Source organism: Electrophorus electricus, chromosome 6, assembly GCF_041902795.1.
Source record: "Electrophorus electricus isolate QZ-2024a chromosome 6, ASM4190279v1, whole genome shotgun sequence".
In the NCBI taxonomy this organism is placed as follows: Eukaryota; Metazoa; Chordata; class Actinopteri; order Gymnotiformes; family Gymnotidae; genus Electrophorus; species Electrophorus electricus.
The window spans coordinates 35,256,816-35,317,763 of NC_137502.1; the positions used below are offsets into that span (position 1 = coordinate 35,256,816).

Consider the following 60,948-nt stretch of genomic DNA (forward strand, 5'->3'; position numbering starts at 1 on the left):
TAGTTTTAGAGGGTATTGGTGCTGGCGTGGTCTGTAATCAGATTTTGGGGTGATGTGGACAGGCTCACATCCTTTTATTAAGCCCACATCATTTTTTCCCTGTGCCCATAACCCTGCAGGAACTGTTTTCAATTCCTCCTCCTCTTCCTCTGAGAGGGTAACAGAGGCTGCCATAATTACTATATTAGGACTTACAAGCTCAACCCCCCTTTTACAATTTAGCCTATACGGGGTTGGCATTTTCCACACATCTATGCTTGGGCTGTACATGACTTTACACTGGGGTCCTTTTATCCAATCAGTTGTGCTCAACATGCGTTTTGTCCAAAACCCTACTCTCTGCCAGTCTGGGTCAACATGTGCGCTAGCCAGCGACACATGAGGTGCTGCATGTGAGATTGAATATAAAGATTTCTGTTTATCTGAGAGCTGCACCACTCCCGCAGCCCACTCGCAGTCCCACGCTATAGCTGTGATAATCAGACTGTCACTGCCCCCTAAGTCAAATTTTTGTTCAAAATCAACATCAGATCCCTCATGGACCTTCATTGTACAGTGAATAGAATCACTTTGTTTAACTGTCAGCTCACCAGGTAGCGTGTTAGTAACTTCAGTCATAAAATGTGTTAGTACTTCCCCAGCAGTGCACTGCAATTCATACACGTACAAAGGGACTCCTGCCTCTAGCTGGACTCCCTGTGTAGGTGTTTCCCACATAACAAATAACCCCTCTGGGTTGCTGCTAATTGTGCACCCAAGTTTACACATTAAATCTCTAGCTAACAAATTAATTGGACAGGTTTCTGACACCAAAAAGCTGTGTTTGAATTGGCTGCTTCCTAAACTACATTGGAGAGGCTCGGACATCCTTTCATCAATGGGATGACCCCCTACTCCGATTACTGTTATCCCATATCCTGTTCTCATTTTACATTCTATTAAACCTTCTTTTAACACTGAGTGGGTGGCACCACTGTCAACCAAAAACCTAACATTTTTTCCCTCTACTTTCACAGTTACTTCGGGGAGGCCTCTTGGCCCTTTACTAATCTGCTGCAATAGTTGGTAATTTAAATTTGTTACTTCCCTTTTGCCGTCTTCACTCAGTGGTCCGCTGCTGTCCTGCCTCTCCACCGCCCGTCACTCGTGGATTGTGGGATTCTGATCTGTGCCCCCGTCATATGAGTTATCCTCCTCCGGACAGTTTCTGGCAAAATGTCCAAGCTTTCCACAGTTGTAGCATTCCTGTTCTTTCATCCAATCAATTTTCCCTCCTTTTCCTCTTCCTCTGCCTCTTCCGCATCATCAACAACCGTCTCAGTTCAGCCTGTGTTGGTCTGCAGGACTGCACGAATGCCATCAGTTCTTGTCCGAAGCGTCGTCCGCCGATGTCACCTGGCTTGCTCAGGCCGTCGGCCGCTTTCATGATGTCGTCTGTAGTCCAGTGACGGTGGACCATAATCACTCCCTCAGGTCCTGACACTTCCACCATCGAGAACTGTGGGGCATAGCCTCTGTCAGGCCCTGCGGATGGCTTTATAGTGGCGTGACTTCGAGTGTGATGAGCCACTGGTGAGGTTGTCTCCAGTTGCCGTCTTGGTTCGTCATATGGAGACGGCTTTGATGTTAGCGATGAAGTCCCTGGTTCGGGATAAGGAGGTGGGTTTCCTGATGCTTGTGGTTGTTGAATCAGCTGGGGGGCTCTCGGCGGGGCGGCATCGAGGTCAGGATCAGCTAAGGAAACACACTGAGACACTTCATTATTACATTTCTTTTGCCCTTCCTGTTTCTTCTGCCTTTTCTCAGCTTCTTCTAACCACATTTTTGCCTTTTCTAGCATATCCTCACTGTTTTTGTCAAAAATATTTCCGTGCTTTCTTATCAGCTTCTCTAGGTTTGACCTCGACTCTCTTAATTTTAACAGGTATGCAACACTCAGCGTCCCTGAGGTATTAAACCCATAATGTTTAATCCAAAACGGGACATGTTTGTTTACATGTTCCCCATAATCTTTACTCATTTGAAAGAATAGGCTACTGGAGAACTTGTCCTTACCGAACTCATACTCCTTACTATTGCCCGCACCCATTCTTTTTTTTTTTTTTTTTTTTTACTTTTGGATTCAGGCAACAAACGAACAAAGGAAACTTACCTACTCTCTACAATTTTCCTATTTTTTATCTTATCCACACCGTCTACCCCCGATATGGATTAGTTCCGCTCCAGCAAATCGTGCTAGTATACTGAGTCCACTCCTTTCCCTGCGGGGTGTTCTGTCGGCCCGGGCCTATTTCTTACACTAGTACGTCTACTCAGTGTGCCTATTCTCTTAGGCTGGCGGAGTCCCAGACTCCGGAGTCCTCTAGACCCTATTTTTAAGCCCTAGTATCTCATATACTATGCTACTTTACAGACCCACCCCAGGGTAGACTCAGGCGGATCACTACGTCACTTTCTTCTAGGATTGAATTACTGAACTTCACCACTTACTTTATGTTCGTTAGATCAGGCGGAGCACACCACCGGAGTCAAGCGGGACGTCACTCCCTGGTTAGGTACTTTCCCGTATTCTTGTGGGTTTCCCTCTTTCTCCAGCTCAGTTCTCTCTCTGAGGAGCGTCCTCGAAGTTTAGTCACCGCTGCCCCGCATGGTGCCTCTCGCTGATCCTGCCGACTACGCCAAATTCTGTGGTGGAAATTCAGCAAACAAGGAGTCAGATGTGGATAAGAAGATTTTATTGAGTTATTAGTTTCAAAAAATGAGCGTGCCTATTTGCTTCGCTCCCCTTTGGGTGATTTCCCTCCCCTTATATAATAGCCGTAGCGTTCGAGAGAACGAGGGAGGGTTTGCTTCTGCTGAGACCAGATATCTCCTTGGAAGGAGTGCATTTCTTCAAGGATGTTCTCTAGGGAACGTCCTGTTCTTCTAATCTTATGCTAAGCTTTCTCACGCTTTACAATGATGGAGAAAGAAACACAACAATATTTCCTTCACAGTACCATGTTGAAATGTGTAGTTTCTGTGCAGTTCTTTATTTATTAATAATGTTTATTCAAGCTGAGGGAATTTTGGCTTTTCTTTCATTCATTAGCTTGCTTTTACTTGGCAGATGCAGGCTCCTCACAAACCAAAAAAAGATGTGTCATTTGCCAGGCACTCAGTATGTGTATGTATATATATATGTATATATATATGTATATATATATATATATGTATATATATATATATATGTATATATATATATATATATATTTATATATTTATATATATATTTATATATTTATATATATATATATATATATATATATATATATTTATATATATATATTTATATATTTATATATTTATATATTTATATATATATATATATATTTATATATATATATATTTATATATTTATATATATATATATTTATATATATATATATATATTTATATATATATATATATATATTTATATATATATATATATATATATATATATATATACACACACTGAATGGTACCAGAAAATGCCATCTGAAAATCTCAGGACAGTCTCACAGAGTTCAAAATATGCTTAATGCAAACAGAGGTCACACTATATGCCTGCAGAAGCAATTGTGTTCTGAAAATTGTCTTTTTTATTTTGTATACATATTTCCTGTACTTTGTTTGAGACTTCTGTTGAGACTGAGAAATAATCATAAATGCTAAAACACATCTCGTGGTGGCCTGTACATTGTGTCGACTTGGTGCTAATGGAGCCCTGGTGTTCACGCCTTGCACTTGGTGCTGACGGAGCCCTGGTGTTCACTCCTTGCACTTGGTGCTGACGGAGCCCTGGTGTTCACTCCTTGCACTCTAACACGTAAAACGCTTCACAAATGGTGAAGTGTGATGGCACTGAGAGGCCTTCAGGAGTGTGTCCATGGTTACGAAACCCGCACTGCTGTGAGGGGGTGGCGTAAGGCCCAGTGTGACCCTGCTGAGGGGTAGAAGTGTGACTGGCCTGCAGGGCAGATGTGTGAGTGACACATGGAAAGTGTGAAACAACTGAATGTGAGGAGAGTGTGGTGGAGAACTTTTTATAAGTGAGCACTTTTCAGCTAGGTATACCTCTGACGTGGGATTTTATCTGGTTTGTTTGGTTGTGTTTTTCTCCTTGGGGTTTGCTGCTAGGGTTTTCACTTTAAGGGCTGTTTTTTGTCATGGACACAACTGCACTTGTTCGTTTGCTTGTGCACAGGCCGTAGGCACATCTTCTGAAACCCCGGGCCAGGCAGAACACCACCACATACTCTGACCTTCATCATTCAAATGTGGAACAGTCTTACGTGCCAGTCAAGTAAGGTGAAAGGTCAAGGTGGTCTCAGTTGTTTCCTCATCCAGGTGGGTTCTGTGTGCTGGAAACTCTGTGTGAGTTGACTTTAAAGGCTGTTGCTTCAGTGAGGCCCTTCAGTACTGAGTGAAATAACACCAGCAATTTGTTGCTATCTCTCACATTCCTCGCAATGTAACCATGGCAGTGTGCAGCTTTGAGCATGCTTTAAACATGTCTGTTTGTGTCTTGGGTCATAGTTATGGGCACCGTGGAGATCAGAAACATTGTTTTCTTGTATAAATTAGATCTACTTTATATAGAAACTCATGCAAACTATATGCAAACTCATACACTTTGCATTCTGTCTGATTCCTCAAACAGCTTTTTACACACACTGAAGCCCCTTCACACAACTCTTTTTGTGGCCTGGAGACTTTTGTGTCAATATGAAACCCACATTCTCGTTTCCATGACGGTGACCTTTACAAGAATGCATTCACACACACACACACAAGCAAAAAGAAGAGTGCCCTATGCTCACAGCAGTAGAAAGATGAATTTGTGTTTTGTGAGTAAGACTTGTGGGAGACTGTGAAATGTTCCTCACCTTTTAAGCAGTAAGTAGCTCTGCCCTTTAGTTACACATACCCTGCTGTACAGTCAGATATACCTCACAAACAATGCAGTTACTGCAGCAGTCCCTCTCTGGGGGTGCATGCATGTGTGTTTTTTATAAGCCTGGTTGAGAGTGAACATGTGTATGTCCTGCATCTCTGAAACGGGATGTGGTCCTCGTCTATTTTTTTTTTTTTTTTCACCCTAGACCAGATCTGTGTTCTGCTGCGAGCTTAGCATTGGTCCAGGCAGCCAATTGTACCATTCCAACGATTCAAGACTGCCGGAGAAGGCACTGAACCTCCATAACCCTGTAGCGAGCGGTTTAGGGGCGGGGTTTCACCTGCAAGGCTGCTCCCTGTTGACGCTTTGCTTCTACCTCTAAAAATATGAACAACTAAAGTAACGTTAACCACCATCTAGTGCATGGTGGTTTCATGACAATGAAACCCCACGATCAATTCAGGAGGAAAGAGGCTGTGTACTCTCTCTCTCTAGTATCAGAGAGACAACAGACTCAACACAGAGATAAAAGAATGGACAGAAGTGAAGGGAGAGGCTGGCAGCACAAGAGGAGAGGAAGAGACAGAGTGAGTTAAACAGCGAGAGAGATGAGGGGGTCGTAGTCATATAAGGGTCATTTGGAAGGAGATATATACCCAGCTGAATGTTGTCTGTGTGCATCACCCTTACACACACACACACGTGGGTGAGTTCAGTAGATAGACCTGCTGTAAGCCTGGTAGGACATCTGAGGGGGAAAGAATGAAGTCGTGCATTAATTGTGATGCTTTTCAGCACTAGTGATGTCAGTCAGTACAAGAGCCAGAAGGAATGATCGTACTTTCGAGAAGAATGTTTTCACCATGACTGCATGAGCTTAGGTGTGTGTGTGCGCACAGTAATCTCCTATGCTCAGGAATTTTCTCCACCGTTGTCAGGTTTACAGTTTCGTGCCGTTGAACTCCCGCTATACTGGTTTCACTACCGCTATACTGTTTAGCTCTGCTTTAAAATACCTGTGTAATTACTGCTGAAAACTCTTTTACACACACGGGTGTAAATACATACATGGGTGAACCGTATAACAAGGTTCAGGTGTGTGCTATCAAGGGGGTGTAGCAAAAGACAAGGGGCAGTCTTGACAAACAGTCAACAATGACGACTCCACATGCATGTGGCAGGCCGTACCACATGATAAGGGGGAAGGGGAGCATTCCGTTACATACACATGTGCAGTGCAGCCAAACGTGCACTTTGGAAAAGCTTTCAAAATCATTGAAGCCGTGAGCTGCTTCAGCTTGCATTGGGAGCTAGTAGACGTGGTGTTGGCAAATTCAGTTGGCTGTTTAATCAGAAAATGACACATTAAGTTTTCTTTTTGATAAAGGTTTATTAACTGTAAAATGCATGAAATTTTAAAAAACGTGCAGAAGGTATATAAATTATAGTAACACACCAAGATAAGAGGTTCCTGCCACTAGCTAACAACTCATAAAACAAGTTTATAAAGTAAGCAAGAATATTAGTTATAAGTGTGAAAGAAGGATGAAGCTATTCTGTATAAGGTGGCTTTTGTGTGTGTGTCTTAGAAAGAGCTGCTGTTTGTTCAAAATGGGCATCAAGTCACAAAGGATACAAAGTGATGGAGGGTAGATTGCTAGTTATTTAGAGTGATGGATATTTTATTTTGAAATCGTTATATATTTTTAAACTGTGTTAAAGAAAGTTCATAAAACATTTCAATAATTGCAGAATGAAAATGGCATTATTGATAAAAGCATATTATTCTTCATCAAGAAAACTGAACAGCACCCTAAAACCAAGAAATATGAACATTTGAACAAATAGCCAAGGAAAGGAAGAAATAAAGAAATAAAAGAAGGATTATAAGAATTTAATGCACCAGAAATGGGTATTCAGAACTGCTGTTTGAGGTACATAATGCTGACAGTCTTTGGTGAGTCTCTCTCATGGTATTGATGAGTTGTGGAACGCCTTCAGTACACAGGAGCTCATTCTCGGTGATTTGTCCTGCTGCCTCCATCACTTCCTCCATCACCTTCATCACTGGTTCCTGGAGGATAAATCTGCGAGTGTGACACTCAGCCACTCTGGTCTTCCCACTCAGAACACTCAGGAGGTGGACGGCTCTTCTCACTTTCCTCTGGAACTCAGCCACACCTTCTCTCTGTTCCTTCACCAGTTGCATCTCTTCATGGATCTGCTTCACGTTATCATGCGTCTGACTGATGTTGAGCTTCAGCTGTTGAATCTTGGAATCATAGTCAGAAACTTTACTTTTGTACTTTTCTACTTCAGACTCAGACTTGTTCAACTCTTCTTTAGCCACTCTGATACCATCTGAAGCTTGAGACATTTCTACTGCACCAACAGATGCCATGACAGCCCCTGCACAGACGGAGGGTGAATTAAATATTTGACCTTATGGTCACATGTAAAGTGTAAGCTTCTAAAAAAAATCTTAACTACATGCTATGTAGTTTACTTAATAATAACTGTAATTTCTCACCAGCAATCCATCCAACAACTGGAATTATTAACAGTCCTGCGCCCACTCCTGTTACTATCTCAGCATCACGTCTCCTCTTTTCCTGAATACGGAGAGTTTCTTCAGCTAAATCCAGATTGTGTCTAGACTGATCCAAAGCATTTTGAGAGTCATTCAGTAACTTTACATTAGTTTTCTGCTCTATTTCCAAGTTACCTAAGGTGCTTTCTGTATTTCTCATCTCCACTTCAAGTTTTCCCTCAAGTACTGTAACTCTCTCAAGGTGTTCATCCAGACTCTTCAGTCCTGTACTGGCTGCCTGTTCTGATTCCTCCAGACTTTGCTGGGTCTGCACTATCTGCTGTCTGATGGAGCTGTAGTTGGAGCACTGTCCACTAATGGGATCTACATCTGCATCTATGAGGAATTCGTAGACTCTGGTGAGAGAGCAGATGCCATCCTTCAGAGGAATGATAACAGCCTTGACTGACTGATCCTATGGAGAAGCAGTCATACCAAAATATATTAATAGATCACATTTCCTCTTTAAATATTACTTCCGTGTAAAGTTCAATGGGTTCTTAGGTATCCTGCTTACCCAGATGAGATGTGGCTCACATTATGCTGATATAAAAAGAAACATTACGTTTATTATTAAAGCAGAGGGAGCTTTGGCTTTTTCATTCGATTGCTTTCATTCGGCAGATGCAGGCTCCTCACAAAGCAAAAAAAAGATGCGTCATAATCTGCCAGGCACTCAGTCGTGAGTGCACACACACACACACACACACACACCGCATCCTACGCCGCAGTGCCTTTTTCTCGCTATGGAGAATAGTCACCCTAAACTCGCACGTGCGTCTCGCTCCCTCACTGCCCTCGTCACAGCGGAGGAGGTCGAATAAAATACGGAAAAGGTGCCCGGTTCAAAAATACCAATTTGTATTAGACAAGATTTTACACAGCACATGCTGGAGCTCACTGATACCCACGCGACGACTCGCACATAGCATGCAACAACAAATAATTTCAACATGAATTAATTTCGCAAAGTGAGTTAATTTAATCTCACCGCACTTGCTCGGGTGAACGGTCTTCGTTTAAGTCGCCAGACACGCATGTTTACATGAGCGAAGCACTTCTGACGTCCTTTTATCATTTTAAGTCCTTTTATTTAAGCGATTGTAGGGCGGGGTTGGGTGGGAGGGTGCGTGCGCTCGCGACAACACTTTCAGTTTTTGGTTTAAACGCAGTTAGAGATGCGCATCTAATGTGTCGCTGAACAGTCTCGACTGATGAGGCCAGACTGACGAAGCTTTTCTTTACTTGTTTTTAACGCACATCTGATTAGTTTCTCCAATACTTACACAATGTAAGGGGCAGTGGTTGCTCAGTGGTTATGGTACTTGACTTGTAATCAGGAGTTATGTGGAGTTACTCCTTACCGTCACCACAATCGGCAAGAAAAAAGAAAAAGCAAAGAAAACACACCAATATCAACATTTCTCCCTCAGAGGCGTCAGTTGTAAATTAATTGACTGAACACTGAAATTAGCAATTTGAAACAATAAATGGTCAACACAGTAAAAGCAAAACTGAACCAGAGCTTGGCTATGTCTAGCTTAGCATTTGGGTGTTCACAAGTGTTATCAGTTGTTGGACCCAAACATTGGTGCACATTGGAAGGATGCCGAATTATTTGTACAGGAAACACATAGCTGGTTGGTCCAGTGCTCACAAGTCCAAGACAGTATGGTTATTGTGTACTCATTGGTGTGTTGCGTTGCAGGCTGAAACATATAACAATGTGATGTTAGCGTTACTTGAGCAGTTCCAAAGAACTCTTCCTGAACAAATTACAACATATGTCAGTGAATGTAATGTGAGCATCTGAGGCAGCATAAAAAGCATAAGGCTAGGAATGTTTGCTAACAAACATGGCCAAATGGGAGATTTTTGCCCTCGCTTTGTTAAAGGACTCACCGGTTCACTGGCTGGGATGATTAATGAATGTCTGCTGGGAAATTCAGATCCAGATTGGCTCTAATTATTGTTTGGGAAGGGGCCATTGGAATGTCAACTGCTCCCATTTTGAAAGCAAAAGGGAATAATAAAAGAACAAAATGAAATCACTACAATAAAAATGCAACAATGAGTTATTAGTTAGAACTTCTCACTTTTATCTTTTTCACAGTGTTGTGAAGAACACAGTCGAGGCTGTTATCATTCCTCTGAAGGATGGAATCTGCTCTCTCACCAGAGTCTTTGAGTTCCTCATAGTTGGAGATGTAGATCCCATTAGTGGGCAGTGCTCCAACTACAGCTCCATCAGACAGCAGATGGTGCAGACACAGCATAGTCTGGAGGAGTCTGAACAGGCAGCCAGTACAGGGCTGAAGAGTCTGGATAAAAACCTTGAGAGACATACAGTAGGTGAGGGAAAACTTGAACTGGAGATGAGGCATACTGAACATACCTTAGAAGACATGAGAATGGAGCAGAGGTATAATGGAAAATTACTGACAAATTCTAAAGACAATTTGAAGCAGATCACATCAGCTTTAAAATCAATAAATGCAACACCTCAAAGACAAGAAAAGAAGTACTATAGAGCTAAAATTAAAAGACGCATTGGGCTGGGAGTGACACTAATACCAGTTGTTGGATGGATTGCTGTTGAGAATTACATTACTTAAATGGTTTAATATGTAGCATGGACAAACTATTATAAAAGCTAAAGACCTTATTGGTGAGGTGAGATCCCTACCTTTTGATTCTATCATAGCAATCAATGGAACAGTGGAAACGTCTCAGGTTTCAGATGCTATCAGGGAAAGTGAAGAGGAGGTGAGAAAGGCTGAGTGTAAAATAGAAAAGTATAAAAATAAAGTTTCTGACTGAGTCCAAGATTTTCCAGTTAGAAACATCAGACAGAAACATAATGAGGTGAGGCACATCCATAAAGAAATCCAGCAGGTGAGGGACAACAGAGAAGTTGTGGCTAAGTTCCAGATGAAAGCGAGAAGAGCCGTCCACCTCCTGAGTGATCTGAGTGGGAAGACCAGAGTAGCTGTGTGTCACACTTGCAGATTCATCCTCCAGGAACCAGTGATGAAGGTGATGGAGGAAGTGATGAAGGCAGTAGAATAAACCAGCTCCTCTCTACTAAAGGCATACCACAACTCATCCATAACATGACGGAGAAGAACCAAACACTGGAAGCCCTGTGCACCACTCAAAATTGTCTCTCAAAAGTTCTAATCAGGGGCTTCAGATGATTGAAATTCTTATGCTGTTATTTTTTCTTGTTTTTATATCCTTGCCCAGGATTTCTGCTAAAGTGTTGTTTGCCCTGTTTTTCATTTCTATGTTAAAGCAATTCAGTAAAGTTAAGTTTTCATTCTGCAATTAATAAAATCTTGTCACATTTTTATTAATTTAATATAAGCACAGATCAAGTAATATGACCTAATTAATAAGATCAATAAACTGGCAAAAAATAAATAAATAACCAACAGTCTCATAGTAAAAACATCCATCACTCTAAATAACCAGCTGTATATTCTCAGTAGCTGCTTGAGGGCCATTCTGCTTAAATAGCAGCTGCCTTTCAGTGATTCACACAAAAACTACTCGAGTGCTAATAGCTCCCCACTTGAATCATGAGTCTGCTAATATTGAGCTACAATGTGTGAGTGAGCTGTTTACACTCCTACAGTAAATGCTCACACATACTTATTCCAGAAGTTCATCAGAAGCAAAGCTTCAGGCCTTGGGTATTGCTGCATTAGAGGTCTCTGTCAGACCCCATTGCTGTAGAAGTGAGGCCGGGGCTACTTATTTTTCAATGAACACACTCAATATTGTCTCTATTTCACGAAACATTGTTTGGCTATCACAAGGACAGGTGCTATCATGAGGGTCTGGGAGCAGTTCAAACTGGGACGCAGAAATGGAAAGTGAAAGTGAAACCAGAAATGGACAAGCCCCCTTTTCAGTGCCTGGAGGGTTCACAGGGCTGGGCCAATCACAACTGTTTAAATGTTTGGGATGTAAGGGTGGGAAGAGTAGGGAGTTGGGACGAGAGCTGTAAGCCTCACGTGTCATTTCATTCTAGGATTTTATCTAAAGTGGACCAAAGTGGAGGCGAAATAAACATGAGACCATGAGGGACTGGCTGCATGGGAACTACAATGGCACAGTAGAGAACCATGACAGTAATTAGAGTTTGTAATCTGAATCAGCAATTTCTGTATCAGATAAATCCTGTAGAAATCTACATTGACATCCAGTGAGAACCAGACATTCTTTAAGAACATGTTTATTCATTTTATTGTTACACAAGCAATAAGTGTTTGTAATTATGTTTATTTACAATTATGGAATTTACGGCATTATTCAAGTTAACTAATGGTTTAATGAAATTACTTTCTTCGCAAATTTCATTCATTTTGATAACTTTTTTTTTTTTACTTGCCTATTTATACAATATTTGAGTAAATTATCAAATCTAATTCCAAGATGGGGCCCCTATCATGGAAAACTGACTTTTCCTTTTTGCATGAGGCACAATACTCTTAATATTTCCTGTTAATATTTTTCATGGACCAATGACTGATTTATTGTCATCTAGATAAAGACATTTGTAATAAAGACTGGCCCATCTCCACAGACCTACACCTTTTAGCATTTTTGGCAACAAATTGTAGAAGGCTTAAATAATAATAAAACCGTGCACATCGAACAAGTTTTCACACACTCCCTTTGTGATAGATAATGATCTAACATTCAGTTCTGAGCCTTTTTCTTCAGCAAAACCCACCAAAAGATCCCCATGGAACCTTTCTCTTTGCACTCTCCCCTTTATCTTCAACATCAGACTAATGAATCTGGTCAGATGTTGCTACCATAGTACTTGGTGCGTTACTTAAAGCAACACATTTCAATGCCCAAACACTTGTGATTCAGCCAAAATAAGAAAGAAGTATAACAAACATTACAGCTCATTACCATCTCGCTCTGGGAGTTTTGCTGCTGTCACACTCAGTGTAAATATCAAAATGGGCAGTTTGAGCCCCACTGTTTTCATTATCCCCACTTCTGATGTGTTTAGGATATTTTAATAAGTTAAATTTTTATACCGCCTTTCACAGACTCCAGGTCGCTTTAAAATAAAGATGGAGAGAGAGAAAAAAAAAAGAACTGACAAATTCAACACATTAATGAATAACTATGAAGAGAAAGATATTATGAGAAATTTTGAGAAAAGAGATACGTTTTAAGTTATGATTTAAAAGAGGGAAGTGGAGAGCAGAGAGAGAGAGATTGAGGTAAAATGTTCCATAATTTTGGGGCCATGACATTAAAGATCTGCCTCCTACAGGGGCAAATGTAAACTTGAGGATGGAAAGGAGACCTTCATTTATGGAGGACATTTAAGGAGGACCCACGTTTATGGGTATATGAGTGTTGGAGTTCAGCTAGGTAGGGAGGTGCAACACCATGCAGAGCTTTGAATGTAGGTGCTACCTGTTCAAGTAGATCGGAGATGGAATTATTATATATAGAGAGAATATCATCAGGAGAGGAGACTTTTGAAATAGACATCAGAGGAGCAGAGCAGAGATGAGCAGAGAAAGTGAGAGGATCAATAGCTTTAATATTACAGAAAGAGATGAGAGGTTTTGTACATGGCCGAGTAACTGAGTTGCTAGCAGTGGCTTCAATAAATTTATGATCAGAGATACCAACTAGCGATCCAGTAACAGAAGTAATATCTAAACCAGAGGAGCAGATTAGATCTATTGTGTGACCATGAGAGTGGGTAGCAAAATCAACATGTTGAGTCAGAGAAAAATAGTCCACATAGATATTAAAGTCCCCTAGCACACCCATGAACACATAGAACTGGCCAGAGTGAGAAGTTCACTGATTTCTGACAGAAAGTCTGATGGTGTTTTGGGTGGTCGGTAGATTAATAAAAACAGTGCTGGTAAGGAGACAATTAGTTTCAGCACCAGATATTCAAATGCAGATACCTCATGAAAGGTACAGACAGGCACATTGAGTGTTAATATAGACAGCAGCCAGACCACCAGTCTTCCCTGGGTTCTGGGCTTAGCCAAATCGTTATAGCCACTGGGTGTTAGTAGATTAAGATATAGGAAGTCCCCAGGTTTATGCCAAGTCTTAGTAAGAAAAGATAAGTCAAATTAGTTTTGAACAATGAGATTGTGGCATATGGAAGCTTTATTTGTGAGGGAGCGACAGTTGAGCAATGCAAAGTTTAGTGGATTAGTCCTAGAGTTTTCCCAAGGGGCTGGGAAACGGAGCGAGGAAGAGGGTGAAGAACTTCAAAGTTAATTCTCCGGGTGCCTTTGTCCAGATAACAAGAATAGCAGAGTCAAATGAGTGGTACGTAGAGAACTGGTAAGCAATGTCAAGTGACTGGCATGGTATGTAGATAGAAGACTCCAGATCATAACTGGAACAGAGGCTGTGGAGTTGTGATGGTGTGTACCAGAACACCATAGCCCAGTACTGACAGGCAGGAAGGCCAGCCACAAGCACTCAAAAGCAAAAAATGGTAAAAAGATGCTGCATACAACCAGAAAAGATCATGGCAGATCTTTATTGGCAGAGAACCAGTCCGCATCGGTAGAAAAAAGCTCTCGGACCTTCTTACCATGCTACATTAGCCATCCAGCTATACCAACCAACAACTAGCCTACGAACAGCAAGGACACACATATCAACCAAATACCTGGCAGCCAGCAACTTTATACAGCGGTTAAAAACTCAACCAGTAAACAAGCAGACAAAGTGAAGGTTAGTAAGGAGCTCGCAGCAGGAAGGCAGGTACGGTCAAGACACACACAGAACAGGCGACGAAGACACTTGTGAGGAGTCATGTATTGTATACAGGAGACCAAAAGAAAGGATGTAAGCCAAAAATGTAATCCAGAATTAAGATTCGGGAAAGAAAACACAGCAACAATAACTGTAAGATCCAGTGAGAAGCAGCAGCAACAATCGCACCAAGCATACTCTCACCCAGAAGTGACTGTCATTTTTGACCACTTGGTTTGAAGTAGTTAATGGAAGTAACAGCAAACATAAAATTGATCATGTATGCATTTTATTTCCTGTGTGTATTAATGGTCTTAAAGTGACAAATTCTGAATGCTGCTATTGCTTCTAATAATGCTGCAGTGTGCTTGTCAGTGTAATTTTACATTGATGATTTAATTACGCATTAGTGCCTCCTGGGAACTGAATCCATGACCGTGGTGTTGCTAACATCTTGTGTTACCTGCAACCTCATACTGACAGACTGCTCATATTGCTGTTTTCTAGTTGTACATCTTTTTGTCATTATGTTATTTCTCGAACAATTTTGGTAAATTACAACCTTTTTTGTAATATTACAACCTCATTCTTATGATTTTAATGACTTCATTCTGGAAGTATTGCAAATGTATTATTTATTATTATTGTTCTCTCAAAAATGTGAGAGGAACTAAAGTACTGTGAGTAATGTTAACTTTTTAAACTATTGTTGCATTGTTCCCCTTTTCTTAGAAGGAACATGGAATGGAATTTCAAAACAAATCTTCAGAAGTCATTCTGCCAAAGGCTTCTAGGTGTTTGTCCATTGCCTTTTATTCTTGTGAACCGTTTACTAAACTGTGTTCATTGTTTACGTTCTACCTCGCCCCAGTGTCACTCACCTCCAGCCATGTCATATATCACGGGAAAGATATTTGGAGATATTTCTTAATTTTCAAATATTGTTCAGTATGGGTCAAAATTGGATTTAAATAAACATACTGAGTTTTATGTTGCTTTATTCTGATTCTGATTTACTTGTCACAACAATGTACAATATTCATACAACAACCTTGAAGTTTTGCCATCAGTGCCAAAAATGGAATGTTCCACACCACCTGGGAAGGCTTAAGGTAACTGGCGGAGCAGTGTTGCTTGATTAAAGTAATTGGCTGAGCAATGCTGACCGTCCCTAACAGAAGAGATGGAAACACTGCTAAGAAATTATGGCAAAGAGTTATTTTGGATTTATACATTGGATACTTTTAATAGAGGATTAATTCAGGAGTTTGACATTAAACCTTTGTGAACAATGTGGAATTGATGTTAATTATTTTTTTAAATTATATTTTACAGTTATGAATGACCTGTCTTTTGCCATAGATGGCCAATAGTATCTTTTACCGTATTTAACACAGGCGTGGTTGGAGCGACTGTCATATCGCCTGATTCCTCATCTCACTACAACACCCAGCAGGCAGTTCGTCACCCAACCCAGCACTCCACCAATCCTGAACTTCACATCAGATCATCATCACCTGAATACTGACTTCTCAGTGTAAGGGTTGGCACCAGAGGTACATTTGAATCACCGGCATCTGATCCTCAGAAGCTCTTCAGTATTTTTCTTCTCTCCTTGACTGTCCTCCTCCCCCTCCTTCCTCATCTCTTACAGCTGAGGATTTCAGCACCTTCTTTGAGGAGGTTACAGCAATCCACCAGTCCTTTTCCTCTGTTCCCACTCTTCCATCCAGTGTTCACTCTCCTACATCCAACTCTCTTTTTTCTCCTCTCTTCTCAGGTAAAATCCTTCAACTCCTGGACCTCATTCTAGATCTGAGATCTGCTTCTCTTCATCTCTGGCATCATCAACATCTCCTTATCCTCTGGACATGTACCAATTGCCAAGGTGGTGCCAATCTTAAAGAAGGACACACCTGTCAGCTTCATCATAACAAATTACAGACTGATATCACTTTTCTCTTTCCTCTTAACAGTTCTTGAACAAGCAGTGTACAATCAATTATGTCTTTTCCTCACCCAGAAGCCAGCTCCACGATCCCAATCAGTCGGGCTGCAAACCAGCACATTTGACAGAAACAGCTCTCAGAGCAGTGAAGGAGCCAAAACTCCCGGTGACTCCCCCAGGGCTCAGTGTTAGGTCCTCTTCTCTTCTCTTGTATACTTTTTCTCTTAGTGATATTATATCTGCTCATGACTTCTCCAACCACTGCAATGCTGACGACACCCGAATAATTATTTCTTTCCTCTCCTCTGACACGCAGGTTTCAGATGTATCAAAGAATGCTTGACTGACATTTTGTCATGGATGACAGACACCACTCAACCCCAGTAAAACTAAGCTTCTGTACAACCCAGGAACTCCCAGCCCTTACCATGACCTCACAGTTTCCTTTGAAAAATACAAATCCACACCTCCTAGCCATGTCACTGCTAACTTGTATTAATGTGAAGTAGACAGCGAAGCATGTCATGATATAATTGTTTAATAATTATTTTTTGCCCACATTCGGTTCACAATGACATAGAAGTGGTTTAGAGATGGGGAGAAGTCACTGCACTGAGCCAAAGTGGAAAGTCAGTAATGTTGAATTCCTCAGTGTACACCTCACTGATGATCTCACCTGGTCCCTCTACACCAACACAGCGGTGAGATCAGCCCACCAGCACCTCTTCTTCCAGGCTCGGGGTGTTTGGTCTGCGCCCTGACATCCTCACCAACTCAGGCACAATAGAGCAGCTGCACTGCAAGCGGCCGCTAAGCCCATCAGAGAGTAGTGAGGACCGCAGAATCCGTCATAGGCAGCACATTTCCAATCTTACGGGACATCCATCGGTCCCGCTGCTTGAGGAAAATCGAAAAGATCCGGCTAGACAGGAACCATCCAGCACACGGCCTGTTCACCGGGCTGCCATCTGCCAGAAGGTTCTGCAGCATACAGGCCTGAACAAACCGGCTGAGAAAGTTTCTAATACATGTTGTAATATATGTTGTAATATATGTTGTACCTGCGGCTCAATGAACCATTTTGGTTTTCTTCCTTCTTTCTTTAGCCTTCCATTTTGATTTTCTCCCAGTTAAATAATATAAAAATTGTTTTTAAAAAGTGTTTTAATTGAAAAGAAACATGGTTTTGATATTCACAAAAACGATAAAGCCTTTGTGTTTTTAGATTAAAAAAATTAAATATTGTAGTTAAGTTGATTAGACACAGTTGTGAAGAAATGTGCATTTTACTTAATAGAAGGTAAAAACCACTTTAAAGACCACCAAATAGATGTATTACATTAGTCTGCCATCCTATTACTGCAGTAAAGATGACAAAGACATGCCATGCATACATGAGGATGTGTATTTTATGAATATAGTCGAGGGAATTGATCATTTAATTTAAGCTTTCCCTCCTAGATCATTTCACAAACAGACTACTGTAATACACGCACTCAGACCTTATATATCAGCATATATCAGCATATCAAAATGATGGACTGGTCATTTCTGGTGGACATTTCCCTTATAGTTTCTCAGCTGTGCAGTTCTGTATTATAGATCGTTATAAAGACACAACATGCCTAATACAGCAGTATAGATTGTATCTGTGGATCAGTGGAGTATCCAGATTTTTCTTCTTCAGTGCATGGCTTGTCAAATGTGTATGCACTGTATAGAGGGATCCTGTGGCTGGTCTAGTAGAGTGTAGCAAAGAGAAAAAAGTTTTAAAATTTCTGACAGATCTTCTTGTCATTTTGATCCACCCCTCAAGGTTCTATGTCTTTGTAAAAGAACCCATTGCAGTCACTAAAATCTGTGACTAGCTTTAGCATGGGGTGTTCCTAGCAGAACACAGGAGATCAGAAACAGTAAACAGAATGGTCTCCTAACAAAAGAAAACCAGGAGTGTGTCTGCCCTAAATACACAAATGCCACATAAACCTTGTGTGGGTGTATTAAATAATGCCATTCATGGGTGTGTGTGAAAGCAGACATGAACACAAAATGCTTCAGTCAAGTATGTAAGTATGACTGGTACTGGTTTTAGGAACAGCAACATATATTCTGTTCATGTGTAACTCCAGTAAAATGTTTAGTGAATATTTTGATGATTTCCTACATGATTTTAGACTGGAGGTGTTGCAAAGACAACCAGCCAAACCAGTGAAATATATATACAAAGAAAAATTGGACAACAAGCAAAGAAGCTGTTTTTTTATTGTGAAAGTGTGTGAACTGGTAAGTTCTTGAACATGAAATGATTCAAATAAATAAAAAACTGCCCACAGTAGGCATACTTCATATGACTTCATATGGTTAATTTAACAGAAATCATGGTTTGGGGAGAGGTGGTTGAGAGTGGTGAAGTTATAGGTGTCACAGAACACTTGCAGGGTCAGAGAACGTGGTTTCTTTAAACAGAGTAAACAGTAAAAAGTAAAAAAAACAGGTGACAGGCCACTCAGAGCAAATTCAAGTCCTAATATGGCATACATTAAAAGTGCTTAGACAACACTTATATTAAAAAAACAATCACGTGAAAAACAGCAAAATATATTTTATTATGTATTGGGCTATTACACAAACTAATTGTCACGGAACGCTCGCCTCTCGCGAGTCACATGGTTTGGCTCGCCGCATGCAGTGGGAGGGTCATGTTCGTAGCCACACCTGCACACACCTGTATTGTGTTAGTCTTTTGTGTATTCAAACTCTCGTCGTTGTGTGCAGTGTTGTCGGTTATTGTTGGCATAATGTGTGAATGTAACGTGTTAATTTAAGATGTATTCTTATTTATCGTGTCTGTTTAACATTAGCCGTTTCATGTTCCTTGTTTGTAATACGTGTGAGTACCGTTGTGTTTAGATGTTTCAATTAAATGTTTGTGTGTCTGTGCGTCCTGCTCCACGCCCTTGGGCACTCGGGCCACACGCGTTACAGAATAACCGACCACCACAGGACGCCGGCTCACGCAGCTAAAAATGGACTTCCTAGCGGAAGCTGCGTAGGCTGCTGCCTGGATCCCAGGACAGTGGGGAGAGGACCGCGACTGCTGTCCAGGTCTTCTCCGGAAATGGAGGGGAACACCCCCAGGAATTTCTTGGGGGGGGAGGGGGGGGCTGAGGCTGTTGAGCCAGGGCTGAGGAGGACCGAGGGGCACCACAACAACCAGAAAGAGGGCGGTTGGGTGGAGCCAGCAGGATCTTCTGAGTCCCTTCCCTTCAGTGGACTCGCCAGTGAGACTGGAAGGGTCTGCCCAAGCGAGACTGGAAGGGTCTGCCCAAGCGAGACTGGAAGGGTCTGTTGCTATGCAACAGGGCGTGGCTGAGGTAAGACGCATGCCAGGAGAGCAATGCGGTGAGTTACTCTCCAAACATTGTGTAGGATTGTGATCATTGTGTAGGATACCAGTTAAGGTAATCCACAAGGGAGGTGTGCTTTTGACCCTGGCACTGGTCGATTCTGGGGCCACCAGTGATGTTATGGATTGGGGGTTCACAAAAAAATTAGGAATAAGAGCCATAGCCTTACCTTCTCCCTTTTGCATTCAGGCACTTGACGGAGGACCGATAGGGTCAGGTTACATTACTCACATCACTCCTCGGGTGAGCCTCGAGACCAGTGAGGGGCATGTTGATCAAACGGCATTTACTTCATATCCTCCCCCGCTCACTCTATCTCATTCGGTTTACCATGGCTGCTTCACCATAACCCACACCTGTTGTGGAACAAGAACCATTTCCTCCAGTGAGCTCCATCTTGCAAAGGGCAATGCTTTCCACATCGGAGAGTGTGTCTCCAGGCGACTTCCATAGAGAGCCCAGAGACTGATAGGCAGGTCACCGTTCCCTGAGAGTACGAGGATATGGCGCAAGTGTTCAGTACCACCAAGGCCACATAGCTCCCCCCTCATCACGACTGGGATTGTGCCATTACTCTTAAGGAAGGGGCAGTACCTCCCAGAAGCTGAGTCTATTCTCTCTCCCTGGAGGAGGAGTGAGCGATGGGACAGTATGTAAAGGTGGCCCTGGAACAGGGATATATCCATCCCTCTACGTCTCTGGCCTCAGCCAGCGTTTTCTTTGTGAAAAAGAAAGACGGGGGTCTAAGACCCTGTGTGGACTATCAGGGCCTCAATAAGATGCTTATACAGTACCCATGTCCCCTTCCCTTAGTTCCTGTTCCTGCTGGAACAACTAAGGGGAGCTAGGTACTTCACTAGCTCGATAACTCGATTTACGCAGTGCATATAATCTCATAAGGATTAGAGAGGGAGACGAGTGGAAGACGGCGTTTAGTACATCTTCAGGGCATTATGATTACTTAGTCCTACCCTACAGTCTGGCCACAGCCCCCTCTGTGTTCCAAGCATACATTAACAAGGTCCTAAGGGAGTTCTTGGGTAGATCCATTGTCGCTTACATCAATGACATTCTGATCTATTCCACCTCCTGGGACAAACATGTATGTGATGTGTGTACCGTTCTACAGACTCTGTTTAGGAATTTCCTATATTGCAAAGTGGAGAAATGTGAATTCTACAAGAAAGAGATCAACTTCCTGGGCTACGTTATTCAAGAAGGTAGTGTGCGTATGCAATCAGGTAAGGTAAAGGCAGTTAAGGCCTGGCCAAGACCCCATACATGCAGAGATTTACAGCGTTTCCTGGGGTTCGCTCATTTTTACAGACGTTTTGTTAAGTCTTTCAGTACACTAGCTCAGCCCCTCATGGACCTACTCCGGGATCAGAACAAACGACTGAACTGGAATCCCGTGCTACAGAGATCCTTTGAGGAGATCAAAAACGCCTTCTCCTCTGCACAGGTGGTACGAAAACCCAATCCAAGAAAACCTTTCATGGTGGAGGTGGATGCTTCCAATGTGGGTGTGGGAACTGTGCTGTCGCAACAACAGGAGAAAGGAGGTAAATTACACCCCATAGCCTACTTTTTCCACAAGTTGAGTCCAGCCGAATGATATTATGGAGTTGGAGACCGTGAATTGCTAGCTCAAACTCACGTTTGAGCACTGGAGGCACTGGCTAGATGGAGCCCATCACCTCTTTATGGTGATCACCGATCACAAAAACCTCAAATACCTCCAGAACACCAAGAGGATGAATTCCAGGCAAGCCCGGTGGTCACTCTTCTTTTCACGTTTCAATTTCCAAGTTACCTATAGCCCAGGGGAGAGGAACGAGAGGGCAGACGCACTCTCACGCCTATACAACGCTGAGGCGCAAGTGACCTATTTAGAACCTGTCCTTCCCTCCTCTTGCTTTCTGGCATCACTAAGCTGGGAGATCGACAAGCAAATTGAAGCTGCTAACCCTCATCCACAATGTCCACCCAATCAGCTATACGTGCCACCCAAACTTCGTGACTCCCTCATCATGTGGGCACATACCTCAAAGGGAACTGGCCATCTGGGGTCCACCCATACCGCCCAGTTGCTAGGTGCATGCTACTGGTTGTCAGCCCTGAACAGGTACATGGTGACATTTGTGGCTTCATTCCGCACATAGCAAATATTCGCCTGGGCAAAATATGCGCAGGATTCTCTGCATCATACAGGAACTGGACTAACCCCATTTGAGTGTGTGTTAGGGTACCAAGCGCCACTCTACCCTTGGAACCCTCCTACGTTGGATCAGCCTGTGGTGGAACAGTGGTGCCAACGCAGCGAACGAGTGTGGGCAGAGACACATCAGCATCTACATGCGGAAAGCCGATAGAAGACGTGGAGAGACTGCCCAGTATGTGATAGGACAAAAGGTGTGGGTAGCCACAAAGGATGGCCGAGCAGGCTCTACTGGAAAGCTGGCCACGAAGTAAGAAGGTCCTTATGCCAGCACAGGGAAAGTTAAGGATGTCTTCCGGGAAGCAGTCGGGCGTCCCGGGCATTTCAAGCATTGGTCCTGAAGCCTGTGGTGGCAGGTCCCCTCGCGGAGGAGCGCAACCTCTCGGGGCCTCTGCCTCCACCTCTGGAGATTGAGGGTGGTCCTGCATACAGAGTGCGGTCCCTGCTCGACTCTCGAAGGAGGGGCAAGCAGTTGCAATATCTCGTGGACTGGGAGGGGTATGGTCCGGAGGAACGCTGTCACGGTTGGCCGGTCATCGGACAGAGAGGACACACCCACTTTAGATAGGGACCGTCCTATACCCCTACCTTGTTCCCGATCACCAGAGTTTTAATCAATTACACCAATCAATTTGCATAAGTGTCATTGCTATTTAATCCTACAGGTCTCTGGAGAAGGCGCTGCACATTAGTGGACTAAGCCAGATGGGAGAATCATCCCGTGCGTCGCTTCCACAAGATCCTCATATTAAGAAAACTTTTTTTTTGTGCATTTTGTGAGTGTTTTCATTTGACCATGGAGAATAAAGAGCTCTTTAGCTTGAACTTGCCTCATGCTTCCTCTGTGCCGTTGCTCCTATCACAAATATATTATCTTAAAATATTTTTGACTTGAGTCCCACAGCAGACAGGTTCCTCTTCTTCACGGACTCCAGCAGGAACAGACCACGGGACGGACTAACCCTTCAACATGATAAAAGCAAAGGTCAAAAGGTCAAAACAAAGCTCTCCTTTTGATTTCTGATGTTGGTTCACATTTATTAAATGCAGACATTCCTGGTTTTGACAAAAATTCTATGACACAGAGAAAGCTGTGTCAAAACACGAACAAGTATTTTCATCTTAGTAAGAAACAATGAAGCCTGTCTCCTGATGTTCACTGCTTAGCACCCAGCAACTAAGGTAGGCTATTAGATATAAAGTAGTCTGTTAGATATAAAGTATGCTATTAGATATAAAGTACATACATGCTATACAAATACTAATAAGGGCTACACAACCATGAACATTTAACATTATACTCAGATGCTAACAAACAATGACCAACAGTGAGGCACATACTGATGGGGGTACAAATAGACTAACAAACACTAACGATTAACCCTGTACAGGTGCAGCCTATCATGGGGGGTGTGGCTACAAACAGGAGTGAACTCCCCCCCCCCCACACACACACGGCAGGCCGTACCACGTGACCTGTAAGTGGGGAAGGCGTCTCGTGACAGTAGGCTATTAGATATAAAGTAAGCTAATAGATACATGGTAGGCTATTAGGTATAAAGTCACGTTCCTTCAGTCATGCCTATATTATGCTCATAGTACTATCATTGCCATTGCTTTTCCATTTGTTCCGCTTGTGTAGTATTTTACCCTTAGTGTTTCCCCCTTGCTTCTGTTTATTTTGCCCCACCGTATTTGGTTACCCTCGCTGAATAAACCACCTCCTGCATTTGCATTGTGCCTCTTGCCTCATTTCTGCTGGAGTCGTTACAGAATATCCGACCCACAACAAGAATGCAGAGGGAGGGCCTCTCCAAGTCACGTCGTGTTCCATCCACTTCAGTTAAGCCACCTTCACGCCACGCTACGAGGGACACTGGTTTACTACCAGAAGAGGAGTTTGAGTATATCTGGACTCTGCTCTCTACGCTTCGGGATGGGAAACCTTTGGTTTTGCCCTCCTGAGACGCCGCCCATCCTGATCCAATTCCAGTCCCTGGTGCGAGAGGCGGCGCCCGTGCTGATCCAGTTCCAGTCCCCAGTAGAATAGACACTGCCCGTCCTGAGCCTGTTCCTGGTGTGAGAGACACCGCCCGTCCTGAGCCTGTTCCCAGCATAGTGGATGCCGCCAGTTCTGTTTCCTGTGTCAAGTTTGTTCCTGTAGCTGCATCCCGGACCCGCCGCTGACAATCAAAGCCATGCATCTGGACCTCCCCGCCACTCCTCTGACCACCGCAGCCCTGCCTCCAGACCTCCCAGACCCGCCGCCGCTGAACACCGCATCACCGGATCCACCTGTTCCTGTAGTGGAACAGGCCACTCCACAATTCTTCTTGCCTCGTGCCAGGCCTGTCCCTGTGGTTGCTCCTCAAGACTCCCCTATGCCCCCAATAGCTGCTCCAGGTGTGCCTCCAAAGACGTTTAGGACTCCTTCGGCCACACCTCGCAGAGAGCCAGTGACCCTCTCCATCGGCCTCCCAGACCCCTACGGTTCCTGTGTCCACACCATATACTCTTCCTGTACCTTCTCTGCCCCTTGAGGCTGCTGCAACAGCCCCCCTTACTACCCCAGAGTCTGCTTCTAATGTTTGCTCAGTTCTTGTTTTGCCTACTCTTGTTCCGGGTTTTGTCTGTGTTCCTGTCCATACATCCATGCCTGTTTGTGTTACCCTGGTGAAACCTGTTACCCTGCCTTGTGGCATTAGTGTTCCTTTGGCCGTCCCAGTACCTGTATCCATGCCAACTGTGTATTTTGTTCCGGTTCCTGTTTCTGTTGTGCTGAATGTACTTACCTCTGTCTTTGCTTCTGTTCCCGTCCCTGTTCCCACTACCAGCGTGTCTCCTCTCCTTTCCTCTCCTGAATCTGTACCCGCCTCCTGGTCCAGCCGTGTTGCCGGTCCGACTCCCTTTCCCTGTCCTACTTCCATCCCTCAATTTGCCCTGATTCCTGCACCTGTCCAGGGTTTGGCTTCGTATCCCATACATGCCCCTTGTCCTGCCAAGGTCCCTGTCTGTAGTCCTGCCCCTAGCCTGGCTTCCACTTCTTTGTTCGCTCCGCGTGTCCCCCGTCTGTCTCATCTTCCCTGGCTCCTCCTTTTGGCCCTGTCTCTGACACATGTAGCCCTTTTGTTCCCACTCGATGTCTTTCCTTATCTCCTGCCTCTGTTTCTGTGTCTTGTCCCTGCTCCGCATCTTACCGGTTCCACTTGCCTGTGTCTCGTCCAGGTCCTGTTTTGTTTTGCATGCCCTGGTGTTGCATGCTTCGGTAGGGGGGTCTGTACCGATTGGCTGACCTCCTAGCGTTCCTGTTTTATGGTTTCCCTGTGGTTTTATGGTTTCTTTGTTTTCCTTTACTTCCTTGTTCGTTCCTTGGTTTCGTTTTCTCCGTCCCTCATTTGTTCCTCAGTTCCAGTCCATGTTTTGGTTGTCCCTGTTATGTTCACCTGCATCTGATTATCCTTGATTGTTCTGTTTTTTTTAGCCCTGGTTTTTGTCTTCTAGTTTGTCTGTTATTTTGGTAAGTCACGTTCCTACAGTCATGTTAATACTATGCTCATAGTACTGTCGTCACCATTGCGTTTCCGTTTGCTCCGTTCGTGTATTATTATACCCTCGGTGTTTCCCCCTTATCTCTTTATTTTGCCCCACCATGTTTGATTACCCTCGCTGAATACCCTCGCTGTTGGATATAAAGTAAGGTCATCACGATCAGTCTCTCCTAGCTTCCATGCTTTCCTTGTCTTGTGTTTTTAGTTACGTCCCATATTTTGGCTTTCTCCTCCCCTTGTTTGATTTTCAACACCTGTCTCTAGTTTAGTTCCTCGTTTAGTAAAGCCTGTCTTGAGCTGTTCACTGTATGTTTCTTGACTCCGTGCGTGCATGTAATTTGGAATCATTGTTTTTGTTAAGGTTGTACTCTGTGCCTGTTTCTTAACCCCAAGTTTTCTTAGCATCTTGTTATAGCCTAATATTCGTAATCATTTATACCCATACTCTCCTTATTGGTAATTTGTCCCTGGACCTTTATACCGACTCTGATTCTGAATTTGCCCATAATAAATCTCGTTCTTCTCTGCACATGCGTCCGCCTCCTTACCGCTCACCGTTACAAAGCTATTTGATATAAGGTAGGCCATTAGATGTATCTAATAGCCTGCCTTATAAGTTACTATCCTGACTTACTAGAGGTGATGGAGCAGATGGGCATATGTTCCACCGCGATGCTGCTGAGCGTCATCACTATTCCTAAAAGGCCTGTCTTTCCCCACTTTCACAAATGACCCAGCTGTTGCACCTTATGTGTCCTGTATCTGGGTGAGAGGAGAATCCAAGCTCTCGTGAACGCTGACAGCTCCGTCACACTGGCGAAGTCTTCCGCTACCCCTTGGCTGAGATTGACTGAGACTGCTCTCATGTCATATATACACAGAGATGTGCATTAGCTCCCCTCACCAAAGGTTTGATTGGTGATAGGTCTCAAGAGTGCTTACCATTTGGGTTTGTTCCTGAGCTCCTCATGCCTCCCTGATGCTTCCAGACCAGGCCAGGCAGACAAAAAAATGTGCATTTAGACATTTGGCCCATCATCAATCATTAGGAAGACATCTGGCCTATGAAAACACCCCTTCCTTCAATAAAGGCTTGTTGTCCTGCCCTCAATAAACGCAGCAGTGAAGAACTGTTATAATAAACGGATAAATGGATAACTGCGATTCCAGCAGTCGTGGGTCAAACACACCAAAAGCAAGAATAATCCAACAGCAAATAGAGTTGTTAAATGTATACAGAATAATAGGATAGGTATGGATATGTTGTTCTAACATTGTTATATATTTTACAGAAGAAAAAATACTACATAAACGCTCAAAAAACATTTTATATTTCATATGTGAAAAATGCCATAAATTTCTATTTCTTCAGTGCTTATATGGCATTCTTTCACTAAAAGGAGTAGGTTTACAGATCTAATTTTAATCTCACTAGGTTTGAATAAATGCATCTATACGCAATAAAAAAACAGTGTGTTGCTTGAATACAAAACATTTTAATAAAAACACGTTCACATTAAACTCAAGATATATTTTGATAATATCAAAATATATTAATATATTAAATATTATATATATATATATATATATATATATATATATATATATATATATATATATATATATATATATAATATCATTATATATAATATCAAAATATATTAATACATTAAACTCAAGATATATTTTGTCTTGACAGACAACTGTTAAAAAACATTAAAGAATCTTACCTGGCCTAGAAGGTCAATAGCTTTTCTAGCTTCTACAGTGTTTTGGAAATTTATTTTGCTTCGCTTTACCTTGATTTGTGTTTCTATAGTCACAGCATAACAGTCTGTAGATAGGCGCGAGAGCCAAGGACATCAGCGGCTCACATGCTGTTCTACCCATAGAGATAGAAGAAGACTGTCCTAACCGTAGAGATAGAACACGCCACCTGCGCTCAGGCTAACCAAAACATAAAGTTCAGATACCTTGTAGGAGCTGTTTTTTCTTTTTTCTTTCTTTTCTTCTCTGTGTATAAGGGGAGGGGGACTTGTACTGCGAGTCAGTTCTCCTTCTCTGTTATACAGGGGACAGAACTCAATAAACTTTTTACTACTCAATGCATAAGGCTGCCTGTGTTTGATGTGCTCTCATTTTTCCACCACATACAGTTTTATGTGTCACACAAGATTTAAGTTGTTACTTCTTCATGACAGTGGTGTGGAACCCTGGTTAATCTGTGCTTGCTTCGATGACTCACTCTTAGGAAATATATTACAGACACATGAACGTATGTAATGGACTATATTATATGTGAGTGTAGACAGAAAAATTGCACGTCCCAAAGCAAAGAAGATGAGACTGACACATTTGCATCATGTTACCCACCTAATAGACAAATAGAAAATGAAAGTAAAAAACATATATCAATTATATATAAATAGAACTTAATTTGCTATTTTCCCATAAGTAAAGAAAGAAAGCAGAGAATAAAGCTCATATTTACTTGTTTAGTTTGCATTTTCTAGGATTGCCGCATTGATGGAATCATCAAATGTGCCATGTTGACTCTTTTCAGTCTTTTTGGTAGATGGCTGAAGAGATGTGGCTGAAACTCACACAAGTGTTAAATATATTCAAGGACAAGTTACAAAGGCACATGGTAATTTCTTCACAACCTGTTACCACGACGATGTCTCCTGTACAGGAATCAGAAGGTCTCCACTGCCATGTCCAGAAAGTGTACATTCAAAAGGTGGTAGCACTTTTTGTGGGTTACTTGTAGTTGATGGGCATTTTACAGTGTGGGCGTACTGTCGTTATAAGGTAAATAGCTATGGGGTAGTAGGCTAACATGTATGTTTACAGTGATTCAACTGAATATTTTTCCTCTTACCACTAAAGATCTGTGACTTGACCTTATAAGTGTATGATCTTACTCGTAGCACATTAATGAATCCTGTTGTGTGTTACCAGATTGAATTCAGATCACACCACAAACTGAGTCACCAATTGTTTCATAGATGGATTATGGGTCCATGTAATTACATTACAGCACAGGTTGGGCTGTATGCACTGAACCGCCCCTCAGGATCAAGCCCTGGTTTATGACACTTTTAACTAGAGTTTCATCTGAACGTTTTTGTCACTTTGAGTGAGGCCTTCCTCCTAATCGTCCTCACCTGTTATTTCCCTCCTTTACAGACAGTATATAACTGACAGCCCCACCAGCATGACCGTAGTATTAACTGTTACTTCATTACACTGGATGAGACTGTTTATTCATGTGGGTCCAGCAGTCTTGTTCTGAAGGTTAATGAAGGAGCACTGGTTGGCACGTCTAGACAATTCGTTCTTGATGTAGAAATAAGCCATCAATCCATAAATGGCACTTGTACATAAAAGATCTGTAAATGCATAGTTCCTTAATAAGCCCAACAGTATGTCTCCTTTGTATCATTATCGATATGAGAAATACATAATGACTTAATTTCTCTTCATATTTACAGAATATAGCTGACACTTTTATCCAAAGGAAATTACAATTATGTATGAACACAACTAAACCAACTGAGAATTAAGGGCTTTGCTCAAGGACCCAACAGTGGGGGCTGAACAAGCAACCTTCTGATTAGAAAGCAAATACCTTAACCACTTAGCCACCATGCTTCATAAGTACGTTTTGTTACTGACTTCCATATTTATACTTTTTTCCCCTTAATCTTAAAAAAGCATGGCAATATAGATTTGTACTGAAATCTGGGCTTAGAGGCTGAGCATCGTGTGCAGTAGTTTGCAAAAGGCTGGCAGTTTGTTATGTGAGTCAAGTCCTATAAAATGTGTTTAGAGTTGTTTTTTTTTTCAAATAGACAGGCAAAAGAAACCTGAGCTTCGGTTATTAAGAATTTTTTTCTATAAAAATGTGTAAGCAACCATGAAAAACTGTTTCAATGAACTGACAACCTGGCTAAGAATAGAAAAAAGTTGTTTTAAATGGCAATGTGATCCTACTTATAACATGACAAAATGAGGTCAGTTGTGTTTTGTGATGAAATTTGTACTTGTAGTTATGCAGAAGGCATTCAGGAGATCTGCAGTTTGTATGTACCACATTGTCTTATCTTTTGCCAGAAGAGTTTTCCTTTTATTAAATGAAGAAAATATTGGGAAAGGAAAAGTTATGTTTGTGTTTAAGGTATCAAGATTTGTAGATTAGCGACTGAAAAAAAATGTAATACGTCACTTTATCCATCATAGTATGGACCTGGGAGCGTTTGATCCTGTATAACATCCCTATGGTGCTCTGTGGTGGCTCTGTGGTAGCGATCAAATACACTAGACCCTCCCTGCTAAGGACCTGGGAGGATTTGCTCTTTATAGCAACACTATGCTGCCCTCTGCTGGTTGATTTGAATGTCTTCTTTATACTAATGAAACATGGCATTACCTTTGTTAGAAATTTAGCAATGAAAAGCCAGGAGACTGATCCTCAGCTACTCAAAGTTTATTTGTGTACATGTAGAAACTTAAGATCCTTTTCTTCTTAGCCAGAAAAAGTGTGCTAGTCTAACAACAGGCAGGCAGTCCAAGAACACTGGAGTGTGATCAAAATTAAGAGACAGGAGAATAAGATAATGAAGGGGGAGAGATTAGGTGGTTGGTGGATGATGTCTGGGAGGTCTCAGCTCAGAGTTCATCACCTCCTCATCTCATTATCACCTCCTCATCTCGTTAACACTTCATCACCTCGTTATCACCTCGGTGCTTCTTTCAAAGAGCTACAATGTGCAGAAAACAATCACAAAATAAAACGTAATGCAGAATCAGAAGCAATCGCAAAATAAAACAAACAAGAGGGCCACATGCTTTTCTTGAGCTGCTTTAGTGTGTATTACAACATTGGGAGAGTGAAACCTTCAAATCACCATTGAAAACAAGAATATATTTTATTGTAATATGGGAGAAAGCAGCATAAACAATGAATTAGGAATCAAGTTTTGAAACATGTTAGCTGCAGGCAAAGCATGCTACATCAAATCATTGTGCCTTTGTATGGTTTGGTTTTGATCTGATAGTAATCTGATAGATCTGATAAACTGATAGTAGGTAAATATAATTTTTGCTCCTCTGTTTAGATGTAGTCTTCTGCCTCTGCCTCTTTGAATCCACTTTTGACAGCAGCTTGAATGCTCTTCATCTTTTCGGGGGCAGCAGAGGGGAGAATTGCAAGCAGTTCTTTATCAATCTTCTCCAGTCTTGACTGAGTCTTCCTTTCAAACTCATCCTTGTTCTTTTGAACTAGTTGTAAAATAGCTTTTTGAGCTGCATCGCAGTTGATCTGTAACTGCTGATGTTCCTGTTTAAACTCTGGCTTTTCCTTGTCCATGGCCATAAGTTTTCCCAGTGAGGTGATCCGATCTATGAGGTGATTTCCAGACACCTCAGTGTAAGTTGTTGAGATCATGTTGACCAGACCAGCGATGTTAGTGGCTTGAAAGGCTTGTTTGTAGAGTAGGTCTTTGGAGAACAGCTTTGCATTATATGAAAGTGACTGGGTCTTCTCAGATGTAGAGATAAAGTGTTTAAGAGTGCTGGTCAGGCTGGTTTTCACAATGTTGGAGACCATCTGAAAAAAGTGAACCATCTTCTCCCACTGTTCCTTTACTCTGCCCATGGCATCCATACCCTTCACCAGCATCTTGATGGTGGTGTTAAAGTCTATCTCTTTAACTTCACAGTTCCTCATGGCAATCAGGATTTCAGTCAGTTCCTTTTGGTTCTTCTCCATGTTCTCTACACTCTTCTCATAGATTTCTCTGGTCTTGTCTAGCTGAGCTCTGCTCACCTCTATGCGGAACCGAGCATTCTCTGTAGCTCTCTGTGAAGCAGTTTGTTTTTCAGATTTACTTTCTTCCTTAAACATCATTGGTGGTTTTGGCTCCAGGGCAGGAGAACTTGTAACATCTTTGCTTTTGATGTCAAATATGCGGGCTGATTGAATAAGCTGTTTGATGTCTTCAATCAACTTCTTTGTGTTGGCTTCCTCACATTTCCCATCTGGTGCATATCTTCCCAGTTGGTAGCAGATGTTGATGCCCTGTTTACATATCTTTTGGGCATCCTGCTTTGCTTTGCACTGTGAGAATTTTTCTAAACTCTCATTGATTCTTTTCCATTGATCTGATGAGAAATCTGATTTGGTAGATTTATTCTTCTGATCATACAGGTCCTTCCATAGTATGATGTTCTCCTGCACGAACTGCTGAATCATCTCTGCACATTTCAGGATTTCTGCAGACTTGCTGTAGATGTTTATTTCATTGATTACATCTGCAGTCTTGTCCTGACCTTTTATGCAAGTCAATGTTTCATCTCTTTCTTTTGTAGCATGTTCCATTTTGAAAATCATGAGCGCGGTCATTCCACTCAATGTACCTGTAACACTTTTAGTCACAGCTTCAACAAAATCCATACCCATCATATCCCATCCACTGGGAAGTGAATCCATTGCACTTTTGTGACTCTTGTGTGCTTCATTCAGTTTTTCTTCTATGGCTTTCACTGCTTTCTCAGAGCGTTTAACAGCTTCTTCTGATGATTCTATTCTCAGTTTGTTCTCTTCCAGTTTCTTCTTTATTGCTTCAATGTCATCTCCATAACATTTCTCAGCATTGATGCATGCTTCCAGCAACTCTTGGATAATGTTGATGACATCAGTGAAATACTGTTCTGTTGCAGAAGACAAAACAAGGCACTCATCTGCAACAACACGAATGTTCTTCAGCTGGTCAGGCAGGTGGGCTTGAACAATCTCATCATCACCTTGGAACAGAATCTTCGCAGCATTCTTCATGTAATCTGGGACAGCGAGGGTGTGGAGTCGAATCTGGTCCATGTTCTTATGGGCTTCATTGAATGCCCACCAGCCGGAGTTACACACTTGCATGAGGCAGGCACGAAAGGACTCTGGGTACTTGATGTACTTGTATCCTCCCTTGGGTGAGTTTTTGTTGATGGAGAAATCAGTTTGTGAAGAGATGAAGACAAGCTCTCCCATGATGGCTATGGAGAGTGGTGCAGGAGTCAGGTACTGCTCCCAGTTGGCATAGGGCTGCATGATGAGCTTGGTTTGGTTTCTCATCTGCTCAGCTGTGGTGAGGCTTTGACTGATCTTTGCAATTTGGGAATCCATTGCTTCTTGCTTCTTCTAAAACAAAGGCAAATGAGAACTTTTTAGAATGATACAATCATTTTACATGTAAACAGTCATCACTTCGGTAGTACACTGCTTCAGTTGCACTGTTAACAGTTGACAGTCATCAGTAGGCTACTATAGTGCTTTATTTCCACTGATAAATTAACAAAAGCTGCAGAAAACAATATTTAGAGTATGTATTAATTTAGAATGAATTTGCAATGCTTTTAAAACAGGGCCATTAAAACTGTAACACAAGGAGGCTAAGCAGGATGCTTAACATAATGTTAAACACTGACAACACACAACAGAACAATAGGGGTTATTATACACACGGAAATGAGGAACATAATTACAAACAGGTATGACACATAAGGGGCGTGGCCACACAAATGAACATATACACACACACACACACACACACACACACACAAACACAAACACAAGGGGAGACGTTTGGGAGGAGGGGCCGTATCATGAGAATAATACTGGAATGTTATGTGTGATATCTTGTACAAAAGGGAGCGAAGCGCGAAGACAGTTTGGCAAAAAGGCGTTTATTAACTCAAACACATGAACGAAAGAAACATTAAGTTCAAAATAACAAATTATCATAATGAAGTCTCTTAGCACAGACTGGTGTCTCCGGTATGGAAGTACATACAAGCACTGAAGGCATGTTATTGTGGGCCTACAGAGTAAGGAGGTTAAGGGACAGATGGGCACAGTTTGGTAAAGTAACAAGGTGACTGAGACTGGTGGAGGGGTTGTGAGTGTGACCGATGAGGGTGCAAGGATGTGGACATGTTCCGCTAGCTGGACGCCGGCCCAATCATGACATTCTGACCTATATTATACAGTATTGTAGAGTCGCTTTCATTGACAAACCTTTGTTGACACTTATATTGTTAAAATCTACCAAAAGGGAAGTTGATTCTACATGTGGAAATCATTTAGCGATGCTAAAGTGTTAGATTTTTTTTCTAGCTAGCTAGCTTTTCTAGCTAGCTAATTAGCTAGTTTTCTAGCTAGCTAATGTGGAGAAACATGGAGAAATAACTTAATCTGGACAATTAGCTAGCTAAATAAATTACCTAACTAATGTTAGCATAGAAGGTAATGTTACAATGTTTATAGGTAATGTTTATAGCTAACTAGCCATATTCGTGTTTGTCAACGGTTAAACCAGCTAGTGCTAGCAAGCTCTTAGCTTAGCTGAGGCTACATCTCTTGATTGGCAGTGGACATGTTTTGGTATTATGGGGAAATTCTGGGATTTTTGACTGTCGTATTGTCTGTAGACCCCATTAATCATATTGGGATTTTAAAATCAATTTATGACAAAATGGTACAGTAGAATATGTCCAAACTTGCACTGGTGATGGTCAAGGGCTACCATTCTTGGGGAGTAGTGGAACTGTTTTGGCATTATGGGAACATTTTGAGAAACAGCTAACCAACATCAGTCTATATGATATGAATATATTAATTTGCCCAAAGGTAGTTTAACTAATATAGATTTATGAATATATAGTACCGTAGAAGCTGGTCATAATTGCACTGATGAGAGCCAAGGGCTCCTACTTTTGTGGTATCGCTAATAGCCTGGGGTAGTGTTAGCTCAGTGGTTAAGGTACTTGACTTGTAATTGGCTGGTTCAATCGCCACCGCTGCCAAGTTGCCATTGTTGGGGCACCTGAGAAAGTCCCTTAACCTTCAATTGCTCAGATTGTAGTCGGTCATAATTGTAAGTTGCTTTTGATAAAAGCGTCAGATAAATGTAAATTGTTTTGGCATTATGGGAATGTTTCCAAACTTACTCTACTGATTCCAACTCTCATTTGCTAGACGAAATGATTTGGCATTATGGTAAATGTCTGAGAAAAATATCCGAATGCAGTCTATACAAAATGAGTGCAATACTTCGCCTAAGGGTAGTTCCACTTTAACACGGTGTCACCCCCGCAGACCTGAGCGTTCCCCGTTTCCTGGGCAACCTAGTCACGTCCGGGTTTTCGGCAGTTTCCATGGTTCCGTGTCTCCTCCCCTTTGTCTCCGGCTGATCCGAGTTTGTCCCTAATTGTAGTCTTATTTAATTAAACTTTGTTTCTACGTCTCTCGCTGCTCGGTCATTGTGTTTCTGGTTAGTTCTCGGTCGTCCTGGCTCATGTGCGGGTTTGGTAAGATCCCGTTTGTCTTCGCTCGTATGTATTTAGTATATTCCCGTTTGATCTCGCCCCTCATTCTTATGTGCTTTCTCTTCGCGCTCCCCGTCTAGTGGTCCTTGTTTAGTTCTCTACTGTTCGCTAGTCTGTAATACTGTCTCTGTGTGTTTTAGTCTACGTTGTGTGTTCCGTGAGTATTCGTCAACCTTAGTCTCGCCCTAACCCTATTAGTCTGTTATTGTTTTGTTAGCCTGTTCTATTCTGTATGGTTTCCCTGGTTAGTCTGTCTGTTAACCTTAGCATTAATTTCTTCTATCCGGTTTGTCTGTTTCATATTGTGCCGTCCTTAGTGCGTTATAACATGCAAGCCACCGGCACTTCGCAAGTGTGTTCGCTCGTCACCTGCACCGCGTTACACACGGTTTCTTGAAGCAATGGAATGGTGAAATCTGTCCAGACTTACTCTGCTGATAACCCAGGGTAACCACATTCTCTGAATTAAATGAATGTCGACATTACAAATACAAGGACTTCAATATAGATTTGTTAAACTGGTACAGTAGAATCTTTTCAAACTTGATCCGGTGATAGCCAAGGGCCACCACTCAAATGGCAGTGGAATGTTTCAGCCGAGTGTAGGTCAGAGTTCCTCCTGCAACATTTCACTAGTGATGACCCCTGTTAGCTGGCAGTCTAGCTCTATAATAAGCTTCTGAGAAACATTAGAAAAAACATTTCGCACAACACTTATTAATGCTTGTTTAAATATTACCAGTTGTATTTCATGTAAAAGGCGAAGTTAAACTAGTTCAATCAAGTAAGCTCTATTTTATACGTAAAAGTGCATATCCACACCATAGCTCTTCCAAAAACTACTTTGTTTGCTTAGGGAACGTGCGTATGCGCGTTCGAATTTAAAGCTCCGTTGACGTCCGTGAATCTCTAAATCTTAGAGCAGAAATCTCTGGTTTAGTTACTGGATTTTTTTGTTGTTGTTGCCTGTGATTGAGAGATGAACGTTAGCGAGCTAACCAGGTTTACTGAATTTGAGTTTAAACTTGAATGAGTGGAAAATTTAAATTGAGGATTACGTTGCCATTTTGCGTATTGGTTTCATTTTGGTACTGGTATGCTTCCGTATACGTTGTGTATCTCCAAATCAAACAGAGCAGCGGCAAATATAACGTCTTCTGGTAACAGGCAGTGATTAAAAAATGTATTTTTTTAAAAAGGTTAACTTTAAAATATATTTATTTTAATGTGTCTTAAATTAATTTAACACTAGTTCGGAAGTCAATATACATCTTTATAATAATTTGACCTATAGCAATTAAGGCGCAAGCTTCACTACACGCATGAATCATGCCATACTGCATAGCCCCTATGTGGCGGCAATTCATATAATACAACCACCCTAAAGTAATCGTCAGACACTTCATGTCTGCAGTAGCACGCTTTGGGGGGGGGGGGGGTGCTTCTATACTGTTGTTCAATCGACGGTTTGCACGATGGTTCGTCTTTTTGGGATATTAAAATGGCTATATCTTTACACGAGCTGAGGGAAAATGCATGCAGCAAGCAATGATGGATTCACCTACCTTGACAATTGAAGTGAGGTGTACGAGTCGGAGGTTGTCTTGGCTCGGAGTGGAACTACATTAGGATGTATCGGAGCTTTAAATGTACGGAGCAGTAGCGTCCATCCCCCAAAGTCTCGGTGGATAAAGTGTAGGGGTGGGACACTTCAATGTCATTTCCCCTTACGATATGCATTTGTTTTACAAGAATGGGGAGCAGTCAGTTTCTTTCTCCAAACTGTGTGGGCATTGCTAGAACATCAGAACAATTATTCCTAGTATAATGTGATAGTTTGGTTTCTGAGGAGAATGCTCTGTTACAGTAGAAAGGGAGCAAAACAACGCCTTTTCAGCATTACACTCACTTGAGGTCAAGGCACAGTATAAAGCAGAGCAGAGCAAAAGAGGATCCTACCTCTCCATTACAGACTGTGTGTGTGTGTAACTGAGATGCCCTCAGGCTGAGACAAATAAGATTTGCTTTTGCTTTACCCATTGGTGTGTCTCATCTTTATAGGATTGGAGATTTCCACCACAGTGTACTTACAATATTTAACAATCTTATTCTTTAGGAGTGAGTACTGTGGTGGAAATTCAGCAAACAAGGAGTCAGATGTGGATAAGAAGATTTTATTGAGTTTAGTTTCAAAAAATGAGCGTGCCTATTTGCTTCGCTCCCCTTTGGGTGATTTCCCTCCCCTTATATAATAGCCGTAGCGTTCGAGAGAACGAGGGAGGGTTTGCTTCTGCTGAGACCAGATAACTCCTTGGAAGGAGTGTATTTCTTCAAGGACGTTCTCTAGGGAACGTCCTGTTCTTCTAATCTTATGCTAAGCTTTCTCACGCTTTACAATGATGGAGAAAGAAACACAACAATATTTCCTTCACACTTCCCCCCCCTTTGATTCTTTGTCAATCATCAACATCATCTAGACTTTAATTTTCAATGAATAGTGCCTGGAGGTCATTAAATTCCTCAGAATCCTCATCCACCCCCTTTGGCAGTTCTTGCAACAGTTGATACTGTACACGAGTAAGATTAGTCACCCAGGTGACACAACAATTCATAATACATGGCAGGAAACACATAACCATCAATACGACGATGAGCACAGGAAAAAGCACCGTCACTGTCCAGTGTCCCCACGTAGTTTGAAAATAGACACTGGCGGGGTTAGGAGTACTGGTGTGCAACATCCTGACCACTGGAACTCATAGTTCTTTCCACTTTTCTTCCAATTACCCGCCCAGCCGGGTATTTTCATCGAGCTTATGATTTCTCTAGATAAATTATAGAGCTGTCCTGTTAGCCTATCTAGTTCACATGTAGTCTTATTGGTCATCTGGGTCGCCATGTCGTTTGTGATGGGTATGGGCGTCCATGGCACCTGAAAGGGGTGACGCACTAGGCAAGACTGGTTTGGCTTGGCAGTGGTTGCCGTCACCAATGCCATTGCACAAGCGATATTGCCTTTGCATCTTTCCTCTGGCAGGAGTTGTCGTCCCGCGATCGGGGCGAGAGTAGTGAGTAGGATAGTGACAAACAGAGAATTCATCATGAGTCCTCAGGTCGTTCTGGCGCCTTCTTGCAATGAGTGTGGTGTATCCACGTTGCTCGTCCGTCGGTTTTGACGGCGGTGTTGGTCGTCAGCAGCACTTGGAATGGTCCTCTCCACCTGGGCTGGTTCCACCGCTTCCTTCTGAAGTCCTTTATCAGCACCCAATCACCTGGTTGGTGGGTGTGGAGTGGAGTATCCGTCACCTCGGGAAGAACTGCCTTCACCTGCTTAGACACATGGGAGAGAGATTTGTGCAGAGACACACAGTACTGCAAAAGTGATTCATTGATCAGGTTAGTATCCCAGTCCGGCGGACCCACCCCCGTGTTGGGAGGCCGTCCAAACACTATCTCAAAAGCTGATAACCCTGTTCGTGCCCGTGGTCTGGTTCGACATTGCCACAGGACGAGGGGAAGGCATTTTACCCAATTCATGCCTGTTTCCTGCGTTACTTTAGCTAGACCTCCTTTAATGGTGCCGTTTGTCCGTTCTACTGCCCCTGCACTAGCAGGGTGGTAACTGCAGTGTTTTCTCATATCTACCCCTAGGTATTTAGTCAAAGCTTTTAGTCCTTCGTGTACGAAGGGTGTCCCATTGTCACTGGACACTCGTTGTGGTAACCCCCACCGGGGAATAATTTCTCTCAATAGCGCTTTTGCTACTGCCTCTCTATCTTGTTTTCCCGTTGGGAAGGCCTCCACCCACTTACTAAACATGCGCGCACACACACAAGCATGTATCTCTTTCCTTCAGCTGGTGTCAGTTCTACGAAATCTATTTGCCAATGTTGAAAAGGCTCACTAGGCGGCGGGTGTCCGGCGGGTGCGTGTTTGGTATGATTGTCTCCGTGTGGTGTGTTTTGTGCACATACCAAGCATCGGGAACAAAATTTACTGGTGTGTGTGTTTATTCCTGGTGCATACCAATATTTTGTTATACTTTCCACTATCCCCCCTTTGCTCATGTGACTCCTCCCATGAGCAATCTCAATTAGTCCTTTCATGTAAGCCGTGGGGAGACAGGGTTTGTTTATCTCTGGGTGTACCCATATCCCGCCTATGTTTGCACCCCCCTTTTTTCCATTTCACATAATCTTGTGGAGTAGCTTGTTTTTGGATATCTTTGGTTGTTATCCTGGTTCCATTATCTATTTGTGCCACTTGTGTATGGACTGGTTGTGTGGCTGTGAGTTGAGCTACTTTGTCTGCATAAGCGTTTCCTCTCGACACAGGGTCCCCTGCTTTTGTGTGTGCTGCACATTTTATGATGGCCACTTTCTTTGGTAGTTGGATTGCTTCCAACAGTTCTGCTACTAGGCAATGGTTCTTTATCTTTGCTCCTGAGCTCATTACGATGTCTCCAAATAGCCCCAAAGTCATGTGCCACTCCCCACGCGTACCGGGAATCGGTCCAGACGTTCACGGTCTTATCTTGTGCTAGTTTACACGCCTGTATGAGTGCAGCAAGTTCAGCTGCCTGCGCTGAGTAATTAGATGGGAGTGATTCTGCTTTCACCACTTCTGTGTGTGACACAACAGCATATGCTGCTCGATTAGTGCCTTGAGAGTCACGTTTAGCTGAACCGTCCACAAACAATTCCAGGTCCGCATTAAATATTGGTTCCTCCTTTAAATCTATTCTGGGAGATGTTGCAATTTCTAACACCTGTTGGCAGTCATGGGGCTCTCCCTCCTCCCCTGTAGGCAATAGAGTGGAGGGGTTTAGAGTTGTGCATCGTTTCACAGTAACATTTGGCATGTCTAGTAAGGCAGTGTGGTATCTAAGCCATCGCTGAGTGGACAAATGTGCCACCTTTTGATCTTGCAGTATTCTTGACACTGCATGAGGCACATATAGGGTAAGCTTGGCGTAGCCTACTATGTCTCTGGAAGCCACTAGTGCCTTCTCGGCGGCTGCCACAGCTCTTACACATAAAGGTAGGCCTGCTGCGACTGTATCTAATTTTCCTGAGAAGTAGGCCACCGGCCTTTGTTTGTTTGTCCCCATGTTTCTGTGTCAATACACTTGTCATATATTGCCCTTTAACGTCTACTGTCTGTTCAAATGATTTGTTTGGGTCTGGAATGCCCAACGCTGGCATGACTTGTAACATCTGTTTCAGTGTTGTGAAGGCCGCCTCAGCTTCCGGCGTCCATTCCGGCTGTGAGGAATTTGACCCTTTGGTCGGTATTATATCTGAGTGGTCCCTCATGTTCTGCATAGGATGGTATGAATGTCCTACAATAGGAACACATTCCTAAAAAGGACAACAGTTGTTTTTTCGTCATGGGCTTTGGTATAGTCAAAATGGCATTCACTCGGTCTTTAGTCAGCATGCGCGTTTGTTCAGTGATGTCATGTCCTAAAAAATGCACTTGCTGCTTACAAAACTGTAATTTGGATTTGGATGCCTTGTGGCCTTCCCCTGCTAAATGATGTAGCAGTGCCACCGTGGCTTGTTTACACGCTTCTCGTGTTCTTCCACAAATCAAAAGATCATCAACGTATTGCAGCAAGGCTGTTCCTTCAGGGAGTTCTAAAGCCTCTAGGCTTCGATGTAAGGCGGCATTGTAAATAGTTGGTGATTCACAATACCCCTGACACAATCTCGTGAATGTATATGGCTTTCCTTCAAAAGTAAAAGCAAACCAAAATTGGCTATCCTTGTGCACAGGTACGCTAAAGAAAGCGTTGGCCAAATCAACTACACTGAACCACTTGCTATCTGGTGGGATCTGAGAGAGAATGGTGTGCGGGTTTGGAACTTCTGGGGCTCTAGGGTGTACTGCCGCGTTGACAGCCTGCAAATCCTGCACAAATCTCCATTCATCTCTCCCTGGCTTCTTAACTGGGAAAATTGGAGTACGTACTGGTGAGTCTGGGCATGGTACGATAACTCCTGCTTGTTTTAATGATTGGAACACAGGCCTGATGCCCTCCACTGCCTCTAGTTTTAGAGGGTATTGGTGCTGGCGTGGTCTGTAATCAGATTTTGGGGTGATGTGGACAGGCTCACATCCTTTTATTAAGCCCACATCATTTTTTCCCTGTGCCCATAACCCTGCAGGAACTGTTTTCAATTCCTCCTCCTCTTCCTCTGAGAGGGTAACAGAGGCTGCCATAATTACTATATTAGGACTTACAAGCTCAACCCCCCTTTTACAATTTAGCCTATACGGGGTTGGCATTTTCCACACATCTATGCTTGGGCTGTACATGACTTTACACTGGGGTCCTTTTATCCAATCAGTTGTGCTCAACATGCGTTTTGTCCAAAACCCTACTCTCTGCCAGTCTGGGTCAACATGTGCGCTAGCCAGCGACACATGAGGTGCTGCATGTGAGATTGAATATAAAGATTTCTGTTTATCTGAGAGCTGCACCACTCCCGCAGCCCACTCGCAGTCCCACGCTATAGCTGTGATAATCAGACTGTCACTGCCCCCTAAGTCAAATTTTTGTTCAAAATCAACATCAGATCCCTCATGGACCTTCATTGTACAGTGAATAGAATCACTTTGTTTAACTGTCAGCTCACCAGGTAGCGTGTTAGTAACTTCAGTCATAAAATGTGTTAGTACTTCCCCAGCAGTGCACTGCAATTCATACACGTACAAAGGGACTCCTGCCTCTAGCTGGACTCCCTGTGTAGGTGTTTCCCACATAACAAATAACCCCTCTGGGTTGCTGCTAATTGTGCACCCAAGTTTACACATTAAATCTCTAGCTAACAAATTAATTGGACAGGTTTCTGACACCAAAAAGCTGTGTTTGAATTGGCTGCTTCCTAAACTACATTGGAGAGGCTCGGACATCCTTTCATCAATGGGATGACCCCCTACTCCGATTACTGTTATCCCATATCCTGTTCTCATTTTACATTCTATTAAACCTTCTTTTAACACTGAGTGGGTGGCACCACTGTCAACCAAAAACCTAACATTTTTTCCCTCTACTTTCACAGTTACTTCGGGGAGGCCTCTTGGCCCTTTACTAATCTGCTGCAATAGTTGGTAATTTAAATTTGTTACTTCCCTTTTGCCGTCTTCACTCAGTGGTCCGCTGCTGTCCTGCCTCTCCACCGCCCGTCACTCGTGGATTGTGGGATTCTGATCTGTGCCCCCGTCATATGAGTTATCCTCCTCCGGACAGTTTCTGGCAAAATGTCCAAGCTTTCCACAGTTGTAGCATTCCTGTTCTTTCATCCAATCAATTTTCCCTCCTTTTCCTCTTTCTCTGCCTCTTCCGCATCATCAACAACCGTCTCAGTTCAGCCTGTGTTGGTCTGCAGGACTGCACGAATGCCATCAGTTCTTGTCCGAAGCGTCGTCCGCCGATGTCACCTGGCTTGCTCAGGCCGTCGGCCGCTTTCATGATGTCGTCTGTAGTCCAGTGACGGTGGACCATAATCACTCCCTCAGGTCCTGACACTTCCACCATCGGGAACTGTGGGGCATAGCCTCTGTCAGGCCCTGCGGATGGCTTTATAGTGGCGTGACTTCGAGTGTGATGAGCCACTGGTGAGGTTGTCTCCAGTTGCCGTCTTGGTTCGTCATATGGAGACGGCTTTGATGTTAGCGATGAAGTCCCTGGTTCGGGATAAGGAGGTGGGTTTCCTGATGCTTGTGGTTGTTGAATCAGCTGGGGGGCTCTCGGCGGGGCGGCATCGAGGTCAGGATCAGCTAAGGAAACACACTGAGACACTTCATTATTACATTTCTTTTGCCCTTCCTGTTTCTTCTGCCTTTTCTCAGCTTCTTCTAACCACATTTTTGCCTTTTCTAGCATATCCTCACTGTTTTTGTCAAAAATATTTCCGTGCTTTCTTATCAGCTTCTCTAGGTTTGACCTCGACTCTCTTAATTTTAACAGGTATGCAACACTCAGCGTCCCTGAGGTATTAAACCCATAATGTTTAATCCAAAACAGGACATGTTTGTTTACATGTTCCCCATAATCTTTACTCATTTGAAAGAATAGGCTACTGGAGAACTTGTCCTTACCGAACTCATACTCCTTACTATTGCCCGCACCCATTCTTTTTTTTTTTTTTTTTTACTTTTGGATTCAGGCAACAAACGAACAAAGGAAACTTACCTACTCTCTACAATTTTCCTATTTTTTATCTTATCCACACCGTCTACCCCCGATATGGATTAGTTCCGCTCCAGCAAATCGTGCTAGTATACTGAGTCCACTCCTTTCCCTGCGGGGTGTTCTGTCGGCCCGGGCCTATTTCTTACACTAGTACGTCTACTCAGTGTGCCTATTCTCTTAGGCTGGCGGAGTCCCAGACTCCGGAGTCCTCTAGACCCTATTTTTAAGCCCTAGTATCTCATATACTATGCTACTTTACAGACCCACCCCAGGGTAGACTCAGGCGGATCACTACGTCACTTTCTTCTAGGATTGAATTACTGAACTTCACCACTTACTTTATGTTCGTTAGATCAGGCGGAGCACACCACCGGAGTCAAGCGGGACGTCACTCCCTGGTTAGGTACTTTCCCGTATTCTTGTGGGTTTCCCTCTTTCTCCAGCTCAGTTCTCTCTCTGAGGAGCGTCCTCGAAGTTTAGTCACCGCTGCCCCGCATGGTGCCTCTCGCTGATCCTGCCGACTACGCCAAATTCTGTGGTGGAAATTCAGCAAACAAGGAGTCAGATGTGGATAAGAAGATTTTATTGAGTTATTAGTTTCAAAAAATGAGCGTGCCTATTTGCTTCGCTCCCCTTTGGGTGATTTCCCTCCCCTTATATAATAGCCGTAGCGTTCGAGAGAACGAGGGAGGGTTTGCTTCTGCTGAGACCAGATATCTCCTTGGAAGGAGTGCATTTCTTCAAGGATGTTCTCTAGGGAACGTCCTGTTCTTCTAATCTTATGCTAAGCTTTCTCACGCTTTACAATGATGGAGAAAGAAACACAACAATATTTCCTTCACAGTACCATGTTGAAATGTGTAGTTTCTGTGCAGTTCTTTATTTATTAATAATGTTTATTCAAGCTGAGGGAATTTTGGCTTTTCTTTCATTCATTAGCTTGCTTTTACTTGGCAGATGCAGGCTCCTCACAAACCAAAAAAAGATGTGTCATTTGCCAGGCACTCAGTATGTGTATGTATATATATATATATATATATATATATATATATATATATATATATATATATATATATATATATATATATTTATATATATATATATTTATATATATATATATATATATATATTTATATATATATATATATATATATATATATATTTATATTTATATTTATATATATATATATATATATTTATATATATATATATATATATTTATATATATATATATTTATATATATATATATATATATATATATATTTATATATTTATATATATATATATATATATATATATATATACACACACTGAATGGTACCAGAAAATGCCATCTGAAAATCTCAGGACAGTCTCACAGAGTTCAAAATATGCTTAATGCAAACAGAGGTCACACTATATGCCTGCAGAAGCAATTGTGTTCTGAAAATTGTCTTTTTTATTTTGTATACATATTTCCTGTACTTTGTTTGAGACTTCTGTTGAGACTGAGAAATAATCATAAATGCTAAAACACATCTCGTGGTGGCCTGTACATTGTGTCGACTTGGTGCTAATGGAGCCCTGGTGTTCACGCCTTGCACTTGGTGCTGACGGAGCCCTGGTGTTCACTCCTTGCACTTGGTGCTGACGGAGCCCTGGTGTTCACTCCTTGCACTCTAACACGTAAAACGCTTCACAAATGGTGAAGTGTGATGGCACTGAGAGGCCTTCAGGAGTGTGTCCATGGTTACGAAACCCGCACTGCTGTGAGGGGGTGGCGTAAGGCCCAGTGTGACCCTGCTGAGGGGTAGAAGTGTGACTGGCCTGCAGGGCAGATGTGTGAGTGACACATGGAAAGTGTGAAACAACTGAATGTGAGGAGAGTGTGGTGGAGAACTTTTTATAAGTGAGCACTTTTCAGCTAGGTATACCTCTGACGTGGGATTTTATCTGGTTTGTTTGGTTGTGTTTTTCTCCTTGGGGTTTGCTGCTAGGGTTTTCACTTTAAGGGCTGTTTTTTGTCATGGACACAACTGCACTTGTTCGTTTGCTTGTGCACAGGCCGTAGGCACATCTTCTGAAACCCCGGGCCAGGCAGAACACCACCACATACTCTGACCTTCATCATTCAAATGTGGAACAGTCTTACGTGCCAGTCAAGTAAGGTGAAAGGTCAAGGTGGTCTCAGTTGTTTCCTCATCCAGGTGGGTTCTGTGTGCTGGAAACTCTGTGTGAGTTGACTTTAAAGGCTGTTGCTTCAGTGAGGCCCTTCAGTACTGAGTGAAATAACACCAGCAATTTGTTGCTATCTCTCACATTCCTCGCAATGTAACCATGGCAGTGTGCAGCTTTGAGCATGCTTTAAACATGTCTGTTTGTGTCTTGGGTCATAGTTATGGGCACCGTGGAGATCAGAAACATTGTTTTCTTGTATAAATTAGATCTACTTTATATAGAAACTCATGCAAACTATATGCAAACTCATACACTTTGCATTCTGTCTGATTCCTCAAACAGCTTTTTACACACACTGAAGCCCCTTCACACAACTCTTTTTGTGGCCTGGAGACTTTTGTGTCAATATGAAACCCACATTCTCGTTTCCATGACGGTGACCTTTACAAGAATGCATTCACACACACACACACACACAAGCAAAAAGAAGAGTGCCCTATGCTCACAGCAGTAGAAAGATGAATTTGTGTTTTGTGAGTAAGACTTGTGGGAGACTGTGAAATGTTCCTCACCTTTTAAGCAGTAAGTAGCTCTGCCCTTTAGTTACACATACCCTGCTGTACAGTCAGATATACCTCACAAACAATGCAGTTACTGCAGCAGTCCCTCTCTGGGGGTGCATGCATGTGTGTTTTTTATAAGCCTGGTTGAGAGTGAACATGTGTATGTCCTGCATCTCTGAAACGGGATGTGGTCCTCGTCTATTTTTTTTTTTTTTTTCACCCTAGACCAGATCTGTGTTCTGCTGCGAGCTTAGCATTGGTCCAGGCAGCCAATTGTACCATTCCAACGATTCAAGACTGCCGGAGAAGGCACTGAACCTCCATAACCCTGTAGCGAGCGGTTTAGGGGCGGGGTTTCACCTGCAAGGCTGCTCCCTGTTGACGCTTTGCTTCTACCTCTAAAAATATGAACAACTAAAGTAACGTTAACCACCATCTAGTGCATGGTGGTTTCATGACAATGAAACCCCACGATCAATTCAGGAGGAAAGAGGCTGTGTACTCTCTCTCTCTAGTATCAGAGAGACAACAGACTCAACACAGAGATAAAAGAATGGACAGAAGTGAAGGGAGAGGCTGGCAGCACAAGAGGAGAGGAAGAGACAGAGTGAGTTAAACAGCGAGAGAGATGAGGGGGTCGTAGTCATATAAGGGTCATTTGGAAGGAGATATATACCCAGCTGAATGTTGTCTGTGTGCATCACCCTTACACACACACACGTGGGTGAGTTCAGTAGATAGACCTGCTGTAAGCCTGGTAGGACATCTGAGGGGGAAAGAATGAAGTCGTGCATTAATTGTGATGCTTTTCAGCACTAGTGATGTCAGTCAGTACAAGAGCCAGAAGGAATGATCGTACTTTCGAGAAGAATGTTTTCACCATGACTGCATGAGCTTAGGTGTGTGTGTGCGCACAGTAATCTCCTATGCTCAGGAATTTTCTCCACCGTTGTCAGGTTTACAGTTTCGTGCCGTTGAACTCCCGCTATACTGGTTTCACTACCGCTATACTGTTTAGCTCTGCTTTAAAATACCTGTGTAATTACTGCTGAAAACTCTTTTACACACACGGGTGTAAATACATACATGGGTGAACCGTATAACAAGGTTCAGGTGTGTGCTATCAAGGGGGTGTAGCAAAAGACAAGGGGCAGTCTTGACAAACAGTCAACAATGACGACTCCACATGCATGTGGCAGGCCGTACCACATGATAAGGGGGAAGGGGAGCATTCCGTTACATACACATGTGCAGTGCAGCCAAACGTGCACTTTGGAAAAGCTTTCAAAATCATTGAAGCCGTGAGCTGCTTCAGCTTGCATTGGGAGCTAGTAGACGTGGTGTTGGCAAATTCAGTTGGCTGTTTAATCAGAAAATGACACATTAAGTTTTCTTTTTGATAAAGGTTTATTAACTGTAAAATGCATGAAATTTTAAAAAACGTGCAGAAGGTATATAAATTATAGTAACACACCAAGATAAGAGGTTCCTGCCACTAGCTAACAACTCATAAAACAAGTTTATAAAGTAAGCAAGAATATTAGTTATAAGTGTGAAAGAAGGATGAAGCTATTCTGTATAAGGTGGCTTTTGTGTGTGTGTCTTAGAAAGAGCTGCTGTTTGTTCAAAATGGGCATCAAGTCACAAAGGATACAAAGTGATGGAGGGTAGATTGCTAGTTATTTAGAGTGATGGATATTTTATTTTGAAATCGTTATATATTTTTAAACTGTGTTAAAGAAAGTTCATAAAACATTTCAATAATTGCAGAATGAAAATGGCATTATTGATAAAAGCATATTATTCTTCATCAAGAAAACTGAACAGCACCCTAAAACCAAGAAATATGAACATTTGAACAAATAGCCAAGGAAAGGAAGAAATAAAGAAATAAAAGAAGGATTATAAGAATTTAATGCACCAGAAATGGGTATTCAGAACTGCTGTTTGAGGTACATAATGCTGACAGTCTTTGGTGAGTCTCTCTCATGGTATTGATGAGTTGTGGAACGCCTTCAGTACACAGGAGCTCATTCTCGGTGATTTGTCCTGCTGCCTCCATCACTTCCTCCATCACCTTCATCACTGGTTCCTGGAGGATAAATCTGCGAGTGTGACACTCAGCCACTCTGGTCTTCCCACTCAGAACACTCAGGAGGTGGACGGCTCTTCTCACTTTCCTCTGGAACTCAGCCACACCTTCTCTCTGTTCCTTCACCAGTTGCATCTCTTCATGGATCTGCTTCACGTTATCATGCGTCTGACTGATGTTGAGCTTCAGCTGTTGAATCTTGGAATCATAGTCAGAAACTTTACTTTTGTACTTTTCTACTTCAGACTCAGACTTGTTCAACTCTTCTTTAGCCACTCTGATACCATCTGAAGCTTGAGACATTTCTACTGCACCAACAGATGCCATGACAGCCCCTGCACAGACGGAGGGTGAATTAAATATTTGACCTTATGGTCACATGTAAAGTGTAAGCTTCTAAAAAAAATCTTAACTACATGCTATGTAGTTTACTTAATAATAACTGTAATTTCTCACCAGCAATCCATCCAACAACTGGAATTATTAACAGTCCTGCGCCCACTCCTGTTACTATCTCAGCATCACGTCTCCTCTTTTCCTGAATACGGAGAGTTTCTTCAGCTAAATCCAGATTGTGTCTAGACTGATCCAAAGCATTTTGAGAGTCATTCAGTAACTTTACATTAGTTTTCTGCTCTATTTCCAAGTTACCTAAGGTGCTTTCTGTATTTCTCATCTCCACTTCAAGTTTTCCCTCAAGTACTGTAACTCTCTCAAGGTGTTCATCCAGACTCTTCAGTCCTGTACTGGCTGCCTGTTCTGATTCCTCCAGACTTTGCTGGGTCTGCACTATCTGCTGTCTGATGGAGCTGTAGTTGGAGCACTGTCCACTAATGGGATCTACATCTGCATCTATGAGGAATTCGTAGACTCTGGTGAGAGAGCAGATGCCATCCTTCAGAGGAATGATAACAGCCTTGACTGACTGATCCTATGGAGAAGCAGTCATACCAAAATATATTAATAGATCACATTTCCTCTTTAAATATTACTTCCGTGTAAAGTTCAATGGGTTCTTAGGTATCCTGCTTACCCAGATGAGATGTGGCTCACATTATGCTGATATAAAAAGAAACATTACGTTTATTATTAAAGCAGAGGGAGCTTTGGCTTTTTCATTCGATTGCTTTTATTCGGCAGATGCAGGCTCCTCACAAAGCAAAAAAAAGATGCGTCATAATCTGCCAGGCACTCAGTCGTGAGTGCACACACACACACACACACACACACACACACACACACACACCGCATCCTACGCCGCAGTGCCTTTTTCTCGCTATGGAGAATAGTCACCCTAAACTCGCACGTGCGTCTCGCTCCCTCACTGCCCTCGTCACAGCGGAGGAGGTCGAATAAAATACGGAAAAGGTGCCCGGTTCAAAAATACCAATTTGTATTAGACAAGATTTTACACAGCACATGCTGGAGCTCACTGATACCCACGCGACGACTCGCACATAGCATGCAACAACAAATAATTTCAACATGAATTAATTTCGCAAAGTGAGTTAATTTAATCTCACCGCACTTGCTCGGGTGAACGGTCTTCGTTTAAGTCGCCAGACACGCATGTTTACATGAGCGAAGCACTTCTGACGTCCTTTTATCATTTTAAGTCCTTTTATTTAAGCGATTGTAGGGCGGGGTTGGGTGGGAGGGTGCGTGCGCTCGCGACAACACTTTCAGTTTTTGGTTTAAACGCAGTTAGAGATGCGCATCTAATGTGTCGCTGAACAGTCTCGACTGATGAGGCCAGACTGACGAAGCTTTTCTTTACTTGTTTTTAACGCACATCTGATTAGTTTCTCCAATACTTACACAATGTAAGGGGCAGTGGTTGCTCAGTGGTTATGGTACTTGACTTGTAATCAGGAGTTATGTGGAGTTACTCCTTACCGTCACCACAATCGGCAAGAAAAAAGAAAAAGCAAAGAAAACACACCAATATCAACATTTCTCCCTCAGAGGCGTCAGTTGTAAATTAATTGACTGAACACTGAAATTAGCAATTTGAAACAATAAATGGTCAACACAGTAAAAGCAAAACTGAACCAGAGCTTGGCTATGTCTAGCTTAGCATTTGGGTGTTCACAAGTGTTATCATTTGTTGGACCCAAACATTGGTGCACATTGGAAGGATGCCGAATTATTTGTACAGGAAACACATAGCTGGTTGGTCCAGTGCTCACAAGTCCAAGACAGTATGGTTATTGTGTACTCATTGGTGTGTTGCGTTGCAGGCTGAAACATATAACAATGTGATGTTAGCGTTACTTGAGCAGTTCCAAAGAACTCTTCCTGAACAAATTACAACATATGTCAGTGAATGTAATGTGAGCATCTGAGGCAGCATAAAAAGCATAAGGCTAGGAATGTTTGCTAACAAACATGGCCAAATGGGAGATTTTTGCCCTCGCTTTGTTAAAGGACTCACCGGTTCACTGGCTGGGATGATTAATGAATGTCTGCTGGGAAATTCAGATCCAGATTGGCTCTAATTATTGTTTGGGAAGGGGCCATTGGAATGTCAACTGCTCCCATTTTGAAAGCAAAAGGGAATAATAAAAGAACAAAATGAAATCACTACAATAAAAATGCAACAATGAGTTATTAGTTAGAACTTCTCACTTTTATCTTTTTCACAGTGTTGTGAAGAACGCAGTCGAGGCTGTTATCATTCCTCTGAAGGATGGAATCTGCTCTCTCACCAGAGTCTTTGAGTTCCTCATAGTTGGAGATGTAGATCCCATTAGTGGGCAGTGCTCCAACTACAGCTCCATCAGACAGCAGATGGTGCAGACACAGCATAGTCTGGAGGAGTCTGAACAGGCAGCCAGTACAGGGCTGAAGAGTCTGGATAAAAACCTTGAGAGACATACAGTAGGTGAGGGAAAACTTGAACTGGAGATGAGGCATACTGAACATACCTTAGAAGACATGAGAATGGAGCAGAGGTATAATGGAAAATTACTGACAAATTCTAAAGACAATTTGAAGCAGATCACATCAGCTTTAAAATCAATAAATGCAACACCTCAAAGACAAGAAAAGAAGTACTATAGAGCTAAAATTAAAAGACGCATTGGGCTGGGAGTGACACTAATACCAGTTGTTGGATGGATTGCTGTTGAGAATTACATTACTTAAATGGTTTAATATGTAGCATGGACAAACTATTATAAAAGCTAAAGACCTTATTGGTGAGGTGAGATCCCTACCTTTTGATTCTATCATAGCAATCAATGGAACAGTGGAAACGTCTCAGGTTTCAGATGCTATCAGGGAAAGTGAAGAGGAGGTGAGAAAGGCTGAGTGTAAAATAGAAAAGTATAAAAATAAAGTTTCTGACTATGAGTCCAAGATTTTCCAGTTAGAAACATCAGACAGAAACATAATGAGGTGAGGCACATCCATAAAGAAATCCAGCAGGTGAGGGACAACAGAGAAGTTGTGGCTAAGTTCCAGATGAAAGCGAGAAGAGCCGTCCACCTCCTGAGTGATCTGAGTGGGAAGACCAGAGTAGCTGTGTGTCACACTTGCAGATTCATCCTCCAGGAACCAGTGATGAAGGTGATGGAGGAAGTGATGAAGGCAGTAGAATAAACCAGCTCCTCTCTACTAAAGGCATACCACAACTCATCCATAACATGACGGAGAAGAACCAAACACTGGAAGCCCTGTGCACCACTCAAAATTGTCTCTCAAAAGTTCTAATCAGGGGCTTCAGATGATTGAAATTCTTATGCTGTTATTTTTTCTTGTTTTTATATCCTTGCCCAGGATTTCTGCTAAAGTGTTGTTTGCCCTGTTTTTCATTTCTATGTTAAAGCAATTCAGTAAAGTTAAGTTTTCATTCTGCAATTAATAAAATCTTGTCACATTTTTATTAATTTAATATAAGCACAGATCAAGTAATATGACCTAATTAATAAAATCAATAAACTGGCAAAAAATAAATAAATAACCAACAGTCTCATAGTAAAAACATCCATCACTCTAAATAACCAGCTGTATATTCTCAGTAGCTGCTTGAGGGCCATTCTGCTTAAATAGCAGCTGCCTTTCAGTGATTCACACAAAAACTACTCGAGTGCTAATAGCTCCCCACTTGAATCATGAGTCTGCTAATATTGAGCTACAATGTGTGAGTGAGCTGTTTACACTCCTACAGTAAATGCTCACACATACTTATTCCAGAAGTTCATCAGAAGCAAAGCTTCAGGCCTTGGGTATTGCTGCATTAGAGGTCTCTGTCAGACCCCATTGCTGTAGAAGTGAGGCCGGGGCTACTTATTTTTCAATGAACACACTCAATATTGTCTCTATTTCACGAAACATTGTTTGGCTATCACAATGGACAGGTGCTATCATGAGGGTCTGGGAGCAGTTCAAACTGGGACGCAGAAATGGAAAGTGAAAGTGAAACCAGAAATGGACAAGCCCCCTTTTCAGTGCCTGGAGGGTTCACAGGGCTGGGCCAATCACAACTGTTTAAATGTTTGGGATGTAAGGGTGGGAAGAGTAGGGAGTTGGGACGAGAGCTGTAAGCCTCACGTGTCATTTCATTCTAGGATTTTATCTAAAGTGGACCAAAGTGGAGGCGAAATAAACATGAGACCATGAGGGACTGGCTGCATGGGAACTACAATGGCACAGTAGAGAACCATGACAGTAATTAGAGTTTGTAATCTGAATCAGCAATTTCTGTATCAGATAAATCCTGTAGAAATCTACATTGACATCCAGTGAGAACCAGACATTCTTTAAGAACATGTTTATTCATTTTATTGTTACACAAGCAATAAGTGTTTGTAATTATGTTTATTTATAATTATGGAATTTACGGCATTATTCAAGTTAACTAATGGTTTAATGAAATTACTTTCTTCGCAAATTTCATTCATTTTGATAACTTTTTTTTTTTTACTTGCCTATTTATACAATATTTGAGTAAATTATCAAATCTAATTCCAAGATGGGGCCCCTATCATGGAAAACTGACTTTTCCTTGCTTTATTGAAATAAAGAATTTTGAAGAAAGATGTACACATTGTTAAAATTTCAAAACACACCATTCACACCCCCAATCCAGACAGCCCATATATAGAATTTAAAATGCAAAATCAGCCCATTTTGAAATCAACATTTCTCTGATGTTACAAGAACAAACTAATTTATATATATATGCACCTATTCAGCTTACTGCAGTTTAGCCCCACCCACTTACATTTCAGTTCTCAGCCATGTTTAGGCTGTGAGAGCTTTTTGCATGAGGCACAATACTCTTAATATTTCCTGTTAATATTTTTCATGGACCAATGACTGATTTATTGTCATCTAGATAAAGACATTTGTAATAAAGACTGGCCCATCTCCACAGACCTACACCTTTTAGCATTTTTGGCAACAAATTGTAGAAGGCTTAAATAATAATAAAACCGTGCACATCGAACAAGTTTTCACACACTCCCTTTGTGATAGATAATGATCTAACATTCAGTTCTGAGCCTTTTTCTTCAGCAAAACCCACCAAAAGATCCCCATGGAACCTTTCTCTTTGCACTCTCCCCTTTATCTTCAACATCAGACTAATGAATCTGGTCAGATGTTGCTACCATAGTACTTGGTGCGTTACTTAAAGCAACACATTTCAATGCCCAAACACTTGTGATTCAGCCAAAATAAGAAAGAAGTATAACAAACATTACAGCTCATTACCATCTCGCTCTGGGAGTTTTGCTGCTGTCACACTCAGTGTAAATATCAAAATGGGCAGTTTGAGCCCCACTGTTTTCATTATCCCCACTTCTGATGTGTTTAGGATATTTTAATAAGTTAAATTTTTATACCGCCTTTCACAGACTCCAGGTCGCTTTAAAATAAAGATGGAGAGAGAGAAAAAAAAAAGAACTGACAAATTCAACACATTAATGAATAACTATGAAGAGAAAGATATTATGAGAAATTTTGAGAAAAGAGATACGTTTTAAGTTATGATTTAAAAGAGGGAAGTGGAGAGCAGAGAGAGAGAGATTGAGGTAAAATGTTCCATAATTTTGGGGCCATGACATTAAAGATCTGCCTCCTACAGGGGCAAATGTAAACTTGAGGATGGAAAGGAGACCTTCATTTATGGAGGACATTTAAGGAGGACCCACGTTTATGGGTATATGAGTGTTGGAGTTCAGCTAGGTAGGGAGGTGCAACACCATGCAGAGCTTTGAATGTAGGTGCTACCTGTTCAAGTAGATCGGAGATGGAATTATTATATATAGAGAGAATATCATCAGGAGAGGAGACTTTTGAAATAGACATCAGAGGAGCAGAGCAGAGATGAGCAGAGAAAGTGAGAGGATCAATAGCTTTAATATTACAGAAAGAGATGAGAGGTTTTGTACATGGCCGAGTAACTGAGTTGCTAGCAGTGGCTTCAATAAATTTATGATCAGAGATACCAACTAGCGATCCAGTAACAGAAGTAATATCTAAACCAGAGGAGCAGATTAGATCTATTGTGTGACCATGAGAGTGGGTAGCAAAATCAACATGTTGAGTCAGAGAAAAATAGTCCACATAGATATTAAAGTCCCCTAGCACACCCATGAACACATAGAACTGGCCAGAGTGAGAAGTTCACTGATTTCTGACAGAAAGTCTGATGGTGTTTTGGGTGGTCGGTAGATTAATAAAAACAGTGCTGGTAAGGAGACAATTAGTTTCAGCACCAGATATTCAAATGCAGATACCTCATGAAAGGTACAGACAGGCACATTGAGTGTTAATATAGACAGCAGCCAGACCACCAGTCTTCCCTGGGTTCTGGGCTTAGCCAAATCGTTATAGCCACTGGGTGTTAGTAGATTAAGATATAGGAAGTCCCCAGGTTTATGCCAAGTCTTAGTAAGAAAAGATAAGTCAAATTAGTTTTGAACAATGAGATTGTGGCATATGGAAGCTTTATTTGTGAGGGAGCGACAGTTGAGCAATGCAAAGTTTAGTGGATTAGTCCTAGAGTTTTCCCAAGGGGCTGGGAAACGGAGCGAGGAAGAGGGTGAAGAACCTCAAAGTTAATTCTCCGGGTGCCTTTGTCCAGATAACAAGAATAGCAGAGTCAAATGAGTGGTACGTAGAGAACTGGTAAGCAATGTCAAGTGACTGGCATGGTATGTAGATAGAAGACTCCAGATCATAACTGGAACAGAGGCTGTGGAGTTGTGATGGTGTGTACCAGAACACCATAGCCCAGTACTGACAGGCAGGAAGGCCAGCCACAAGCACTCAAAAGCAAAAAATGGTAAAAAGATGCTGCATACAACCAGAAAAGATCATGGCAGATCTTTATTGGCAGAGAACCAGTCCGCATCGGTAGAAAAAAGCTCTCGGACCTTCTTACCATGCTACATTAGCCATCCAGCTATACCAACCAACAACTAGCCTACGAACAGCAAGGACACACATATCAACCAAATACCTGGCAGCCAGCAACTTTATACAGCGGTTAAAAACTCAACCAGTAAACAAGCAGACAAAGTGAAGGTTAGTAAGGAGCTCGCAGCAGGAAGGCAGGTACGGTCAAGACACACACAGAACAGGCGACGAAGACACTTGTGAGGAGTCATGTATTGTATACAGGAGACCAAAAGAAAGGATGTAAGCCAAAAATGTAATCCAGAATTAAGATTCGGGAAAGAAAACACAGCAACAATAACTGTAAGATCCAGTGAGAAGCAGCAGCAACAATCGCACCAAGCATACTCTCACCCAGAAGTGACTGTCATTTTTGACCACTTGGTTTGAAGTAGTTAATGGAAGTAACAGCAAACATAAAATTGATCATGTATGCATTTTATTTCCTGTGTGTATTAATGGTCTTAAAGTGACAAATTCTGAATGCTGCTATTGCTTCTAATAATGCTGCAGTGTGCTTGTCAGTGTAATTTTACATTGATGATTTAATTACGCATTAGTGCCTCCTGGGAACTGAATCCATGACCGTGGTGTTGCTAACATCTTGTGTTACCTGCAACCTCATACTGACAGACTGCTCATATTGCTGTTTTCTAGTTGTACATCTTTTTGTCATTATGTTATTTCTCGAACAATTTTGGTAAATTACAACCTTTTTTGTAATATTACAACCTCATTCTTATGATTTTAATGACTTCATTCTGGAAGTATTGCAAATGTATTATTTATTATTATTGTTCTCTCAAAAATGTGAGAGGAACTAAAGTACTGTGAGTAATGTTAACTTTTTAAACTATTGTTGCATTGTTCCCCTTTTCTTAGAAGGAACATGGAATGGAATTTCAAAACAAATCTTCAGAAGTCATTCTGCCAAAGGCTTCTAGGTGTTTGTCCATTGCCTTTTATTCTTGTGAACCGTTTACTAAACTGTGTTCATTGTTTACGTTCTACCTCGCCCCAGTGTCACTCACCTCCAGCCATGTCATATATCACGGGAAAGATATTTGGAGATATTTCTTAATTTTCAAATATTGTTCAGTATGGGTCAAAATTGGATTTAAATAAACATACTGAGTTTTATGTTGCTTTATTCTGATTCTGATTTACTTGTCACAACAATGTACAATATTCATACAACAACCTTGAAGTTTTGCCATCAGTGCCAAAAATGGAATGTTCCACACCACCTGGGAAGGCTTAAGGTAACTGGCGGAGCAGTGTTGCTTGATTAAAGTAATTGGCTGAGCAATGCTGACCGTCCCTAACAGAAGAGATGGAAACACTGCTAAGAAATTATGGCAAAGAGTTATTTTGGATTTATACATTGGATACTTTTAATAGAGGATTAATTCAGGAGTTTGACATTAAACCTTTGTGAACAATGTGGAATTGATGTTAATTATTTTTTTAAATTATATTTTACAGTTATGAATGACCTGTCTTTTGCCATAGATGGCCAATAGTATCTTTTACTGTATTTAACACAGGCGTGGTTGGAGCGACTGTCATATCGCCTGATTCCTCATCTCACTACAACACCCAGCAGGCAGTTCGTCACCCAACCCAGCACTCCACCAATCCTGAACTTCACATCAGATCATCATCACCTGAATACTGACTTCTCAGTGTAAGGGTTGGCACCAGAGGTACATTTGAATCACCGGCATCTGATCCTCAGAAGCTCTTCAGTATTTTTCTTCTCTCCTTGACTGTCCTCCTCCCCCTCCTTCCTCATCTCTTACAGCTGAGGATTTCAGCACCTTCTTTGAGGAGGTTACAGCAATCCACCAGTCCTTTTCCTCTGTTCCCACTCTTCCATCCAGTGTTCACTCTCCTACATCCAACTCTCTTTTTTCTCCTCTCTTCTCAGGTAAAATCCTTCAACTCCTGGACCTCATTCCAGATCTGAGATCTGCTTCTCTTCATCTCTGGCATCATCAACATCTCCTTATCCTCTGGACATGTACCAATTGCCAAGGTGGTGCCAATCTTAAAGAAGGACACACCTGTCAGCTTCATCATAACAAATTACAGACTGATATCACTTTTCTCTTTCCTCTTAACAGTTCTTGAACAAGCAGTGTACAATCAATTATGTCTTTTCCTCACCCAGAAGCCAGCTCCACGATCCCAATCAGTCGGGCTGCAAACCAGCACATTTGACAGAAACAGCTCTCAGAGCAGTGAAGGAGCCAAAACTCCCGGTGACTCCCCCAGGGCTCAGTGTTAGGTCCTCTTCTCTTCTCTTTGTATACTTTTTCTCTTAGTGATATTATATCTGCTCATGACTTCTCCAACCACTGCAATGCTGACGACACCCGAATAATTATTTCTTTCCTCTCCTCTGACACGCAGGTTTCAGATGTATCAAAGAATGCTTGACTGACATTTTGTCATGGATGACAGACACCACTCAACCCCAGTAAAACTAAGCTTCTGTACAACCCAGGAACTCCCAGCCCTTACCATGACCTCACAGTTTCCTTTGAAAAATACAAATCCACACCTCCTAGCCATGTCACTGCTAACTTGTATTAATGTGAAGTAGACAGCGAAGCATGTCATGATATAATTGTTTAATAATTATTTTTTGCCCACATTCGGTTCACAATGACATAGAAGTGGTTTAGAGATGGGGAGAAGTCACTGCACTGAGCCAAAGTGGAAAGTCAGTAATGTTGAATTCCTCAGTGTACACCTCACTGATGACCTCACCTGGTCCCTCTACACCAACACAGCGGTGAGATCAGCCCACCAGCACCTCTTCTTCCAGGCTCGGGGTGTTTGGTCTGCGCCCTGACATCCTCACCAACTCAGGCACAATAGAGCAGCTGCACTGCAAGCGGCCGCTAAGCCCATCAGAGAGTAGTGAGGACCGCAGAATCCGTCATAGGCAGCACATTTCCAATCTTACGGGACATCCATCGGTCCCGCTGCTTGAGGAAAATCGAAAAGATCCGGCTAGACAGGAACCATCCAGCACACGGCCTGTTCACCGGGCTGCCATCTGCCAGAAGGTTCTGCAGCATACAGGCCTGAACAAACCGGCTGAGAAAGTTTCTAATACATGTTGTAATATATGTTGTAATATATGTTGTACCTGCGGCTCAATGAACCATTTTGGTTTTCTTCCTTCTTTCTTTAGCCTTCCATTTTGATTTTCTCCCAGTTAAATAATATAAAAATTGTTTTTAAAAAGTGTTTTAATTGAAAAGAAACATGGTTTTGATATTCACAAAAACGATAAAGCCTTTGTGTTTTTAGATTAAAAAAATTAAATATTGTAGTTAAGTTGATTAGACACAGTTGTGAAGAAATGTGCATTTTACTTAATAGAAGGTAAAAACCACTTTAAAGACCACCAAATAGATGTATTACATTAGTCTGCCATCCTATTACTGCAGTAAAGATGACAAAGACATGCCATGCATACATGAGGATGTGTATTTTATGAATATAGTCGAGGGAATTGATCATTTAATTTAAGCTTTCCCTCCTAGATCATTTCACAAACAGACTACTGTAATACACGCACTCAGACCTTATATATCAGCATATATCAGCATATCAAAATGATGGACTGGTCATTTCTGGTGGACATTTCCCTTATAGTTTCTCAGCTGTGCAGTTCTGTATTATAGATCGTTATAAAGACACAACATGCCTAATACAGCAGTATAGATTGTATCTGTGGATCAGTGGAGTATCCAGATTTTTCTTCTTCAGTGCATGGCTTGTCAAATGTGTATGCACTGTATAGAGGGATCCTGTGGTTGGTCTAGTAGAGTGTAGCAAAGAGAAAAAAGTTTTAAAATTTCTGACAGATCTTCTTGTCATTTTGATCCACCCCTCAAGGTTCTATGTCTTTGTAAAAGAACCCATTGCAGTCACTAAAATCTGTGACTAGCTTTAGCATGGGGTGTTCCTAGCAGAACACAGGAGATCAGAAACAGTAAACAGAATGGTCTCCTAACAAAAGAAAACCAGGAGTGTGTCTGCCCTAAATACACAAATGCCACATAAACCTTGTGTGGGTGTATTAAATAATGCCATTCATGGGTGTGTGTGAAAGCAGACATGAACACAAAATGCTTCAGTCAAGTATGTAAGTATGACTGGTACTGGTTTTAGGAACAGCAACATATATTCTGTTCATGTGTAACTCCAGTAAAATGTTTAGTGAATATTTTGATGATTTCCTACATGATTTTAGACTGGAGGTGTTGCAAAGACAACCAGCCAAACCAGTGAAATATATATACAAAGAAAAATTGGACAACAAGCAAAGAAGCTGTTTTTTTATTGTGAAAGTGTGTGAACTGGTAAGTTCTTGAACATGAAATGATTCAAATAAATAAAAAACTGCCCACAGTAGGCATACTTCATATGACTTCATATGGTTAATTTAACAGAAATCATGGTTTGGGGAGAGGTGGTTGAGAGTGGTGAAGTTATAGGTGTCACAGAACACTTGCAGGGTCAGAGAACGTGGTTTCTTTAAACAGAGTAAACAGTAAAAAGTAAAAAAAACAGGTGACAGGCCACTCAGAGCAAATTCAAGTCCTAATATGGCATACATTAAAAGTGCTTAGACAACACTTATATTAAAAAAACAATCACGTGAAAAACAGCAAAATATATTTTATTATGTATTGGGCTATTACACAAACTAATTGTCACGGAACGCTCGCCTCTCGCGAGTCACATGGTTTGGCTCGCCGCGTGCAGTGGGAGGGTCATGTTCGTAGCCACACCTGCACACACCTGTATTGTGTTAGTCTTTTGTGTATTCAAACTCTCGTCGTTGTGTGCAGTGTTGTCGGTTATTGTTGGCATAATGTGTGAATATAACGTGTTAATTTAAGATGTATTCTTATTTATCGTGTCTGTTTAACATTAGCCGTTTCATGTTCCTTGTTTGTAATACGTGTGAGTACCGTTGTGTTTAGATGTTTCAATTAAATGTTTGTGTGTCTGTGCGTCCTGCTCCACGCCCTTGGGCACTCGGGCCACACGCGTTACAGAATAACCGACCACCACAGGACGCCGGCTCACGCAGCTAAAAATGGACTTCCTAGCGGAAGCTGCGTAGGCTGCTGCCTGGATCCCAGGACAGTGGGGAGAGGACCGCGACTGCTGTCCAGGTCTTCTCCGGAAATGGAGGGGAACACCCCCAGGAATTTCTTGGGGGGGGAGGGGGGGGCTGAGGCTGTTGAGCCAGGGCTGAGGAGGACCGAGGGGCACCACAACAACCAGAAAGAGGGCGGTTGGGTGGAGCCAGCAGGATCTTCTGAGTCCCTTCCCTTCAGTGGACTCGCCAGTGAGACTGGAAGGGTCTGCCCAAGCGAGACTGGAAGGGTCTGTTGCTATGCAACAGGGCGTGGCTGAGGTAAGACGCATGCCAGGAGAGCAATGCGGTGAGTTACTCTCCAAACATTGTGTAGGATTGTGATCATTGTGTAGGATACCAGTTAAGGTAATCCACAAGGGAGGTGTGCTTTTGACCCTGGCACTGGTCGATTCTGGGGCCACCAGTGATGTTATGGATTGGGGGTTCACAAAAAAATTAGGAATAAGAGCCATAGCCTTACCTTCTCCCTTTTGCATTCAGGCACTTGACGGAGGACCGATAGGGTCAGGTTACATTACTCACATCACTCCTCGGGTGAGCCTCGAGACCAGTGAGGGGC

The 60,948-nt window shown here is 42.2% G+C and overlaps 3 protein-coding genes and 2 long non-coding RNA genes across 12 annotated transcripts in view; 2 read left to right on the top strand and 3 right to left on the bottom strand.

Moving 5' to 3' along the window:
* LOC145658642 (uncharacterized) overlaps positions 1-18,573 on the top strand; it is a 24,772-nt gene extending 6,199 nt beyond the window's left edge. Inside the window, exons 2-7 of one of the 3 annotated variants that reach the window (XR_014124320.1) lie at positions 4,229-4,371; positions 15,012-15,073; positions 15,677-15,835; positions 16,060-16,167; positions 16,303-16,419; positions 16,544-18,573. This is a non-coding gene — a long non-coding RNA (uncharacterized LOC145658642). The remainder of the gene's footprint in view (positions 1-4,228; positions 4,372-15,011; positions 15,074-15,676; positions 15,836-16,059; positions 16,168-16,302; positions 16,420-16,543) is intronic. The other 2 variants (XR_014124322.1, XR_014124321.1) reach the window with 2 other exon arrangements.
* LOC145658641 (uncharacterized) lies at positions 6,292-8,048 on the bottom strand. The gene is made up of 3 exons (XM_081716666.1): positions 8,029-8,048; positions 7,452-7,926; positions 6,292-7,330 (listed from the first exon to the last, which is right to left on the bottom strand). The coding sequence occupies exons 2-3, from the start codon at positions 7,669-7,671 to the stop codon at positions 6,816-6,818; spliced, it is 735 nt and encodes a 244-aa protein (XP_081572792.1). The 5' UTR covers positions 7,672-7,926; positions 8,029-8,048; the 3' UTR covers positions 6,292-6,815.
* An 11,300-nt stretch (positions 18,574-29,873) lies between the features above and the next one.
* Positions 29,874-43,833, bottom strand: LOC145658643 (uncharacterized). 2 transcript variants are annotated; one of them, XM_081716667.1, is made up of 3 exons: positions 43,317-43,833; positions 36,344-38,105; positions 29,874-32,592 (listed from the first exon to the last, which is right to left on the bottom strand). In XM_081716667.1, the coding sequence occupies exon 3, from the start codon at positions 32,575-32,577 to the stop codon at positions 30,517-30,519; it is 2,061 nt and encodes a 686-aa protein (XP_081572793.1). In that variant the 5' UTR covers positions 32,578-32,592; positions 36,344-38,105; positions 43,317-43,833; the 3' UTR covers positions 29,874-30,516. The 2 variants fall into 2 exon arrangements, with proteins under 2 accessions (XP_081572793.1, XP_081572794.1); XM_081716668.1 differs by lacking the exon at positions 43,317-43,833 and adding an exon at positions 42,979-43,310.
* On the top strand, positions 34,628-59,643 carry LOC145658645 (uncharacterized). Of its 5 annotated transcripts, XR_014124327.1 has the most exons (8): positions 39,566-39,818; positions 45,023-45,165; positions 56,081-56,142; positions 56,746-56,904; positions 57,003-57,031; positions 57,129-57,236; positions 57,372-57,488; positions 57,614-59,643. It is a non-coding gene; the product is annotated as an uncharacterized LOC145658645 (long non-coding RNA). The 5 variants fall into 5 exon arrangements; XR_014124326.1 differs by lacking the exons at positions 39,566-39,818; positions 45,023-45,165; positions 57,003-57,031 and adding exons at positions 34,650-34,760; positions 35,096-35,225; XR_014124323.1 differs by lacking the exon at positions 57,003-57,031.
* LOC145658644 (uncharacterized) lies at positions 47,088-48,844 on the bottom strand. The gene is made up of 3 exons (XM_081716671.1): positions 48,825-48,844; positions 48,248-48,722; positions 47,088-48,126 (listed from the first exon to the last, which is right to left on the bottom strand). The coding sequence occupies exons 2-3, from the start codon at positions 48,465-48,467 to the stop codon at positions 47,612-47,614; spliced, it is 735 nt and encodes a 244-aa protein (XP_081572797.1). The 5' UTR covers positions 48,468-48,722; positions 48,825-48,844; the 3' UTR covers positions 47,088-47,611.
* Positions 59,644-60,948: the final 1,305 nt, after the last annotated feature.

Bases quoted from the DNA above. Each gene is read 5' to 3' on its own strand.
- LOC145658641 (XM_081716666.1), bottom strand. From the start codon at position 7,671: ATGAGAAATACAGAAAGCACCTTAGGTAACTTGGAAATAGAGCAGAAA. The intron at 7,331-7,451 runs GTGAGAAATTAC...CCGTCTGTGCAG, and splicing joins AGTTGTTGGATGGATTGCTG to GGGCTGTCATGGCATCTGTT.
- LOC145658643 (XM_081716667.1), bottom strand. From the start codon at position 32,577: ATGGATTCCCAAATTGCAAAGATCAGTCAAAGCCTCACCACAGCTGAG.
- LOC145658644 (XM_081716671.1), bottom strand. From the start codon at position 48,467: ATGAGAAATACAGAAAGCACCTTAGGTAACTTGGAAATAGAGCAGAAA. The intron at 48,127-48,247 runs GTGAGAAATTAC...CCGTCTGTGCAG, and splicing joins AGTTGTTGGATGGATTGCTG to GGGCTGTCATGGCATCTGTT.